The following is a 69804-nucleotide window of genomic DNA, read 5'->3' as shown; positions in this document are numbered from 1 at the left end:
GTTCATGTGTGCATGGTGGGAGTGCTGTGTCAGTGGGAGTACGTGCGTGCGTGGGTCTATGTGCAAGTGCGTATGGGTGTATGACTGTGGCTGTAAATTGGAGCGTGTGCGGTGGGTGTGGGTGTGCAGGTGGGGGCCGGTGGCTGTGGGTGTGAGTGTGTGTGCACGTGAGTTTGTGCATGTGTGGGTGTGGGAGTGTGGGTGTGAGAGTGTGGGCGCTGCACCCCCGCTGCTCGCCGGCTGCCCGTGGCCGTGTGCGTGCTGAGGCCGGGCCTCATCTGTGTGCTGAGCACATCACCGGCCGAGCTGACTCATGCCAGCCACGCACCGGGTGAGTCACTCCCCAGCGGAGCCGCGGGAGCGGGGGCCGCGCGGCGCCGCGTCCCCACCGGCCTCCTGTTCTCAGCCTGAGCCCCGCTGTCCGCCCACACTGTGCCTCTGGCCCTCATTGTCTTGAAAATGCCACTTTGTGAGCTCGGATGAGAGGGTGACAGCCCCAGAGACCCAGGATGTTCTTCCCGGCCAGACACAGAAGGCCGAGGGCAGGCAGACACTCCAGCCAAACCGCCCGCGCAGCGGCCCCGCGGGGGCCTCTCGCCTGTGGGCAGGGGGCATGGCTGAGAGACAGACAGCAGACAGACAGACAGATACATAACAAGGAGCAGACCGGTTGGCGAGACAGGTGCTGGCTATCCCTTCATAGGCGTTCGGACCCCTGAGACGCCGTCCACAATCACTCGCATCCTGAGCACAGACACCTCGGCTAGGGCTGGACCCTGTGCCCTCACCAGCCTTGCCCACCCAGACGGGGAAGGGGCAGGGGCGGAGGACTGGCCAGGCAGCTCCCGGAGGTGCCCACCCCGCTCTGGGTGGCGCCCGGGTGAGCTCAGGCTGTGAACCACATCCAAACATCCAGATTTGTAGGGAGTGATGCAATCAGCTTGACTTTCCCCAGTGAGCTTGACTCTGGGGACTGGAGGAGCCGTGGGGAGCAGGTTCCAAACCACTTATAGATCCCTTTGTTACCCCTGATGACAGGGAGAGAAATCATGCTATAGGGGCAGGAGCTTTAAAGGCTTGGGTGTGGCTATTTCTTATCCCAAAGCAGTCCTGGCAGGGCTGCAGGCTGAAGCCACACGTAGCCTCGGGCCTTCCTGCCACGCACGTGTCCCTTTGCCTGGCGCCACTCGACTGGGATCCATGGCAATTTTCTCCTCTGCAGTCAGTCCAACGCCTCCCAAGTGCCCAGCTCAGGGACTGCTCCAGTTTGGGGTTAAATACGGGTTTCTTGGTTGAACTGGCAAAATGTTGGAACTCGAACTATTGGAGGTGGTTCCACGTCTGTTCGTGTCTCAGACGTCTCCTTCCGACTCTCTGGTTCTCTCCTCTCCTTCCGTGTCTTTGCCTCTCCCCAGCTTCTTTCTCGTCCCCTTCCTCTTCTCTTCCACTCTCTCCTCCTTCTTACAGCTTCCCTGATCCTCTTCTCCTTCCTCTCTGAGCAGAATCCAAGAAACTCAAAGGACAGGACAAGAGTGGGCTTGTCAGGGTTCCTTGCCTTGAAGACCCATCTCATACTGAGAATTGGGCTCCTCGTTGTATCTGCTGAAGTTGCTTTTCTAGAGGAGTCTGTGGGATACACACGCATGACTGCATGCTGGTGCCCTCCAAGGTCACAAGACCAATTCAGTTCCTAACTGCCCCATATTTGGGTGCTGATTGTGTGCGGTGGCTCACTTTCTCGGGAGGCAGCAGGCTCAGTCCCAGCTGCCCTGCGTGTGAGGCAGAGGTGGCCAGGCCAGTGGAAGAGCTGAGGAGAGGAGCCCAGGTCCAGGCAGGAAACAAAGATGGTGCTGGGTGGACGTGGCTATGGGGGGGCCCTGGGTGTGGCTCCGTGTGGTCTTGGCCAAGCCCCTTCCCCTCTTGGCTCCTGTTTCCTGACCAATGAAAGGGAGCCCCACGCCCTTGCAAGGGAATGACATGAGCCATTGATTGAGTGCCTGGCACACGAGAGGGTCCTGTCCTCACGACAAGGGCTAAACGGAGGTTTTCTCTGCTGTGATTCCCGCTGGGGAGAAGAAGAAACAGACACGTTCTTTCCACATGTTTCCTGCCTCTCTCTTGAGGGCTTCAGAGTCCAAGCTACAGGTTTGGACTCCTCCTGGTGGGATGAGGGAAGGGACCAGCCCCTGGAAGTCTGTACTGGGTGAGGCGCAGTCTCCTCCCTCGTGGCTGGTGGGGCGAAGGGCCTCGGGACCTCTGGAGTAGCCACTATTTTCCTTGTTTCTGGGAACATCCCAGGGTCTCCGGAAGGCTCGTCTCCTCACGTTTCCTTCAGCCTGATGTCCTGACAGCACTGTGTGCCGGGGAGCGGTGCTCTCGGAACACTGTTTCCCTCTAACAGCTCAAACTGATGAGATGTTTGATGTCACGCCCTAAGACCTGACCCCAGAGACTCTGTCTTCCAATGACTGCCAGGGCCTTCCATGTCAGGGTTGCCTTTCTGGGAAGCATCAACATAGGGGACTATTTTTCTTTACATTATTTATTATTTTTTTGGCTGCATTGGGTCTTCATTGTTCTGCCTGGGCTTTCTCTAGTTGTAGGGAGCAGGGGCTACTCTTCACTGAGGCGCATGGGCTTCTCAGTGCAGTGGCTTCTCTTGTTGCGGAACACGGGCTCTAGGGGCGCAGGCTCAGTAGTTGTGGTGCACGGGCTTCGTTGCTCCGCGACACGTGGGATCTTCCTGGACCAGGGATCGAACCTGTGTGCCCTGCTTTGACAGGCGGATTCTTAACCACTGCGCCACCAGAGAAGTCCGGAATTCATTTCTAATTTAAGAGAACCACAGACTCCCTCCTTCCTCTCCTCCCCCTGCCTCCTGCCATGGCCCCTGGCTGTCCAGTACACACGGGGCTGTTGCTACCTCTGGGGCTTTGCTACTGTGTGCAGCCTGGAAAATCTCTACCTACCACCCCCCATGGCTTGGCCAAATTTTCTCAGGCCTTGGGGGCCACGCCAAGGCCCTGGCAGGACCAGGAGAGCCCCACAGACACCCTTGACCCTTCCCACCTCCCCACCACCCCCTGACTTCTGGGCAAGCAAACCGTGTTGCTCTCTCTCCGAGCCTCTCCTCTCCCTACCCTTGGGAGAGCGTCTGAGAAGGAGAACAGCACCTTGGGAGGGTTTGGATGAAAAGTCCGAGGGGACTTGGCCTCGTGGAGGTGGGCCCTCCACAGGAATTCCCGGTGTTGTCAGCCCCACCCCCACCCCCCGCCAGCACGCCTGCCTGGCCTCTTGCTCCACGCCGGCCACTTTCTAACCGCTGAAATGCATTATTCGATACCGTCCTCATCGAAAGCCCATTTTGTAGACAAGAAAGTCGAGACTCCGCGAGGCTGAGTGGTCTGCCCAGAAGAAGGTCGTCCGGTGGGGACTTGACCCTGACACTGACCCCAAAGCCAGGGCCTCCTAACTCCTCCGTGGACCGGCCCCCTGTCTCCAGTCCATCACGGTGGCCTTTCAAGAGGCAGCTCGGGGAGGGGCCACTCCGATGACTTAACATCAGTGACAGAGATGGGTTTTTGCAGATTCATGTTTCCATGAGGGATTCAAGTCAGTTAGGTTTGGGTGGGGAGAGAGAGAGGAGAGAGACAGAGAAGGGTGGGGTCATTGTGGCTCATTGAGCGCCCGGCACGCTTCCCCCTGGGCCTCTTCTGGCTCCAGAAGCCCCCTCCCCAGCTGTCACGTCACCAGCCAGCCCCCGTAGGTGACAGCCTGTGATTCATCGTCTGCCATCTGCTTTCTCCCTGCCGGGGCCCAGAGTGGGGCCCGTTGGGCTGGGAGGCAGCTGCACCTTGACCCGACGCAGCCCCTGGGTTGCCTGCATTTGGGGAGATGCTGGGGGAAGCTTGGTCTCACCCAAGTCTGCAGAAAGCAGCACCTCGCCCTCCTGGGTTGGAGTTTCTAAAGAGTCAGATAACCTTGCTCCCAGAGAAACAGGCTGCACGCCATTTACGGATAGCGACACGATTTAATGAGATAAAGCCTTGGGCATCCACGAACCAATTTACGGTACTAGCTGTGAGGAAATGGCTGTTTTCTTAATAGATGCCCAAGCTGCACATCATCCAGAGCTCTGAGAGCTTCAGAGAAACCCTCAGCTCCAGCCTCTTGAAATTTCGGGCAAAATCCAAACACGTGTCAGTCTTATCACTACCATGAAAATGATGTGTTTTTCTAACATTATGTGGAACCCATTTGCCAAGGGAGAGATGCCCCAGCTGCTTTCGGGGCTTAAAGCCAGCATCTTCACCCTTGTTTCACAGAGCGCACACACCGAATTCCAATGCCACTTTCTAGAGGAAAGGTTTTAGATGGATGGCTTGTCCTGGAGAAGTTTAAACAGCCAGAAGGGAAATAAAGATCCTGCTCTCACTAGCTCCCAGTTCCCTTGAACGAGCTGGTTTTCTGAAGACTCCAGCATGGGGAGCCTAGAGCAAGTGGACTAAATATCAGACCTACTTCTTAAGAAAAAGAAAGCCTGTCCTCCCAAACCCCACCGGCGTGCGTCGCTCAGACAAGGATGCCCTCAGACAGGAGCCCCACAGGCCCCCTGCGAAAGGGCACGGTCCCCCCCACCCATGTGCTGTCTGTCTCCTCTGCCAGCCTTGGACACATGGCTCCCTCCCCTGAGTTCCTAAAACCTTTATCATCCCTACGACTCACAGGGCAATGAATCATGTACTGCCTGGAATATCTCTTCTATTGTATCGAACGGCTGCTTAACCCTTATCAGTGGTGAAGGTTTCGATATCTTGTCTTTCTAACCAGACATGGGCTTCCAGAGGGCTGGGCAGGCGCCCACCTCTCTCTCCCCTGCCCATAGCCAGAATGTGCCTGGTTTTGTCACCGTCAGGTGACGGGCTGTGTCTCCCATTAAGTGCCAAGAGCTTAGCACAGAGAATGGTTTCTCGTACGTGCACAAGAGCCTCTAGGATTAATATTATTAGCTGTATTATTGCTATTTGGTTTACTCAGATATTCATCCAGCACCTACCACATGCCAGGCGCTTCCGAAACTACCTGAAGACGGTGCCCGTGGATTTCCCTGAGCCCTTCTGGAATCCTGTTGGAAACTCTCGGCGCGATTCCCTACTGAGAGGGTGCGTTTATCCCCTGGGCGAGAACTTGTCTTTCCTCCAAGGCCCTCGGTCAGTGTTGAGGACCCTTCAAGTCTGGGTGAAGTTGGTTGTTTTGGTCTCAAGAGCTGTGTGTGATTTTCAAAGAATAGAGGGTTTGTAGGCAGGCCCCCATCCATTTCTTCCCCAGAGAAGTCAGGAAATGGCCAGAAGCAGGGAAGTGCTGCACAGGGGGCCTGGCTGGTCTGGGGGCGCTCAGGGAGAGCCGTGCTCACTGTGGAGGGAGATGCTTACCCGCATCCCGGCAGCATCCCTCCCTGGACCAGGCAGAGGCAGGAAGAGCACAGGAGGCTGGGGGATATGTGTACATATACGTCCTTGTCATTTTCAATAAAACGGTTACCACCTGGCCATCCAGTAGAGTTCTGCCTGCACCAGCTCCCTCACCGGATTGTTAAAAGTCCCTCTGATTCCCGTGTGGAGCATGTTCGGGGGCACAGGGAGGAGGGCTGTCGTGGTGTCATGGACCAGGGAGACAGTAGGGGGACCAGGTGGGACCAGATGGAGAGAAGCCAGCGTGTTCCAAAGCCCTCCTTCCGTTCCCTCCCCCTTCCCCCCAATACCCCGCCTGCGTGTTGGCATCCCCTGTGAACTGGGGGCTCCCTGCGGGCAGACAGTCTGGCCTGAGTGCCTCTGAACACTGGAAGGCAGGTAGGCAGGCAGGCCAGTCCTTAGGTCTCTTTCCTGTTCAGCTCTTCCCAGGAATCCAACTGTGGGCTTTATTACAGCAACCCAGGCCCTGGAATAAGAGGAGGCTTAGCTCCAGGGCCGTATATTACTCCATTCAAAGCCTTGCGTTTTCAGCCATGCTTCATTCCTGCCTGGGGTTTATGACTCTCACGGGGTCTGTTCTGCCTCCCACTTTCCAACAAAAGCGGGATTCGGGGACAGCTGAGGCCAGCCCCGGACCCAGGAGGAGGGAGACCTACATCTCCCCAGAGGGCCCCTGGCCCTGGGGACAATGGGTCTTCCGTCAGCCTGTGGTGATGTTACAAGAACCTAAAGACTCTCGTGGCCCTGGCTTGCCTTTTAAGAAACAAAGCAAGTTTAACACATACACACTCCAGAAAACAAAGTAAAAATTAAAGATGATGATGGTAGAATCCAAGGTGACCTGCCCTCCCTCCTGCCCCTAAAGAAAGAAGGCAACACAGGCCCTTCCTAAAGTCACCCTGGAAAATGGGGCTGCGCAGACCCCACTGAGAGGGAGCCTGGCACTGAGCAGTGGCTGGAGGAGGAGGTTGGTACCCACTAGGGTAAGAAGCCAGGCGGCAGCTCTCGCCTTTCATGTTGCCTTCAGCTCTGGGGCTCTGGATCCGAGGACCGCCTGGATGCCCAGGGCCTGCTGCCCGCAGCCAGCCGCTGTCCTGATCACCCCTGGAGTAGGCTGAATAGTGTCTCCCCCAAATATCACACCCACCCAGAACCTCAGTGGCCTTATTTGGAAGTAAGATCTTCGCAGATGTACCTAGTGAAGGGTCTTGCGATGACGTTATCGGTGGGCGCTAAATTATTATTCAGGTGGGCCCTAAATCCAACAACTGGTGTCCTTATAAGAAGAGGGGAGGACAGAGACAGAGGGAAGAGGGTGATGCGAAGACAGAGGCAGAGATTGGAGTGATGTGGCCACAAGTCAAGGACACCTGGAGCCTCCAGGAGCTGGAAGAGGCCGGGAAAGGAGCCTGCAGAGGGAGCATGGCCCTGCCAGCACCTCGATCGCAGACGTTTGGCCTTCAGAACGGGAGGAGATTAGATCCTTGAGTGTTAAGCGCCCCAGTTTGTGGCACTTTGCTACAGCGGCCCCAGGACGCGGATATAACCCAAAGGAGGTTGAACTGGAGCAGGGTGGGAGACAGCTGTGTAAAGCAAAGACACCTGGATGAGAAGCTGCACAAAAGATGGGGGACGGGGCTGTGGAGGGTGATTCCAAGCTGTGTGGGGCTCTCCTAGCCAGAAAGGCGGGGAGGAAACCGGGGGCCTGGAGACCATCCAAGATAGCGGGCCAGGGCCCTCCGAGCCTCCTCCAGACGTGGCGGGGCTCCGAGTCTGTGTCCAGCGTTGCTGCCCGCTTGAGACCAGGGGCCCCGGGAGGGCTAAGGCCAGGAGCAGCAGCAGGCCTTCCTGGGGGTCCTCCCAGCCAAGGGAGAGCCCCTCAGCTCTGAGCCCACGCGCGGGGCCAACACCTTGACTCTGTTCAGGTCCCACACGCTTCCCCTTCTGAGACCCTTTGCTGCAGCGTCTCTGAATGAAGAGTACCAGGGCCTGAGAGCGTCCAATGTCCAGGTTTGAGCCCTGGCTCTCTTGCTTACGAGCTGTGCAGCCTTGAACAGGCCACTTCACGTCTCTGAGCTCCCCACTCCCCCTCTTTAAAAGGATGGCTAAGCCTCCCTGAGCCTCAGTTTCCCCATCTGTAAAATAGAGGTAGTAGGTCGTTAGAAGGACTGAAAGGAAATCGCCTGTAGGACTCTTAGCATAGGGCCCAGGCCAGCAGTGTGGGCATTAGGGCTGTTGTTCATCTTACCCTGTGCTAAGGGGCCAAGTTCTCTGTTGTTCTCTATCAGCTGATGGGTTAGCTGTGACACTGCTTGCCCCCAGTGCTCACCCCACCCCCAGTTCAGGTGGGAAATGTGTAGAAGGCAATTTCACGGAGGACCAGAGAGCTCACTGCAGGGGTCAGGGTTGCTGTACGGGTTTCCGCAGCAGAAGAGTTATGGCAACTTCAGAGTAGCGCCCAGGGTTCCGTGAAACACGCAACGTGCTTCGTTGCTTTCTGCACAGGCTTTGCCAAGGCCTCCTTGTCCCCTGCACCTTCCAGGAAACCATTTGAGCTTCCTTCCTCCTTCCTTCTTTGGACACATACTTGTTGAGCACCTACAGAGTGCCTGACCGTCTGTATTGGGCCAGAGTCGTGAGCAGGCCAGGCCAACTCACATCCTCTTTTCTTTTTTTACCGTTTTCATAACGTTTATTTTTATTTACTTTTCTTTATGTTTTTAAATTTCATTCATGCAGGCATTCAATGTAGTCATTCATTTATCCTTGTTTTATTGAAGTACAGTTGATGTACGATATTGTATGTTATAGTTGTACAATAGTGACTCACAATTTTTAAAGGTTATACTCCACTTATAGTTACTATAGAATACTGGCTATATGCCCTGGGTTGTGCAATACATTCTTGTAGCTGATTTTATGCATAACAGTTTGTATCTCTAATCTCCTCCCCCTACACTGCCCCTCCCCCTTCCCTCTCCCCGCTGGTAACCACTAGTTTGTTCTCTGTATCTGTGAGTCTGCCTCTTTTTTGTTATATTCACTAGTTTATTGTATTTTTTAGATTCCACATATAAGTGACATCACGCAGTATTTGTATTTCTCTGCCTTATTTCACTTAGCATAATATGCTCCAAGTCCATCCATGTTGTTGCAAATGGCAAAATTTCCTTCTTTTTGATGGCTGAATAGTATTCCATCATATATGTGTATATATGCACCACATCTTCTTTATCCATTCATCTGTTGAAGGACACTTGGGTGGCTTCTGTATCCTGCAGGCCAGCTCACATCTAGTGGATGACACAAGGTACTGAGATAGAGACTTATGGGAAGACCTGGCAGGAGGGTGCCGCCGGAGGACTTCTCTGAGGAGGAGCCATTTGAGCTGGGACTTGGAGGCAAGGAAGGAGCCAGCCATGGGAGGAGCTAGGACAAGGGCACCTTAGGCAGAGGGAACAGCAGATGCAAATGGCCTGAGGAGGGGAAGATTCGACCAGTCTATGAATGTATCCGAGGGCCCCAAGGCTGGACAGCAGTGGGTCCCACTGAGGAGCAGGGGTGCAGGACTTCCATGTGATCAAAGACAAATGCCCTAGTGAGACACCAACACACCAGCATGCCGCCTCCTCCAGGAGGTCCTTCAGGCTGTCCATGGCAGAGATGAGCACCGGCCCCTCAGAAAGCCTAGGCCTCCTGCCAGGGCCTCATCTGGCCATCATCACTCATGGCTCTGCCTCTTACGGGTCTTTGTCTTATGAGGAGTGGGTGTTTTATCCTCCCAAGATGCACAGAAGAGGGCAACAAGACATCTGTTACTCCACTGGTCACCAGGATAGATGTGACCCATCTGGCTGGTCAAGTGGGTGACCCCTTCTCTCCCAGAGCTGTACACTGAAAGACCTTGCCAAGGAGGAGCAGCCCAGAGCTCTACCTCAAACGGAATTCTGGAGCTACGTGTGCAGTGATTGATTAGCAATGTCTGCTCAGAGCGCAGGAGGGAAACGTGGGGGCAGGCGTCCCATGTGTTTGCCTTCCTTCATCACGGAGAACCTCGCTGCCCCTCCCCAAAGCCCTGTACATTTTATAGGTCTTAACCCAGTGGCGTATACATGATAGATGCTAAAAATATTTATTATTTGATCGATAGTTTATTCAACAGTCATGTTATAGCCTAGTGACTACAAGCTAGATTAAAGAAGGGGGAGAAGAGCCCGAGGAGGGTAGGAGGATCTGTCTGCTGGAGAGGAGATTGGGGGGGGTGGGGGGTGGAGTGTGCCAAAGACAAGGATCTCGCCAATCTGGGTGAAGAAGTCTCTACCTGCTAAGTAGAGACGATGAGCCTGGCACTATCCTGGATGCTAGAGGTGCCGTGGTCCCTACTCAGGAAGGTACCTTCCTGTCTCTAGTTTCATGAACTTGATGCCCGGAAACACTGCTGGCCTCCACCAAGGCCAGGTCTTTGGGGTTGAGATGCTGGCCCTGGTGAGGGAGTCTCTGTACTGCCTACAGAGGGCGAGAGGGGATCCGGCTGTTTGACAAACACTCTTATGAAAGCAGCCCTCAGCAGGCGGGAGCAAGGCCCTATTTAATGGGGCCTTGTCAGTGTCTGGAGCTTAAATTTTCTTCTCGAGAAGGAAAAATGCCGTCGAGACCCACACCCGCAGATGCGTAAACGTGGGCAAGATTTATTCACCTCACGTCAGCCAGTGTTTTCTCGGAGCAACTGTGAAATCTTTCCTCCTCTGTGAATAAGACATCAACAGTGTGCTCACTGTATACATTTTTCCACTTTTTCCAGAGCCAAGAACCAGGGGAAAAAAATTAGAAATGAAAGTGTAAGAAAAGCAAAGCTCAGGCTATATCCACCCCAGTTTGGGGAGGGTGTAAGGGAGCTTCTCAAAGAGTTGCCAGGCCCCAGCTGGCCTTGGCCAGGGCCTCACACTCCCTATGGGATCTCACGTGCTGGAGATCCACAGACCAGCCCCTCTCCCTGCATCTCCGGCACTCAGGAAGACACCTCTTGCCGAACGGCGCTGATGCTCCTGTAGGTCACAGAGCAGCAGGATGACGAGGGCTTCGGGAGGTTTCTCTGCATCCTGCTGGCCTTTCTGGGCGATCGGAGGAGGCAACATCTCCTCCCAAGAGAGGGCCCTCCTTCACGATGAGGCGTCCAGGTCCAGGTGAGGGGCTGCCTCACATCAGCTTGGGGGCCCAAGTCTTCCCCGGCTCCCCAGAGGGTAAATGTGCCCCAGCCCCTGGGTCACCAAGAGTCCCTCCCCTTGAAGGCTACCAGGTCCAGACAGTTACCAGCCTTGGGGACACCGTCCAGGGCCTTGGGATGTGAAGAGCAGTGGATCTCAACTGGGGATGTCTGGCAGCGTCGGGAGACATTTTTGGCTGTTACAGTTCTGGTTTTCCACTGGCATCTCATGGGTGCAGACCAGGAAAGCTGTTACACACCCTACAATGCACAGGACAGCCCCCCAGCAGAGAACCATCCAGCCCCCAGGTTGGGGAACTAGTCTAGAGAGATTTCTCTCCTGCTTCCCTTTTCTCGAACGCCTGCTGCCATGTGGAAACTCCTCCTTCTGTCTCTCGGGACTCTCCTGTGGGTCAAGAATACATGTGCCCACTTGAGGAGTGGACAAACTGAGGAATCCAGCGAGGATGTGACCTCCTTGAAGGCCAGGGACAGTCGTTGGATGGCTATTCCCGCCCCATCCCACCTTCCTCACTCTCTCCTACATGGTTCTTTGATGGTGGCCTATTGCACCTTTAAAACCAAGTGGGAGAGAGTGCCAGAGACATTCCTGCAGCCTTTTCCACCAGCGGAAAGGACGTGAAGCCAGCTGGAGACCCGCGGTGGTTGAAAGACAAAAGCAAATCATAAAGAAAGAAAATGTTCTTACTGGTGAATCTCCCTGGAGCAGAGAAGAAAGCGCTGGCCAGCCCCTGTGTCACATGGAGATGTTCTGGAGAAGGTTGGGGAGAAGGGCCTCAGAATCCTTCCCTTTCAGATGATGGCGAGGGCAGGCGACCATAGGGATGGGGGGGATGAGACCACCTAGCCGGTGGGAGCCCGCCAGACCCAGTGTTGAAAGGAAAGGCTGGCTCAGAACCTCCTCCGTGGCTGCAGCTTGGAGGGCCTGGATGGATGCGTCCAGGCTGGAGGAACTGCGGCTCTCAGACCGCAGCCTTTAGGGGCGCAGAGCGTTCCAGAACTGGAGAGGGAGCCGCTGAGGTGGCCCACAAGTAAAGACTCCAGGAGCAGGCAACAGACCGATTGATTCAGCCCAACCCCAAGTCTTCCCAGAAGCATCACAGACACTGCTGTTCCCTCTCCCTGAGACACTCTTCCCCAGACAGTTTCTCTGCTCCAGTGTCACCTCCTCCTAGAGGCCTTCCTTGATCCCTCTTCACGTGAGTCTACTGTCTGCCATGAGGCAGGGACTTTGCGTCTTGCTGGCCATGGCATCTCCAGCAGCTGGCTCTGTGCCTGGCATACACACTCTCAGTATCTGTCCCACTCCTGTTCCTGGGCTCTGCTACGTTTATCCTTGGAGGACTTGCTTACAAGGTGCTCTCGGCTGAGTGGGCTTAACCAAGGTCATCGTGGGTGGCACGAGCAGATTCCCTCAAAATTCACATGATTGAGGGCTGGGCATGGGTCCTGGAGCCAGCGGGACCTGAGTCCCATCTTGGCTCTGCCTCTCCGTGACCTAAGGAACGCTGGCCCCTAGGACTGTTGGGAGGGTTATCTGAGATGACTCGCATCAGGTGCTGAGCACAGCTGTAGCTCAGCACCCCTCCCTGCAAGGAGAAGCATGGTTAGGCAGAGTTTCTTGAAAAATGGGATGCTTTTTCTTCACGAGCCGAGAGCCTGGGGATGTTTCCTTCCCAGTAGGTCCTTTGGGGGCTAGCAAATCATTCCAGCCTCCATGTGCGTCTCATTTTAAAAGAGCAAGGAGCTGTGAAAAAACTGCTCCCACACATGGGAAACTCCATCATGGGATTTGCATGAAAAGCATCCCACGGCAGCCTTGGTTACCGTTCAGACGTGCATGGCCCCTTCCCACCACCCTTTCCAGATGTTAAAGATGGCCCATCGCAGGACAGGAATAGAGATGCAGACGTAGAGAATGGGCTTGAGGACACGGGGTGGGATGACGTGAGAGAGCAGCGTGGACATATACACACTACCAAATGTAAAATAGATAGCTCGTGGGAAGCAGCTGCACAGCACAGGGAGATCAGCTCGATGCTTGGTGATGACCTAGAGGGCAGGGATAGGGAGGGTGGGAGGGAGGCTCAAGAGGGAGGGGATGTGGGGATATATATGTAAATACAGCCGAGTCACTCTGTTGTACAGTGGAAACGGCACAACATTGTAAAACAATTATACTCCAATAGAGATCTGAGAGAGAAAAAAAAAGAAAAGATGGCCCATCCGCGCTTCCTGCACTGGAAACAAAAGGGCTGTCTGTTCAGTCACTGTTACCCACGCCCAGCGTAGCTGGCAGGGGCCCGGGGAGCCCCACTTCAGCCAGGCCAGCCTCCGGGGGAGGGATGCTGCCTGCCGTCTCTCCTCGATGTTGTCCAGGCCCCCAGCACCTCACCCCCCAGCTCAGGAGACAAGCTTATCGACGATTCTCCATTCCGGGCTGGTGATGGCTCAGCTCCCCAGGAGCGAGGAAATCATCACGCCTGCGGGCTCCCTCCTATTACTCTGGGTCCATCTGTTGCCTGGAAAGTTCCTCCAGGACCAGGGCCACTGGCCAAGGCTCATTTCACACGGAGCTGCACCCTGAGCCCGTAGCCCTACACCAGCATGCTAGCTCACCCAGCCTCTGGCTTAGCTTCAAGCCCAAGCGCCTTTGGCAGGGGTGCAGTCAGCCTGCTGGGCCTCGTGCACTCTCCAGGAGCCAAACATGGGGGCCAGGGCTTCCCCTGCGGCTACCGGGCCCCCTGCTCTATTTCCACCGTGGGGACTGCCTCAGTCCCGGGAGGTCCGTCATTTCCTTACTATTCATCTAGTCTTTCATTCACTCTGCAAATGTGTACGCAGCCCTCACCGTGCCCGAGCGTAACATAGAAATGAGTACATGGTCCCGCAGCTCTTCGTGGTTCTGAAACGGGGATAAGGGAATCCTTGCTTTCGGTCTTTGGGGCTTGCTGTTCTTCTTGCTGGCCCAGCACCGACTTTCCCTTCTTCCAGTAACAACACCCTGATTTTCCTTGAGAAGGCCTCCCCCTGTCTGCTTCAGCCCTTGTGGGTGAACCAGGCCAGGCCACACAGACCGTCCCTCCCCCAGTGATAGAGACTGATTGGTTCTGGGATGGGGACAAGGTGACCTAAAACCGGCCATGAGACGCAGTTCTGGGACCATTACTGGAATGAACGATGAGTCCAGAAATGCTTGTTGAGGCCAAAGAAGCCATTCATCTTCCATCAGTCCAGGAAGGCTATCTATCTATCTATCTATCTATCTATCTATCTATCTATCTATCTATCTATCTATTTATTTATTTATTTTTGGCTGTGTTGGGTCTTCATACTGCGCACAGGCTTTCTGTAGTTGTGGACAGCGGGGGCCACTCTTCGTTACAGTATGCAGGCTCTAGGCACATGGGCTTGTGGCACGCAGGCTCAGTAGTTGTGGCTCACGGGCTTAGTTGCTCCACTGCATGTGGGATCTTCCTGGACCAGGGCTCAAACCTGTGTCCCCTGCGTTGGCAGGTGGATTCTTAACCTCTGTGCCACCAGGGAAGCCCCAGGAAGGCTTTTTGAAGGTAGAACTTCGTGTCTTAACTAATGGGAGGGAGGTAAGTACAGCTCCCACTCCCACGAGGTGGGCAGCCACCTTCTGACCCAGAAGGTGCTAGCTGAAGACATACTAAGGGCTGGGTGGTTCCAAGAGAAGCTGGCTGTGTTCTAAGCCCGTGTATGGCTTGGCTGAAGGGTCCGAGTCCTTTCCCCAGCATGTAAGTGGTTCCCTACTTCTGTCCCTTCTGACATGCACACCCCAGCCCACTTTCTGCTCGCGAACAGGCCACGATCTAAGTGATTTAGTGAGAAGTGAGACCAACTCTCCCAGAGAAGCACACAGAGGAGGTGCTTCTCTTTTTCGGGGATCCTGGGAAGGTACTAATTCTTCCCAGAGGGACTCTGGTGCTGAAGGCCGCTCTGGGAGTCAAACTGGGTTCAAGGCCAAATCCTGCCCCTGGGCAGTGCATGACCTTGGCTCAATGGCTTCCCTCCTCTGGCCTCCGTGGTCTCTAAGCATCTATCCAATAAAGTTGTTATTTCTAAATCAATTACCTAGCAATGCTGAGGCCGGGAGGTGTGAAACAGGAGCCGGAGTACACGGAGCTGACCACTGACCCCTTGGGACGGTAGCTGCCATCTGTTGTTCCGAGAGGTCCTCCCTCTGCTGAAAGAGGGCCTCTCGGACACTCCCAGCCCAGCTCCCCAAGACTGTTTCTCCCCTTTTGTTTTCCTTCTGTTCCAGGCAGAACAGGGTAGGAAATTCTATAGAAAAAAGGCAGAAGGGCCTGGTGTTGCTAATGGCATCGTGGGGAAATGAAACGTAAAACCGCGTGAGTTATTGAGCTTCACGTAATGCTTTTATCAGGGGCCTGGAAAGAACGCCTTAGCAGGAAGAAGTCTGATCTCCTTGGAAAGATGGAATTGTGGTGAGACCAGCAGGGAGCCGGACCCTCCTAGCACAGATGCAGGGTGCGAAGATCTGCAAGTCAGCCCGAGACGTAGACCAAGACATGAAATCTCTCTCCCTCCCTCTCTGACACACACGCGCACACACACACGTACACACATGCACACACACGCATACAGCAAGCCATGGTTTATCTCCACTTTTCAAAGGAAAAGCTGCGTGTGGGCTCTTACGTGGCCAGCTTTGAAAGATGCCTTGACTCCGGGATGCTTCTAGAATAAAATCCAAATGCCCGACTTCCAAGGTCAACGAGGCCTTCGGCTCCACCCTCACCCCTCACCCCCTCCCCTCCTTCACGACCCACCAGCCTGACCGGCTCATTCCTATTCCTCAAAGACTCCAGCTTGGCCCACCTCAGAGCCCTCGACCTCAACCTTCGGTCTGAGCCTCTACGACTGGCTGTCCCCGCTGCGCTTCAGATCAAGGTCACCTGTTCTGAGAAGCCCCCCTGAAACATCCCTGGTCTAAAGCAGGCCATTTTGTTTTAGTTTCCTCCTGGCTCGTCCTTACTTTCTGAGACCACAGTATTTATTTGTTGTTTATTTTCTGATTCTTCCTCCTGGGGAGGGAACTGTCGGAGGACAGGTGGCACACTGGACTGTCCATCCTGTGTCCCAAGTCAGGAACGGTGTCTCCAGAAACGTGCAAGGATCTCCTTGTGGCCCACCCCACCTGCAAATGTAGACGAGAGGGGATTCTGGGACGTGTAGTTCAGCCTGGCCAAGCGCTATGGTCTGAATGTCTGTATCCCCCCCGACCCCCCAAATTCCTGTGTTGAAAGCCTAACCCCCAAGGTGATGGTATTACAAGGTGGGAGCTTTGGGAGGTGACTGGGTCATGAGGGTGGAGCCCCCATGAGTGGGACTAATCCTCTTGTAAAGGAGGACCCGCCGAGCTCCCTCACCCCCTTCATCACCGGGTGAGAAGACACCAGCGATGAACCAGGAAGAGGGCCCTCAGCAGTGGTCGACCCTGCTGGCACCTTGATCTTGGACTTCCCAGCCTGCAGGACCGCGAGAAGTATATTTCTGTTGTGTATGAGTCTGTGGCATTTTGTTCTAGCAGTCCGTTTGGACTGAACCGAGCAGCTGAGACAGCAACTTAGCACGTTGGAAAGTCATGCCACCCGGTCTGCGTCAGTGTCGACTGATGGAGCGAGTGAGTGGTTTTGGACTGAGGTGTGAACTCCTTAGCCTGGAACATCAGTCTCATTACGGCGCATCTTCTGCCTGCCCATCTTCCCGCCAACCACCTTGAAGGGTCTAGGAACACACCAGGCTGGTTTGGGCGTCCCTCCCCCAAAATACGACTCTTCACCCATCCACTGGCTGGCCCCTCAGCACCTTTTAAGAGTCAAGCTTCAAGCAATGTCTCCTTTTGGAATCATTTTACACCCAGGCTGAGTCACCACCTCCCTCTGTGCTCCCCCACTAGCTCTCCTCCCTGGAAGCCACCATTATTCCATGTTAACTGTGTCTCGTCATTTCCTAGCAAAACACATATATCATTTTTCCTCACGTGAAAGCAAGCACACAATATGTTTTTTTCTGGATGTTGCATTTTTCTTTTCTCTTAATACTATATCTTGGAGACCTTTCCAAATCAATATATACTGAGTTGCTTTACCCTTTTTAACTGCTCTACAGGATTCCATATGATCTACTGCATCAGTGGCTTTTGGTTGGGAATTCAGATTGTCTGCCCTTTTTCACTCTGATAAACAACACTGCAGTGAACATTTTTGTACATGCCCAGATCATGCTTCTGCCCCTTGCACACCTGGACAACTTCCGATGCTCTGCAAGATTCTCTCCGAGAAGCCCCCACTAATCTTTACTAAGTGAGGCCGGCTGCCCCTCTCTGGCTTCCAGGCACCTGGTGGTATCTCCCCTGTAACACTTACTGGAAGGTATTTATTGAAGTGTCCGACTTTCCTCGTGTCTGGTTCATCTCTGAACCTTCAGTATAATCCAACACAAAGTAGGCACGAGATAAGTGCTTGTGAATTGAGTGAAGGTCACATTTAAACCCCTGACCTTCGGGGGGGGGGGGGTACTCTGGATCTCCCTCCACTCTGGTTTGTTTCTGCATTATCACCTCCCCAGTGCTTACAGAGCTCAATGGGGCACTCTCCTGGTCCCTCACCCACCTTCTTTTTCTTTGGCCGCACCGCGCAGCATTCGGAACTTCCCCAACCAGGGATTGAACCCGTGCCCTCTGCATTGGAAGCATGGAGTCTTAACCACTGGATCAGCAGGGAAGCCCTCCCTCCACCACCTTCTTCTGAGCCCTGCTTCTCCAGCTTCACCCATGCCATGTCCGCCTCTCTGGAATGCCCTCCCCTTTCTGAAGCCCTTGCCCATCCTTCAAGGAACCGGTCCTCCTCTACCTCCTTCATGAGGGAAGCTTTCGCTGAAATATCAATCTCTCCCTTTTCTGAACCGCTGCTGCCTTTAGAGTCACTTTGGCATATTTTTTTAAAGCTCCAATGCTCACTATTTGTTTCCCGTCTGTTGGTTTTATGTCCCCAGCTAGACTGTGAGTTCTTTGAGAGCAAAGCGTCTTGTACGACTCCAGCAGCTCCATGATGCCACGCTCGTGGTAGCTGCTCAACACATCTGTATTGGTAAAGTGACTGGTGCCTTCATCGATTGAGTTGGATCTTACCACCAATGGCTGGAAATGGTACTCGGGTCACGAAGGAGGCGCTAACCATCTTGTCCTGGTACCCTTTGAAGTAGGAGATGTGACCCATGTGGAAAAGTCTGTGGGAGCTTGGCTCTTCCCTAGACCTCTACCCCACCCTGCTTTGACTGGGCCTTCCTTCGGCAAGTCATGTCACGGCTGTCCCCATAGGCCTGAACACAACTCTCCTTTGGATGTTGCATGTAGCACACGCCCTGCTTCCCCGGCTCCTCGGGAGAAACGGGGCACCCAGAGAGAATTGAATGAGTTTCAGCCAGACTCATGTCCAGTCATATTTCCAGAAATAATGGGACTCCCGTCCGACTCACTCAGCTTCTGTTTCCATCACAAAGACATGAAACAACCGTTGATCCCATCAGGGGAGAAGAGTTAAGTCACATCTAATAGAGCCAAAGGAAACATTTAACTAGGTTTGCAACGGAACTTTGGAAGCAAAAAAAGAGAAAGAAGGTACCAGAGACATGTGTTTACCACTGACAATCCAACCTCGAGGCTCAAATTGATTTAGACTGCGGCCAAGGGCAAGCTGGCCTCTCAAAGGGAGGAGGCCTACCAACTGGAGATGCAAAATTCAGCTGGATTTCCCTTCCTCTGTCCTCGGTTTATACAACCTTCTCATGAGCCCAAATATACCTCGAGCCATCTGGGCTTATGGATGCCTCCTCATCACAGGTAGCTGGCCTAAAAGACATCTAGCTGGAGGTCACTTGGCCCAGCCTGGCCTCACACACCTCACATCCCAAACCCCGGGCTTGGGTTGTAAAACAAGGCTCTGTCTTCCCACGGTGATGTGCTGTACCCTGCCTTCCTCCCCATCCCCCATCAGCGGTGCTCAGATGCCATTCACCCAGTCACGCTCAATGAGCACATGCTTCCTCAGGCGGTACCTGCCCTCCCCACCGTCCCATCGTGGAGTGGGGGAGGCAGATATGCAAACAGATGGACAGAAGACAGGCTGGCTGCCCTCCAGGCCATGAATGAACATGGAGCTTTGTGCTCTGAGAATGGCTGATGTTGCCTGCGGGGCTGGGGACGGGCTCCCTGGTGACATTGGAACCTGATCTTGAAAGGTGAGTGAGTTTTCCAGGAGGAGGGGGTGGGAATGGAGGAAAGAATTCCAGGCAGAAGCTATCAAATGTGAAAGGCACAGAAATGCTAAACATGGAGGGTGTGGAGAATGTTCTACAAGGCATAGGGTTCCCGGTGAGTGCGCCTCCAGAGCCATGGGCGCGACAGCGTTTAGAGGCAAAGTTAAGGAGTTCATTTTTGTCCACAGGCAGCAGGATGACAGAGCAGGCCTCTGATCTGGGGAGGAGCACAACCAGAGTGGTCTCTTTAGAAAGGTGATGGTTTAGAGAACGTCCGGAATCAGGGACCAGCATCAGAGGCACAGGGGCAAGGCAGACAGGCGGCTGCTGTGATTCCAGGCAAGAGGGACAGTGGAGTGGCAGTGGGCGTGCGGGGGTGGAAGGACCGCCGACATGTAGGAGGCAGAGCCTTTTGCGTTCTGGTTGTGGATGGTGTGTTGACTCAGGCCAAGAGGCACTAGGGTGGTGGATGATGCGAAAGGCTCGCTTAGGGGCTCGGCTGACTTGTGGTGCCAGCAGGGGGAGGACACCTAGCTGGGAAGCTGAGAACACCTGTTCTCCGTGGGACGGGCAGGACATCCACGAGGCTCTGTGCCGTTGGACACGGGGGCGTCTGTGCAGATTGCTTGCCCCTAAGGGGTCCCTGGAAGCATGAGTAGGTGAAGGATAAGACAAGAAAAGCAAGAACAAAACATCTGGGGACTGGGCCACAGACAGACGGCGAAGGAGTGAGTTCTAAGGAGAGGCAGATGGCCACGTGCGAAGGGCACAGAGTGAGGATTGAAAACCTGCCTGAGGCAGAAATCTGCTACATTTGCATACCCAGCGTCCCTTTTCTTGGCTTCAACGCACTGATTTCAAAAAAGGCGAGCTTGCAGTGCATTTTGTGCAGGTGGCTCAGTCCTGACCATCCTCCCCATCCTGAGGCCAGAAGTGGTCACGTGACCCAAGCCCGACCCCTGAGACAATCACTACTTTCTGACCACAGTTTGGCAATTAGGCTCCAGGGACGAGGATGGACTCAAGACAAGCCAGTGAGACTCAATTCTCAACTTTCATTGAAATTATTGCAAAAGAGAAGTGTCCTTTCTACTGGGGTTGCTGTGCTGTGAGAGACCAGGGCTGGGCTTCCAGATATCAATTTGCCACCTACTGGGGAGAGCTAGCCAGAGCATGAAACCCATGCAGAGGAAGGACAAGCTGAGAGATAGACTCTTGTGGATAGCATTTACCCTCTGGATCCAGCTATGCCTTGCTTGTTTGCTTGTTTGTTTGTTTTCTTTTAGTTACTTAGGCCAATACATTTGGTTTTAAACTTAAAGCAATTTGATTTGGGTTCTGTCAAAGCCACGTGGCTAATGAGAGGCTGCTGGCCACCAGAGTGGTGTCTGGAGGAGACTGGGTCCAGCTCTGTACTTGACATCACTTAGAATACCGTGGACAGGCCAGTGGTTACTGCCATGGGGAAAAAAAATCTAGAAACGGATGAGCTGGCTGTGTCTCAATACCTGTTAGCATGAAAACACAATGATTTCCTTTATAATTTTCAAGAGTTGAGTCATCCAGGTCAGCCCCGGCTTGGCACGTTGACTAATTGTTCTTGCCAAGAAAGATGGTTACAATGGGAAGGTGGATTTATTTGAGGACACATGTGTCAACATCATCCCGCAGAAAAAAATAGAGCACAGAAGAAAACAGAATGTATGCTTTGCTGGCATGAGCTGTTACCTAAGAGGCTTCTTTGGGGGCCTCACAGACCAAAAGCCATGAGGTTAGATGTTGTTTAAGCCTCGAAGTTGATCAAGCAGAGGCACATGGCCCGGGACCCTGGGAAAGGATGATCTATGTCCTTGGCACGGACGAGGTGACTACTTTATATGGGGTGATCTGAGACTCGAGTGGTGAGAAGGAGCCAGTCACATGAGCAGACTAAGTAGGCAGGAGCAGCAAGTTCTAAGGCGGTTTGAGAACTAGTAAGAAGGCCAATGTAGCTGGAGCACGGTGAGCGAGAAGTGGGGGCAGAGGACCAGAGGTCTTGACTGCCTGGTATATGCTAGTCCTTAATATATGTCCTCTCATCTTCCTGTCTGTCAATCCATCCTTTCAACTATTCATGAACATTTATGACATTTAGACAATGGGTGGCCCTAAGACTTGAAGGAAGAATTCACAAAGCAAAAAGACCCACAAATCTAGGCAGAGAAAAACCACATGGACCAAGGTCTGGAAATAGAAAAGCTCACTCTTTGGGGGGGGTGGGGGGTGGGGGCGGGGGAGGGAGTGGCTATTAGGAAGGGTCTTGAATGCCTGGTCTCCCTCCCAGTGGACCCCCCACCATATAGAACACCCATATGCAGGATGCCAGGAAATGTTGATATGTGAAAAAAATTTTTCAATGAAATTCATGATGCTGGGATAAATCAGATATAATCTTACACTATATTCTAATATAGCCAAGGGGTAGCATGGACCAAAGGCTTAAGAAAAAGTGAGCAGAGAAACACTTAAAATGGAGACTATTCCATCAATTAGCTTAATTTTTTTCTGCCAACCAAGAAAAGACCATCATTAGTTACTATTAGTGATGGCCCGGCTTGGAGAACACCTGTTTTCTGCTGAGCGTCGCTGCTGTGGGCCAGAGGGAGCTGTTTCAGAGCCTCAATCAGGCAGTGACATGATGAGATTTGTGCTTTGGAAAGGTCACCATGGCTGCAGGGTAGAGGATGGATGGAGGAGAAGAGAGAGTGTGTGTTAGGCTGTTGGAGAAATACACGTGACGAGAACTGGCATTTGGGCAGAATTAGTGGAGGCTGCATTCCTTGAAGGCAAGAGTTTTGCTCTGTTTCAGCCCTTTTAGCAGTGCCTGGCAAGAGCGAGGCAAAGCCACCGCTAGATGTTTTAGAAATGCTTCCTGAATTGAATTGTCTGCTATAAAAACCTAATGGAGTCTGGACAAAACAAAACTTGCCTCTCTCTGCCATCTCGCTGCTCAGGAGAGGCGTCGTGGCTGAAGGCAGACAGAGCTAGGGAGTTTCCCGAGGTTGGAAATACTCAAGGTTTTGAGGAGCTATTTAGGAGACAGAACACAAAGCTCTTGTTTCCTAAATCTGGCCAGAATCTGCCTGTTATGTCAGATCTGTGCAAATGAGACATTCATTAGGCTCGGGGGCTTCTGTTGCTAGTCCTGATAAAAGAATGACCATCTGTCTTCCAGTAGGCACTAGGAAGGCCCAAGTTAAGAGGTGCCCGTTTGAGACTGTTTAAACCCCTTTTCCACCTGTTTAGACACATCTGGATTCCTAAGCCACAGACTAAGAATCTTGAAATGTATTCAGGGAGGATGCAGTTCCCACCACGATGCCCTCCTACTTGGAATTTGCCGTGAAGCCTTCCAGGGAGAGGCCAGCCTACGTGAGCTTTGTGTCAGCAAGACGGCTGCTGAAAGAAACCACGTGGCCATGTTCGTAGCACTTACTACGAGCTGGCCCCAACTGAGGGCTCCGTGAGTCCTGTCTCATCTAGACTGCTCCCCTGAAGGGCGTGGGTCTCGCCCTGCTGGCCCACTTTGTCTAACCACTGACCTGTCAGCACTTGAAAACCTGCTCCTGCCCCTGCCATCATCTGGCTTTGGCCGGGAAAGTCCATGTTTATGGTTCCCTTCCCCACTGATGAAGGTGATGAGAAGTCAATGAAACAATTGTCTCCCAAAGTGACTTCTTGGATTCACTGGCAAAATGTTAGAAAGTGGGTACGAAGCCCAAGAAACAGGACACCCAGGCTCTTTGAGCTTGGGGAGTATTACAGAATCCTATCCCAGGCCAAGAATGAGTCACAATGAAAGCTTTTAAAATATAAAACCATCAACCTAGATTTCAATTCCAGGGAAACACATACTTGGCCATGAGGGAATGCTTGAAAAAAAAAAATCAGGCTTAAGCCATTTGACAGGAAAATAAAACAGCCAAGGAACATTCAAATATAATGATTTACATCCCCACCCCCCCAACCCAGCCCCCTTCCAGTACGGGTCAGGGCATACGTGGACGGCACACGGTCTTCATGGGTGTGCACGTCCTGGCCGGGCTTCCATTTCACTGAACGCTATTTCACGCACGTGATCTTGTGCCTGGACGAAGCCGGTTTATAACTGCAGGAGGCTGCCTTCGGGTTGCTATGCCAATCTAGGATTCTTCTTGATTTCCCTGCTCTCGGGCTCTTGGGTTGCTTGAGGTGGCTGTTTTGGGAATAAGAGGATTTTTCTCCCATTATTTATGTGGGCAGGCGCCTGTTCATTTCTCTCAAAGAAATGGAAGCTTGATTGATTTCCTAAATGTAAGAACGAGATTGTCCTGCAATAAATATTTAAGACTGACCAGGAAGGGCGACCACCCTCTGCTGAGACACAGCCCAGGAATTACTCGGTTAAGCTGTCACAGTGAAGGGAAGGAATGAATAACTCCCCTATATAATATCTGCTCAGCACCTGAGAGTTGACAAAGGTTTTCACTTATCTCACTGCATCTTCACAACAGCCTGAGAGGTAGACAGGACAGGGAGTATAGGGGCTCGGCTCGGAAAAGCCCACATTTTTTCCTTCCTACCCGACAAGGGCTCTAAAGGCGTAAAGTCGCTTGAGGGAGGTCAGAGAGGTTGTGGGGGATATCGCGGGTCTCTAATTCATTCATGCACATATTTTTAAAAAAACGTTTATCTGCAGCCTAGCCCCAAACAGATGAAAGGCAGAGGGTACAGAGATGAATAAACCACGGAGCCTGCTGAGAAAGCCAGAAGTAAACATGTTCCCGCGTTGCAAGGTGATGGGTGCTCAAGAGGAAGGAACAGGGTGCGGACCACGTTTCTCATCTCACGTCTTGCCGAACACCGGCTCGGTTATTCACAGTATCTGTCCTCCGAAGAGGGGAGCAGGGGGCTTAGCCGCGCGCCGGGTCAGGTCTCCTGCGGGCTCGCGCGCGGTGTGGGGACGGTTCGCTCCCTCCTTCGGCAAACAGGCGCACACTTCCCGGGGTGCCGAGCTTGTCGGGGGTCGGCGCACAGGCTCCCCGAATTTCCCTCCACGAGAGAAGCGGGGTCGCTGCCTTTGGAGCAGCGGCTCTCTCCCGCCGCGGCCTCCCGCGCGGCGGCGAGACGGCGGCGAGGAGTGGTGCCGCCCGAGCATCGTCCCCCGCCCGCGACAGCCCGCGAACGGGCGCCCCTTCCCCGCGCGTTCCGCTCTCCCGCCGCCCGGCTCCGGGAACCACAGCCCCTTCCTCGAAACGAACGCGCCAGCCCTGCTCGCTGGCTCTCCCGGTTCTTTTTCTTTTACGCATTTTGATATTTCCCTCCCAAAGACACGTTTCACAATAAATTTTAGTGACACAGCTGATGCACAGAAACAGTCTCCTTTAGGGGAAAAACAAAAGGATGCAGTGCTGCATATGTGTAGCGGGTCGCCAGCGATGCCCCGCGGGAGCAGCTGCCAGCCGCGCGCGGGTCTCCGCGCCGCCGGCCTTTGTGAGCGCCGACACCGGCTCTGTGTTTCCCGCTTGGCTTTTTTTCTCTCTTTTTGCACACCCGGCTCTTAGCACGCGGGAAACGCTCGGAAAATACACACGTGTGTGTAAAGTTTGTTTAGCGCAGGGACAATGGCGGGCACGGGGGCCGTCGCCGGGGCGGCGTTCCTTTGTGAAGACCTCACGCGGGAGCGCTGCCCGGCGGCCCCGCGGTGGCCGCGGCTCGCCCGGGGAGGGGAAGCCCGCGCAGCCCGCGCCCCGGGCCCGACCCTGCGACCCCGGCCCCAGCCGCTCCCGGCTCGGGCTTCGGCCTCGGGGCGCCCGGGGCGCGGATGGGGGGTGGGTGCCGGGCCGACACTCACAGCGCGCCGGCCTCGGGCCTCCCTCGCGGGGCGACCGCCTGGCCCCTGCTCGCCGCGCTCGGGCTCGGGCGGCTCGACCCGCGCGCGCCCCGGAGGAGGCCCCTGCCCAAATCCCTCCCACCCGGGCCCCCAACCGCGTGTCGGGATCGCGAGGGGCTGCCCGACCCGACCGCAGCGCGGGGGGCGCGGGGGCGCGGGGGGCGCGGGGCCGGGCTGGGCACGCCGGCCCCCGAGGCGGGGAGCGGCTGTGGGGGCCGGGGGGCTGTCAAACTTGCGGGGAACTTTTGCGCTTGAGATTCTGCAACCCTGCAGTGCCCCCTGCAGAAAGCGGCAGCCGGGGAGGGCGGGCGGGCGCCCCCACGACCCCCGGACCGCAGGCGGCGGCGCGGCCCAGGCGGCCTGCAGCTCTAGCCGCAGCTTTTGCTTTTTTTTTTTTTTTTCTTCTCTCTCTCCTGGTTGTTTTTCTGATACATTTTTTTCCCCCAGAATTGGGGGGAAAAAAAAAAAAAACGGCAGAGCGCGAGCGGAGCCGCCGCCCGCAGTGGCGCGTGCTCGGCCTCCAGCGGCCGTCGTCTCCGCCGTTCCCCTCCCGCCCCAGCCCCGCGCGCCTCCAACTTGGGCGCCGCGGGGGCCCACGTGTGCCTGCCGCTCCACGCCACGCTCACGGGCGCGCCGAGGCCCCCGGCCGTGGTGTGCGCCGCGGGGGCCGCGCCCTCGTGGCTCAGGCCTGCCCGAAAGCCCGCGCCCAGCACCCCCTCGGCACCGGGCCCCTGAGCGTCGGGCGAACGCCCCAGGGGGAGGGCGGAGCGCTCCCGTGCCCCGGGGCGGGGGTGGGGGTGGGGAATCTCCCGCGCCCGGAACGTTGAGAGCAGGGCTTGTGAACGTCGCGGGGGGGCACTCGCGAGAGACGGACAGGAAGAGGGCCGGGGGGGGCACGCCGGAGCCCGGGACCGCGGCGCGGAAACGGCCCGGGCCGAGCGGCAGGCAGATCCGGGGCTGGAGGGAGGCGGAGAGGAGGCGTGAGGGGGCCGGGGAGCAGGCCCCTCTGCCCTCCTGGAGGCCGGCCGCCTGCTGTGGCGGTGCAGGAGCAGGCCGCCCACACAGGGAGGGGGTCAGGAGGGCGGGCCTCGGCCTCCGCAGGCCCGGGCCGGGCCCCAGCAGGGAGCAGCAGGAGTCGAGGGCCCAGGCCTGGCCCGGGTTGTCCTCGCGGGCCCTCGAGTGGGCCTCCCGGGCCTCCGCCGGGGAACGTGAGCCTGAGGCGGGCCCCAGGGCCCGGCCCAGGCGCGTGTGAGCCGAGCGAGGGAGAGCAGGCGAGGGCCCTGGTGGGGGGCGGCAGAGACGGAGGTGGTAGGGGGCTTCCGAGCCTCCCGGCCCCGAGCCGGATTGGCGAGTTAGACGCTTGTGGATCCAGCGTTGGATTGGGGAGGGGTCTCTGGGAGGCTGGCAGGCCACGCAAGGATTGGGGGGATCTAAGTGCTTAGAGATCGAAGGCAGGCCTTGGGTAGGGGGAGTCAGACAATTGAAAGCCTAGGTGGGTATTTGGGGAGGGGTCTCTGCGCTCAGAGGAAGCGCCAAGCAGCGCCTGCTTGGCTGCAGGCCCGAGGCCCGGTCCAGAGAAGCTCCTGTGGAGGGCGGGCCAGCCCAGGCCGGGCCAAGAGAAAGCAAGTGAATCAATCTGGACTCGCAGTGGGCGGGGGGCCCCTGAGCGGGGGGTCACAAAGGGTGAGCCATGGCCACCAGGCGTTTAACCGACGCTTTCTTGTTGTTGCGGAATAATTCCATCCAAAACCGGCAGCTGTTAGCCGAGCAAGTGAGTAGTCACATCACCTCCAGCCCTCTGCATTCACGTAGCATTGCTGCGGTGAGTCTCCCGGCGGCCTCTCCGACACACGCGCCGTGTGCACTGCGGCTCTGCCTGTCTGTCTGTCTCTGTCTGTCTCTCTGTTTAAGAAAGAAGATAAGACTAGTGCGGAAATGCAAGGTCCCCAGGCTGGGGTGCGAGAGCACCGATCCCCCCCTTCCCCCGGTGCTGGGCCCCTGCTCCATCTCCGCCTCGCACTCTCTCTCTCTCTCGCTCTCGCTCTCTCGCTCTCTCACTTCCGCATCCCTCCCAGTCCCGCCTCCCCCCGGCCGTCCCCGCGCGACCGGCAGCCTTCCATTTACATGTTTTAGCACTAAGATTTGGAAGCTTTGGGCTTTTCTGAAGCCTTTTTGTTCCGTTTTAAGCCCCCCCTCCGCCCCCGCAGACTGAGCCTCACTTTGGTTCTGATGGTCGGGTTGCAGGCTCGCAGACCCAAATCCTTGCAAATGAACGATGCCCTCCCCCCACCCCCCTCCAAGAGGAAGGAGTTGTCGCTTAGGGTTTTTTCGCCCGTTTTCTTTTAATGGGCTCGCAGCCCTGTGTTTCGTGTTCCCTGTGAATCATTGCTTCGCTGTTTCTCCTGGGGGCTCTGGTTTGTGAGGCCGTGTAAGGTGCTAGCTTCTTGGTTTTCCATTTCCCAGACAGGAAATTAAGCTTCTCTCTCCATTCGAACTTTTTAAAAAAGAACATGGTGTGTATGTGAAAATTAACCCCCAAATAGCCCACGGGTCTTTGATTTAATTAACCTGAACCTTTCTTTCTTTAGCCCAGCAGTAGAATCTTTTACTGGGAGGGCCTGGAAAGATTAGCGTTGTGTTTCTGTCTGTTTTTGATAAAGGGCTACCTTCCCTTTCTGAACCTCAGTTTCCTGCTCTGTTGGATAGGGGAGTGGGGGTGCATGATCTAAACAAGAGGGTGAAGATGAGCTCTGTGGTAGCCTCCATTGCAAAGTGAAGTTATGACCCTAGTTTGCAGCGGGGGGCTCCTTGCTGTAGACAGGCTGGGTTTGGATAGAAGCAGCATTGGAGGAGGAGAGAATAAAGTCATCCCAAGACCCAATTCTCGGGGGTACTTGACATATCTGTATATGGGAATCTCACACTTATTTCACCTGGTAGGGACTGTATTCCTTTTAATTTTTTTCTTAATGACTTGATCTAAATGCTTCACAAAAATCGGCCATCCGTCTTGATTATTGACAGAGCGTCTACAAAGACAGTTTTTCCTTTTTGTAAATCACAGGAGGAAAATGTATTTGGCCATCTTATATAGAAAAGCTATTGTAAACTGTATGAGCAGTTTTAGGAATAAAATCACGGTACATTTAGGTCAAAAAGCATAGAAAACAGAGTGTGTTTAGGTTTTCATTTACTTAAGAATTTGAAGGCTTTTTTACATTTGTAAGCTGAAAGAAATGGTATTATACTGAAGTGCAAAATGGAAACAGGCTAAGTCCAGCACTAATTTTGAAAAGAATGTTCTGAAATAAGCCAAGAAATAGTAGAAATTGAATGAAAAAAAATTCCTCAATGGAACTTTAGCTTTGCTAAATAAGATGTAAAAATTGCGTATTCCTTAAATGGTCTGATTTTATGCTACCTCGTGGGGAAGGAAAAACAGAACTAAAACTCATGTTAATGTTTCTAAGGTATCAATCTTCAACTGATTTTAAAACATAATGTTTGCTTTAAAATTTTAATCATATAAGGTTCAAAATACACTGAACCAGAGGATAACATAAGACTTTTCTTTTTTTTTTAATCATTTGGTCAAATGATTTAAAAACCTGGTGTCTGAGACGGGCATCTTTTTAAAAGTGCATCTCCAAGTCAAATCTATTTTTAAAATGGTTTTCTAACTTAGGCAATTTTAAATGTATATATAAACCAAGTCAAATAATATAAAATATATAGCTAAAGTATACAATTTGGAAAAATAGATGTCAGAAAATGTACAGGTATATTTAGCTAACTCAGACATTTTCTTGAAAATAGATTGAAAAGTAAAACTACATGTCTAAATAAGCACTAAAAAAATATTTTCTACATATTATACCATTTAAAATGTTACATATATTGGTTTGACTAAAATCTTTCTCAGATCATTATAAGCAATCAGATCATTTAAAATATCCTTGTAGTCAGTTCAGAGTATCTAAAAAATAGATTTTGCAATTAAACAAAAATGGTTTGCCTAAGTTAAAATTAATTAGAAGTCACACGTTTATATATTTTAATTGCGTTAAAAAACACATGGCATGTGATAAGTTTCCCAAGTGTTTAGGGGTGAATTATATTTTCAACTTGCTTATACTTGATTCTACAGAAACCATTTCTACACACACACACACACACAATTAAATATGGCAAGATGTTAGCATGACTACATAGAGGGTACAATATTTTCAGCTTTTCTGGAAATTGGAAAAATGTTATAAACATTTTGGGGGGGAAAGCTATGTCTGACACAATTTTTAAAAACTTTATTAAATAACTGATGTAATATTTTTCAGTGCATATCTAGCTCATAAAAATTTTAAAGCCTCATTTCTGAGTTGTAAATTTCAAAATCATGTAGCAAATCAAACGAAATTAATGCTGTCAGATTTGAACACGGACTAGGTCTTAGGTGATATTAAGAAATTATTAGTTAATTAAACTAATTAAAATTAAATTTGTTTTAGTAGAAAGGTCTACTGAAATGTTTAGTATTGAAATGTCAAAATATCACTTAGTTTCTATCCTTAGCCTCCCCTCCAAAGGAAACAAAGAAGGCAAAGTGTTACTAATTGTTAAGTCTACTGATGACTATATGGGGGGATGCTATACCATTTTACATATTTTTCTGTCTGTTTGAAAAATCATAAATAAAAACCAAAAAAATAAATACCTGTCATGTTAAAAACACAAGTATAACAAAAGGCAACTTATATATATTTATCTAAAACTCAGGTAATTAAAAAAGGAAGTAACTAAATTTTAGAGTAAAACTTAATTTAAAAATCATAAACTGAAATTTCTACTTCCTAATTAGAAGAAAAAGCTATAGAAGTTGATTTGGGGTTGTGCAAGTTATCTCACAATTAGAAATAAATCACATCTAAATTTTTTTTTTTTAGTTTTAAATCTGAATTTTCACATCCTTATTTTAGGTGAAAGCTGTGGAGATTGTAAAGTGGTGTTTGTGAGTGGTTGTGTATATCACACACCTCAAAGCAAAGCACACATAAAGCTATACCATTCAAAACATTTAAACAGGCTTTTTTTTTTTTTTTTTTTGCATCCTGCTGGGAGGGAAAAGCTAGAAGGTGGTGGTTGATGGTGGAAGGGTTATTGTGTGTACCTATATACGCATAGTAAAACAGGTGTGTGCAGCATTCAGACAAATATGTCACAGCTAAGCAGGAATTTGAGGAGGATGTGCAGTGACAAAACAAACAAGAAGTCCCAAGGGCCAGAAGGGACCTAAAGGTCATTTGACCCAACATCCCCTCTGTGATAACCCCTCTGCCTGCCTTCCTTGACCACGTTCTGTGATGGGGATAGGAAATTCCAGCAGCCATCACCCCCACCCCTGTCACTACCAAAAAAGTCCTTGCCTCTCTTAGCCCCCATCTCTGTCTGTGTCTTGCATCCTGTGATCCGAGCTCTGCTTCTGGCCCCGGGGTCTCTGACACAGGAAGCCTCTTCCTCCTCCTGCAGGATAGATAACCCTGCAGCTTTCTTGTGCCCTAGAGCTTTCTCTAGCTCAGCAGTCCCGGCTCAGGCAGGGAGGTTAAGTTTCTTGACTTTGAATGAAGTCTAGTCTTTCTGTGTGCTCTTTAAAGTTCAGCACCCAGAAGTGAACAGAATTCTACTTAATTGTGTTCTTGGTTGTGTTGATATTAGTAAAACTAATTGTTAAAAACAGAGGAGGGGTTTGATTTTTAGACTCTCAGCAAAATGCAGCTGTTGGTATTTCCCATTCATTTTGTTTGGCCTCAGTTTCAGTTGCCTCATCACGGTTATGCCTCAGGGCAGCGTGAAATGAAGGGAAGAGCACTGGACTCTAAACCTGGGAGTTTAGGGCTAAGTTTCACTCTGTGGCTGACACAGAATGTAGGTCTTAGGGCAAGCTTTTAATCTCTTCTGACATCTTTTGCCTTATTTGTAAATTGAGGGTTTGAGTTAGGTGATTTCCAGTGGCCCTGTGGATTCAGCCATACTTTCTCAAATTCTGTTTTAATACATTGTTTCTCCTGACCAAGGCTTGCAGTCAGTCTCCGCTTTGATTTGCAAAGGAGGAAGTCATAGTCAACAGCATTGCCCTGCCCATCAGCCCCGTGTTACCACAAAAATCCTCAAAAGTGGCTCCAGTGCCATGGAGAAGTGGCTTTAATATTCTGTCTGCCAAGTGCAGGTTTTAAGGCAGCACCCCATTCAAGCAGTTACAGGCAGCTTCGCTTTAAGAAGCTGAAATGAATTTGCAGCATTAAATAATCATTCAAAAAAATATGTAAAGTCTTCAATGAATGAATGACAAGTAGATGTTGAGTTGCTGTTCTGATCTGATGAGGTGCTGTGTGACTTGTGTGATTTCCTTTGATCTTTTGAAACTTCTTATAGAGGGATTTGAGCTACTTTGTTAGTGTTTACTGCCTACTCTATTCTCTGCTTCAAAACAATGCACAATCTATAAATGGAAGCGAGAATTAATTGGTCTTAGATTAGTTTGAAAGTAGCACATTGTTTTTAATAAGACAGGGTGTGCTTTAGGGGGAAAAAACAACTGAGGATTAACTATGGTTATAAGAAACCTGAGGTCCTTCTTCAGTCTTGACTATGATATTAGCCAAGATTTATCGAGAGCTTACTAGGCACCTGGCACTGGGCTTAGCCCTCTCTATGTGCAACCCTGCTTCGTCCTCACAGGGCTGTCATCAGATAGGCGCTGTTGTTTATCCGGAAACTGAAGTTTCGAGGAGTTAGGAAACTTGCTCGGTGTTGCCTACCTAGCGAGCCAGGGAGCTGGAATGGGAACTCAGGCAGACCTGGCCCCGAGCCCTGTGCTACCTGCTGGGCCACAGGAGTGCTGGCTGCTTTTCCCAGACTTGGGCTGCAGATCCCGGAGAGTGGAAGAACCCATTAAAACAATTTTTTTTTCCTTAGAGTAGGATTGCATCTTTCTTTATGTCACTTTACAGCCATGCAAGTCCACTTTAACTTGCATATTGAAGGTTCTAAGTTTTAGTCCATGCTGAGTATGTTGGAAAATTAGTTCTCTGTCTTTACAATCCAAGTATGAAATCATTGTATATTTCTCTTTAGATCTATTTGCTTTTCTGCTTCTAAAGATTCCATTTGAGCAGAGAGGCTTACTTGAGAATAAGGGTACTTTGTTGGATAAAAGTGAAGCAAACTTTTATTTTGGCAGTAACGGAAATAAAATAAATATCACTATAGCATAGACCTGTATTTCCAACTCATTTTGCTCAACTTTTCCAGACTTCCTGAGTAAACACAGATGGGTTTCCACTTATTTTTCAGTTTTATGTAGAAAGTTCTTTAGACTATAAATTCCACATGCTACTTGGAGTTTTCAGTGTTTGCTTGATTGTATGCCATTGGCAGATCAGAAACCTAGATTTAGACATTATAAAGATTTAGAAGGTGATGATGTGTAGTAACGTGTTTTCATTTGGCTATATTTTGCTTTTTCCTGATGGTAATGCTAAATGTTTTAATTCGGGTCTTGACAAAATTTTCTGGTAAATTGATGGCAGGGCGAGTTGTGAAAGCCTTCTGTTTTTAAGTAGCAAAATGGGAGGGGATGATGCTCTTCAAAAAGATGACCTCCAGAATTTAATTCCCCATGTGGTATGGTAGTAGCTGCCTGTCACTAGTAACTCCCTGAATTGTTAATAAAATTAGACTGGAAGCTGAGGTGAGAAAAGGCCTGAATACCTGGGTCTGTCCCCATCTGAGCCCCGTGACTTTGGGGAAATGGATTTATATATTCTGAAGCATGATTTTCCTATTTTTTTTAAAAGTCATTTCTAGCCCATGATTCTGATTTCACCTCTTGTCAGCTAATAATTGTAGAAACCAAAAGACCAGGGTGTGTGCTTAGTTAATAATCCAAGAGGCCAGGCTCATGTGTAGCAGAGATCTTAACCAGGGTTTGCAGTAATGCTTTATCCAAAGATTAGATGCCAAGGAGCCGCTGTAGAACGGGCAGATGTGCAGATTGAGATGCTGAACTAGGAGTTTTGCCTTGTGTCTTGTTTTATTAATAAAACGCTTCAGTGCTTTCTTGCTGAAAATGTTAAGCTTTTAAAAAATAAAGGTTTTCTTTTTTTCTTTTTAAAGTAAAAGGTAATTAAATCAGATTTCCATTTGAGAATATCTTCTCAAGTAATATCTTGTAGTACTACTGTTATGGCAGGGTGTGTATAGAAATATAGTTCTCTTGCTCTCATAGCAAATTGTAGAAGGAATGAAGAGGCCTTTCAGCTTTCTATAATGTCAGCTAATTGAATTTTTACATGGAGGAATGTTGTGTGGTTACACTGTTATTGCTGTCATTATTTAATAATATTTTGGCCCTGATAGACCAGTTTCATTTGCACTATTAATTTTTAAATAAGGAAGTTATGTTTTTTTATTTTCTAAATTTACTGCTCAGCATAAAAAAATAACAGTTGATTATTGAAGTTCACCAGTAATTATTTCAGTGATCAATACTGTTAAAAAACAAAAACAAAAAAACGTAGTTGTTCAGATTATCTATCATTAGTAAATGTCTGCTCAGAAGATAGAGTTCCACATTGATCGAAAAAAGAACCTTTGGTTTTAAATTGAAACTTAATCTTCTGCCTGCCGGTACTTCTTCCTTCCTACTCCCCCTTAAAAAACAAACAAACAAACAGACTCTCCTTACCTTTTGTTTTACTTTCTTTTATAACAGCCTTATAAATACCTAAGTGTCTTCTAGACTAGTCATAACACATGCCAAGCAAATGGGAAGAGTTTTTCTTTCCTTTTACCACCTGTGTCTCTCTCCGGGGAAGAGTGGCTTCTCAGCTTGCTTATTACCGCGGAGAAAGCCGTGTCTGCGGGATTGAGTTTGTGGAGCCCTTACATATGTGGTCACTCAAGTATTATCTGAATACGGCCATAGACAATTTTTGTGGGTTGTTCATTTTCTAATTTTGCTGCATTTGCAGGGCTGATTTACATGTTAAAATTTACATTTATTTCACATGGTAAAATTACATTTTAGCTTTGCTCTCTTATCTTCCTAAGGGAAATTTAGAATATTGTATATGATGTTTGATGTTTATGAAACAGAATACCATCATATTTTATTGAAACTAAAGCAAGTGTGTTTGTTTCTATTGTATGTTAATTTTTACAACTATTTATTGTTTCCTATCTCATTTACCAAAACAACAATCACAGTAAATAAAAATAAAAAACACAATAAAATAAATATTGATGTTGCCTTTTTTTTTAAACAAAAAAGGGAAGAATCAGAAGGGGGGAGTTTTTTTTTTTAATGCTTTGGTTAGTGGATCTTTATTTTTAGTCAACTTTAGAGTTGCTTAAAATCTCAGTGTTTTCTCAACTGACCATCCCTTATCTGTCTGTCCCCATCCTTCTTTTTTTTTTTTTTGCTATCCCTAACTGGATGGGCTGATGGGAACAACATATCTCTTCAGGAGCTGGATGAGGTATTGTGTTTTAAATATTTTTGTATATCAGTTTATATAATTATGCATTTTTCTGAACTCTTTGGTCATGTGTAAAATGCTAACAGTTTGCACATATTTTAGCATTTGTTTTGATTACTTCTAATTGTGTTTTACAATTTAATATTTAGGATTTATTTAATATATTTTCACACCAGGTAAATTGGTGATTTAGAGAAGGGCTTAGGAACATTATTTACTACTCTTGGGAAAGTGTCTCAACTTTGGAAGCAGTAAAGGTTGAACATTTTCTTGCACTTAGCCCAGTTGTCTTTACGATTATGCGTGCAGCTCCCTTGCTGCCTGAGACTGTGCAGGGACGTTGCTTAGGGCTGTAGAGGGACGTGATGTCTGGCGAAAGCCCTAAGGAAGCGGGACCCGGAGCCACCAGACCTGTTGAGGTGTCTGCCGAGGTGTCACCGGCCGAGCGAGTGACCCTCCGGTTGGGTGGCTGACTCATCATTACGTGGCCCCCTTCCTAGCAGCACGATTTTGGCCTTTTCATTACTTATTAGCAATTCTCCCAGAAGATGGAGAGGGTGCGTGTTCACAGCACTTTATTCTAGTTGTGCTAATAAAAGCGTTGAGGAAAAAGAAGATTGAACTGTGATTGTTGGTTTTGTGTCTCTATAATCTGTTTCAGCCATGAAGGGGATGAAAATATTTTTCCTAAGGGTAGACCTTTGTAAAAGAGTCCTTTTAAAATTGGGAGTGGGAGGGTGTCATTGGTTTTTGTTTTAATTTAGAAGTTTGAACAGTAAGGTGGGGTTAGGGCCACTGTCTTCAAAACCAGTGGGGTCCTTTACTAGTTGCTAATAACAACAGACGGGAAACAACCCAAAGACCCTTCCTGGAGAACTGGTTAAATAAATTGTGTAGCATCTCTAGTTCCCCGTGCAAACCTGTTGAAAAGAATGCAGTCTGTCTCTGCTGGTTGCGAGGGAGTGAGCTCCCAGATATGCGGCCGAGTGGGAAGGAGCCTGATGCAAAGTCATGGACTCTTTAACATAATAATAATAATGTTCTGTTTTATTTTTTTAAGAAAAATAACTAATCTCAGGCATGTGTGTACTTAGGAGATTTCTGACAAGAGACAAGAAACTATTACAGTGGATACCTTCCAGGAAAAGTCTGGGATGGAAGGGAAACTGCCTTTCTATTGCAAACCCTTTTCTTAGGTTGGATATGTATCTTTAAACCATGTGTAGCTATTACTTGAGTCATTAAAAAACAATTAGTATTTAAAACCAAACCCATCCATCTAAGAATGGATGCGACCCCTTACTGAAAGGTTTGGAAAGGTAGGACTTGTGGTCCCAAAAAGGAAGTGTGCTGGGGAGGGGTGGGGAGGAGAGAAAGAACAGCACAACAGCCTCAGTTTGAACACCTCTCCCACCGGACCCATCAGGGGTCCTTTTTCCTGCACGCTCCGCCATCTGAACCTATTCCAGTCTCCTACTTCCTCTCCAGGCAGCAAGTTCCAGACACTGGCTACCCCTGCTCCCCAAAGTTCTCTCTGCCACGGTCTGTAGCAGAGACCCTGAGCAGAGAGCCACCTTCCCAGCCACACACGCCTCACATGCGTACGAGGTCCTCCGAACTCCAAGCCCAGCCTTTTCACTCCTGGGCCACGTGGCCCCTCAACCACCCAGGCCGCTCACTTCCCCTTCTTGTCCTTTGTCCAGAACCACTGTATGAGTAAAGGGAGTTGTAGATGACTTGTCTTATCTTTACTTCATTCATTCGTTCCGTTTATGGTTGACTCGTGTAGTTGTGTATTTGTGACTATGAAGTGCCAGGTGCTGAGCGAGAAGCGGGGACTGGGCTGGGAATGGTGTCCAGAGCCTTGCTCGGCCAGGGCTGCAGCAGGGCTTCGCATCCGTCGCGACGTGGGTCGGTTGAAAGCCCACCCCTGTGTAGGTGAGGCCCAAGCACGCTGTGCTGACGGCGTCACGGGTGGCCTCCTGCAGCGTGTCCGCGTTGGTTTGTCATTTCTCCTACTCAGAGCAGCACGAACATCTGCCGCACCCTGAGGCTAGCAGGCTCTGCTCCTCTCCAGAAATACCAAGGGAGCCGTGCCCAGGGAGAAAGCCCGCCCCCATCACTCCTTTGCCCAGCGTCTGGCCCTCTCCTCCGCTCTCTGCTCTCATCTGCTCCCCACCTGTGACAGGCGTCTCCCAAACTGTTGGGTTTTTAAATTCATAGGAGGAACTGTTAAAAAATTACAAGGTGTAAAATCAGGCTCCCAAACCACATAGCCTGAGAAAGGCAAGGTGAAATAGCAGGGACGTGGGGGCCCTGGGCTGGCTCACTGATCCCCCTGCTGAGGGCAGCATTGAGAAGGAACGTCTCTGGGCCCCTCGGTGTCTGTGTTTGTGGAACAGGGAGCAGTCCCCTCTGCGGGTTTGTTGTTGGGACTAAGATGACCAGGTCAGTGGGGGTCCAGTACCGGCAAAGCGCAGAAAGTTGTTGCTCCCTACTTTTTTTTTTTTTGAGGATGTATATAAGAATTGAGAAAAAAAGGAAAATCATTGAAACTAGCAACATTTTATCTGGGGGATGGGGTTGTCAGATTTTTTTATTTCTATATTTTTTGTACTTTTAAAGAAGTGTCTATTTTGAACATTTATTGTTTCATAATCAGAAAAAGTAAGCACTATTTTAAAACGATCACAGATTTTTTAAAAAGCAAAACTGTAGTGCTGACAGCCCCTGAGTCTTTTATACAGCATGCTTATTCACTCCCTCAAAAAGCTGAGGTTTCTCCAGCTTCACTGCCTCTTAGCTTCGGCGCCCAGGGAGTTATGCCTGTGGTCTGACTGCATCACACATGTTCCCCTACTGTCTCAGGTAGAAGCAGAGCCGCTAGGCTGTCACTGTCAACATCCCTCCTGGACTTTTTAAGTGTTCGTTGCCACAGACAATCCAGAATTGTCAGTATTGGTTCTTATTACCAGTGCATTATGGCTGCACTTAGTTTATTTTTTTTAGGTGGATGTGTGTCTGCGTGCGTGTGTTTGTGTGGATGTGTTTGACTTTTCTAATCTCTACAGAGGCTTTGCCATTTCCTTAATCTTATGGTACACTAAATCAGCCTTCTCGTAAAGCCAGGGTTTTATAAGAGGAGGAAGGCTGTGTGTTTGGAACAGCAAGATTTATGAGTGTGTGTGTGTGTGTGTGTGTGTGTGTGTGTGTGTGTGTTCCGTCCGTAGATCAAGCGTTTATGCATCCTGTCTGGTACTCTTTAAAGGGACGGTTGTCGATGTCTAAAGCAGACCGAGGGCAGAAGTTGACTTTGGTGAGCCGAACAAGCAGTCTTTGGGTGTGCCGTTGTGAGCATCCGTTGGGATTTTCCTGTGTTGATGCAGTTGAGCTGGGTGACGCTGGGGTGGGGTCATGCACCCTATAGTTCTTGGAGGATGAGAGTTACAAATCAGAGACAAGAATTCTTAAATTCTTAATCCTCATAAATACAGTTTTATTTAAAACAATTTTTTTCTTATTTAAAAAATATTTTTTCTACTTCAGAAGCACAAGTTCATTAATAGAAGTTTTGATGACCGACACCATCTGTTTGGTGGGGGGACACCGAGTGGAGAGGGACGAGTAAAGAGAATGTAACGTCTGGCGGCGTTTGAAGGTCTGAGTTGACTTGGATGCGACTTGAAAACTGATCTATTCTGAATCTAAAAAATGAGAAAACATGTTGAGATGGGAAGTGAGGTTTCTGAAGTTGAAAGGGTGATTGGCATTTAAAATGTATTATTTTAATGTTCATATTTGTTCCCATTTTTAATGGACATTTATCTTCAATTAGGTTTTCCCTTCCCAAAACAGTGTTTTAAAAAAATAGCACATACTGTTATATATATTGCAAATCGACACGGATAAAATAAATATTTCTTTTGAGTAAGGCTGCATTTCTTTTTCATGATGAGCTATTGCTATAGATTATATCACAAAGTGGAAATATTATTCCCGTTTAAAGTTTTCAGTCTCAAAGAATCAGCTATTCTGTCTTATTGGCAACATCCTGATACAGCCTGTGGGAAAGCTAGGGCCAGCTAGAAGGGGTGACATCTGTTCCCTTCATGTGGGGATCTCTCAATTAGCAAGCTTCCCGTAGTACACTCGAAGAGGGTGTGTTCACACACTCTTTTACGTATGTTTTTTTGGGGGAACACGTCTGTTGTAAAGTCACGTATTGCTTAAAAAAGAGTTGAATCCACTTCAACTGACTTTTCGTAGGTGATTATTTGTTTCAGAGAAATTGATACTAATTACTGTGCAGATAAATCTAGGTAAAATTTATCCTTTTTAGTTTAAGGTGTATTGCTAAACAGTAACAACAGTACAGAATCATGTGTAAAAACTAAATAAAACCAATTACTGTTATTTTATTGAGCTATGGTGTAATAATAAAATGTAGTGGGTTAGATGATAAGCTGGCATAGTAGAAATTCTGTGACCGAGAGGTGTTGCTTTGTATGAACAGCTGGAGATTTACGTTCAAATTCTGCTCTCAGTTAGGCAGCTGTCGATGCTGGGTGCTGTTCGTGTGAGTCGTCCCTTCTGTTTTGGTCACCGTGCCCTCCACAGAGGTGCATAGCTCTTGGTGACTTTGGGGCGGGAGTTTTGAGAAATACACAGCTCTGTGTGGGTGAGGTCTGCACCGTGGGGCTGCGTCTGCAGTTGGTCCTCGAGAGAGGCTGCTTTGTGGATGCCTCTGTGCTCAGCCTGTCCTGTAGTCCCTGGTGTAGCTGGTAGGGAATGGATCTGAGCACCATGTCTTGTGGTGGTGTTTAAATCTGAGGGCTTGTTGTCCTGGTGCATTTTCCTAGCAAATTACAGCTATACTTCACTGGCCTGCCAAAGTGATTGGCAGGCTGTGGGTGGCCGACTGGTCTGGAGTCAGCCGGCCGGTTTTAATCTGTCACATAATAGCTTTGTGACCTTGGGCAAGCTAGTTAACTTTTCAGAGTTTCAATTTCCTCATTTATAGATTGAAATAATCGTTCCTAGCTCACCTAGCTTTTGTGAGGATCAAAATAATAGAAAGAATGTAAAGTTCCTGCCAGTGAACTCTTAAAAACAAGCAGGGCGTCTGTGGTCGAGGATGACCACGTCACAGACGCAGAGCTCCGGATAGTGCAGGTGGGATGACGCACCATTTGTTTAAGACCTGAAACGACACCGGCCCTGCAGGGTCCACGCGCTGGCGGAGTGCGCTGGCCCTGGTCACGACTCAGCCGCCCTGGGAGCACTCCTGGGGCTGCTGGTCCCTTCAGCGTGGTCATTGCGTAAAGCGCCCTGAGCCAGTGGGGGCAGCGCCACCCCAGGCCTGACGAGAGGCAGACGCCAGACTCTTCATTTGCTTTCAGGAATTTGGCTATAATCTCTCTGTTTGGGATTTAGGGCTTATTACTTGAAGAATTCTTTTAATTTAGGCATTTCCTTATGTGATATTTTCCCCCTTCATCTGAGGATAAGAGTTTTGCTTTGTTCCTTTATTGTTAGAAAAGCAAACAAGTATTTGCTGAATGAATGAAAAAATAAATTTAGATAAATGGGGGGGGGCAATATAAATTCTTCACCCAGTTCTGCAGTGTGATATAGAAAATTTACAGAGTATTACCTATAAAGGACTTTTATATGCTGTTTTCCATTATTTTTTGATCATCATTTGCATCTTTTGAAACTGGCATTTATAAATTCTGAGCTCCGGAGGGTACCTCAAGATCCTTTCAACTGTTCACTGCCTCCGGGCAAGAGAACAGCTTAACCACGCCAAACCCATGATTTCCCTCCCATTCTTAAAAGCTTTCTAAGGCAGTGTATTAGATAGGTAAAATAAACAAGAATTATTGAGATCATTTCAAAATAAGTGAAAATGTTGCCTGTGGACATCTAACCAAAGAAAGGAAAAGACAGTGCAAGGTTGCCTTGAGATTTTAAGGATTGCTTTTGCCAAATGGTGGCTAATTTGCTGACTGTTTTAGGCAGTTCTTGGACACATTTTAACACGTAGTTAATTGTCTTGTGACTGAGATAACTGGGTCGGCCCTGTTTACAAAATCAGCTAGGTGTGTGTCAGTAAACCTTGACATTTTTGTGTTGGTTCCATTTACAGCCTAGAATTTTTTTTTAAGCTTTTTATTGGAATATAATTGCTTTACACTGTTGTGCCAGTTGTTGCTGTACAACAAAGTGAATCAGCTGTATTTATACATATATCCGCATATCCCCTCCCTCCCACGACTCCTTCCTGTCCTCCCTATCCCAGTCTTCTAAGGCATCACCCATCATTGAGTTGTTGATCTCCCTGTGTTATGCAGCAGCTTCCCACGAGCTATCTATTTTACATTTGGTAGTGTACCTATGTCAGTGCTACTCTCACTTCGTCCCGGCTTCCCCTCTGCCCCCTGCCCTCCCGCCCCTTGTCTTCAAGTCCGTTCTCTACAGCTGCATCTTTATTCTTAGAATTTTTTTTTAACTTGTGTCTGTCTGATCAAATTAATGGCTGAGGTTCATGCCATCCCATCATAGGGTAGTACTAAAGTTTTCCTTTTAAGGATCTTTTGATGACTTTTTCATTACATTTCCATAGCCAGAGCAAGTCAGATTCATGTTCACAAGTATGTCTGGGGAAATGGAGAAGTGGTGCATGAAAAGGTAGGAAAACAGTCCCATGTCCTAGCAGTATCAAATGCAGGTATGTGATACAGGCAGGGGCATTTACTCCTCCACTTCTGTATCTTCTTAGGGAGCAACATGTAGAAGGGAGTAAGAATGTGCTTATCTAAACTGAATTTGAATAATTTTTGTAATGTCCCTTTATTTCCCTGTAGCTTGCTGACGATCGCATGGCTCTGGTGTCAGGCATTAGCTTAGACCCAGAAGCAGCAATTGGTGTGACAAAGCGGTCACCTCCTAAATGGGTGGATGGCGTGGATGAAGTAAGTTGAACGTTAGTTTCACACTCTTATTTATTTAGGGAATTATGACATGACATATGCTAAGGTATCTGCCATAGAGGCTGATTTGGCTGTATGCGAATGTGTGTCCCTTGGAAGTACGTCAGCTTTAGGGTCATTCAGTTTATACGCCGCAGGAAAGGGGCGTGTGTCTGTGTCTGTGCGCGTGTGTCTGCACGCTTGTGATTTTGGTTTTAGTACTAACTACCTGAATTATAGAAATAACCGAAGACCTGTGTAACCAAGGAGTGGTATTTGAATGTCTGGTCGTTCGAATTAGAAGTTGCTCAGGCAGCTACCAGCTGGCTGAGGACTGAGCTGCGCGCTCCACGTGTAGCCAGTGGTCTCAGAAGCAGACGATACCTGGCAGGCGACAGTGGGGTTCTGTGATTTCATTTGTTCAGATACAGTACGACGTTGGCCGGATTAAACAGAAGATGAAGGAGCTGGCCAGCCTCCACGACCAGCACTTAAACAGACCCACCCTGGACGACAGCAGTGAGCAGGAGCGTGCCATCGAGATAGCCACCCAAGAGGTCACGCAGGTGAGGGCGGGCAGGCCCCAGGGGGGACCTGCCTTTCCCGGCTTTCTCGCCCTCTCGGAAGCTGGAGCGTGGTTCAGCTCTCAGTCAGACTGCAAGTCAGTCCCAGAGTTTCACGTCCCAGCCTGAGGTCACAGAGGGGCTCCAGGAGGCTCTGTGCTCCTCCACGTGTCAGCATCTGCTCCGTGTGTCGGAGGAGTGGGGACTGTTTTTCGGTTGTTCATAAAGACTGCTGTGGATTGATTTGAAGATTAAATTTAGAACATTATCAAGTTCAATCATTTGATTTTAAGACGTGTAACTTCTGTTGTATACTAGCGAGCAAAATTTTTTCATGTTAAAAAAATAGTTATCATTGGAAGGATGGGGAGCTGTTGCCCCAGAGTTTCCTAGAGAAACTCAGCATCCTAGAAATGTTTCTTGTAACACGTTAAATTTAAATAATTGTAAATAATGTGATTCGTGTGTAAGCCAGCACTTACACTTTTCATTTGTGTACATCTCCCGAGTTGCTGATGCACAGGACGGGGGTGTGGCGGGTGGGAAGAGCCCTGGGGTGCGGGGATGTTCGGATCCTGGCTTTCAGCGATGTGGTAGTGCCGTGGTTCTCACTTAGCCCAGGGTTCTCGTCTGTAAAATGAGAGTGATGATGACAATGCCTGCCTCTCGGGGTGGTTGTTGGGGCTAAATGAGAAGAAGGCCGTGAGGAGTGATGCTCGCAGCACGCACGCGCACACACACACACACACACACACACACACACACACACACACACACACACACACACACACACACACACACACACAGCATTTGCTCACGTCTGGTGCAGCTTTGATCTCTTGGCCCTTCTCGGCGCCAGCCTGTCTGGACAGAGCGCTGTGCGTCTCACTCTGACCTGGGAGCGCAGAGGCATAGGGGCACTCGGGGTCCCCCGGCCTGCTGTGAGCGCCGTCTGTTCTCCAGCTCTTCCACAGGTGCCAGCGCGCAGTGCAGGCGCTGCCTAGCCGGGCCTGCAGGGCCTGCTCGGAGCAGGAGGGGCGGCTCCTTCGCAACGTGGTGGCCTCCCTGGCACAGGCTCTTCAGGAGCTGTCCACCAGCTTCCGGCACGCGCAGTCGGGCTACCTCAAACGTGAGTGTCCGGCCCGTGCAGGGCCTTTGAGTAACGGACGTTCCAGCGCTGGAGCACGGAACCAAAAACTTTGTGTTTTTGTCCTTCTCTTTTGCTACTAGTTCTTCGTTTTGTCCTGTGCCTTCCATGGTTAGCTTTTGAGCACATTCCCACCTTAGGGAACAGAAAGAAGCTCCCTTCCTGCCCCAGTGCGAAACCATGCCCAGATTGGCGCCACAGCGACAGGGCATCCAGTTGTTCACATCTGGAAAAAACGAAACAGAAACTTATCCTGTGCCAAGTTAAAAGTATTTGAAAATCAATGTAGCACATTTTAAAGACATGCAGCTTTCTAGATGTCAGGGCTGGGAAGCTGTTGGTAAACAGGTGAAAACAGTTGTGCCCATGTCCAGGCTTCACATTTGCACGACCGTGAGTATCTGAGAGAGCGTCTGAATGCCTTTCCTGGGAGCAGTGGAAACAGACGTTCTCTCCACTGGCACAGTGATCTGCTTGGCCTCCTTTCCTTCCTAAATAGTGCACAGTCAGGCTTCAGCGACATCCTCGTTCTGTTACCCGTAGACTGGGTTTTCTCGATTGCCACTGTAATCCCTAATGTCCCCACATGCTCCCCCCAAATCTGGTTCTCCCTCCTGACAACTGGCATATTTGTGTTTTAATTGTACTACTTCTAGGGCCATTTGTAATTCTAACTAGAGATGTTTTTAGAGAGAAATATTGATTTTTTAAAAAATGTTTTTAACAGATTAAATATCTCTGCTTCTCTTAGAGATTCTCAGGTGGTTGTGTCGTTTTGTCATTCACTTGGCATCCACATGTTTACGGTGTGATTTTTGTCTTAAGTAACCCAGTGCTTGTGTACGACTGCATGTGTGTGGCCCTTTACTATCCCCCACCTCTGTCGGAGGTGAGACAGGCTGCTTTTAAAGCTGCTGAGAATGTCTCCATTTTGACTGTTGAGTTTTACTCTAGATTTCCCCTTTTCAATGGTGCAACAGTAACCCGGATGGTTTACGTATTCGAGTAAAGTGAATTCCTATCCATGATAGGCATGAAGAATCGAGAGGAAAGATCCCAGCATTTTTTTGATACATCAGTGCCACTGATGGACGATGGAGACGATAATACTCTTTATGATCGGGTACGTGAAGGGGCTGCGGAGTCGGCTGCGGTGCGTTTGCGCTCCGTTCTGCTTTCTTCTCTTCGTGGACCTTTAACTTCCATGCGATGCGAACGGATCAGCCCTGCGCGTCATGCACGTCCATCAGGTGGCTTTCGCAGCCGGCGGAAGAACAGTCGTGGGGCCGTACTGGTTCTTCCTTTCCAAAGGCTGCAGGGAGACCTTGTCATCTGCCTTCCAGAACCTTCCGGAAAGCAGTCTGCACACCCCACTCCTGGGAGGAGCCCAGAAGCGCGCAGGCTTCTCCCCGGTGGCTTTGCTCCTTAGCCCTTGGGTAGCTGCAGACGCGGGGTTCTCTGTGTCCCCTGCTTTGGCCGACAGTGCTTTAGAGCCTGCTCATTTGGGGAATCTGGATCTTTCCTGTTAGGGGAAAATAAGTGCTTATATGTTGTTCATGTGCTTTATAGAAATAGTTTCAGAAATTATTTTCTTTAGCTATATCTAAAATGGTACACCGTAGCTTTCTTGAGGGGCGTAAAACCTGATGTACACATTTCATCCTTTTTGTTTTGCTAGGGTTTTATGGATGACCAGTTAGTGCTGGTGGAGCGGAACACGCTGATGGTGGAAGAGCGGGAGCGGGAGATTCGCCAGATCGTACAGTCTATTTCTGACCTGAACGAAATATTTAGGGACCTCGGAGCAATGATTGTAGAACAGGTGCGTGGATTTACCTGCCTCCTTGATGGGCTTTCCTGCTGTAATATTAAGTCCTTCTCCAGACAGTTTTGATTCTGCACTTTTGTCAGGAAAACACTTTGAACCTACTCCCCACATGTATGTATATGTGTGTACAGATTATACACATATATACTGCTGTCATTCTCCGTAAAAATACTGATAAACTTTTTTTTAGATAAAAAACAAATGGCAGTGACAGTCCCCATATTCTCTGCCTCTACGCCAAGGGTGCTGGCGGCAGCGGCCTCGCTGGGGGCCTGGGTGGTTCCGCCCCACACTCAGCAGCACTTCTCACAACAGATAAGGTTTCCCTTCTAGTTTTGGCAGGTTATTGTGTAAGGGCAACTGGAACCACTAGCTTTCAAGTAGAATTAAATTTTTGTTGGCTGTTACAGTCTGATTAGGGTATTTTATTATCTTGCCAGCAGGGATTTGGGTCCTGATCCCCCGAAACCAGCCGCAGAATGGAGCAGCGAGGCTGTGAGGGTCTAGTTACGTTAATTACTCCCAGGCTCCCACGGAGCTGCTCTCGCTGTCGTCTCCTCACACGGCGCGTTTCTGTGCAGGGCCCAGTCCCTCTGTGGAGCCCGGGGTCCCTTCTTTCTGTCTGAACAAAGAGATTAAACAACTAAAAATTCTCCCTGAGGCGAAAGTGTAACTTTACATGGTGGATTGGAGCTCTGTGTTTGCTACCGTGTTTGCTCTGACCCATGGAGACACGTGACGTTTATATAGACATGATGGTCAGTTCCCAGACCTCACTGTAACCGGGGCCTGGCTTAACTGGCCTTCTCTGCTTGCTTGAATCCCAGTATTTAAGCAACAGATGGGCACAGAAGCAAGCCCTTCACTACTCGGAGCCTATTTCCACTGAACCGTATATTTTTTAAAGCCCCAGTAAGTCTGAATATGGCATATCCTGTAGTGGCTAAATCCAAAAAAGAAACCTCAATTTGTCAGTATTTCTTTCTCACGAGCTAGACTTTATTGCAGCTAATGCTGCACTCTGCCACGGAGTGCCGGGTAGCGCGCAGTGATGGATTCCAGACCTGGCAGTGTGTACCTTTACACCACGGCTACGTGAAGCAGATACTCCTGTGGATAATGGTGTCTGCAATTTGTATCTCTCATTTTTGAAGTTCAATTTTCCCAGTTGCGGTTGTTGATCGTCTGTAACTGTCATTTATCACTCAGGGTACCGTCCTTGATAGGATCGACTATAATGTTGAACAGTCCTGTATCAAAACTGAAGATGGCTTGAAACAGCTTCACAAGGTAATGCCATATCTTTCAGTGGCTGAGAACTTGAACAGCTGTTATCAGATAGCAGGCACTCATAAGAGGCTTCTCTGCCGTCATAACTGTCTTCGGTGCGCCCATCCGCTGTCGGCTCGAGATCGGGCTGTAAAAACGCACCGGGTCTTTTTATTCAGAGCCAACCACGTGGGCTGTTGCTGTTCTCCCGCAGTGAATGATTGCGGGTGCACCTCACACGCAGATTTGAAGTTGCTGGGAACCCCCTTCTGTGACCGTAAATGCTGAAGGAATTGGGATTTTGCTCCTTTTAGAAAATATTCTATTCCTTGTTTATGTCTTCTTGTTTTAGGAAATGAATTGAGTGGGTATTTGTTAAAATATGTGTTGAGCATTCTGTCTGCTTGTAGCTGCTGACTCAGGCCTCTCTTGTTGTGATACTTTTCTGATGAGTTGCTGGTGGGGATTCATTCTAGAGACGATAAAAAGCTAATTTTCCCTTCTAGCTACCACAGTGTATCTGTGTACTGCCTTGAGGAAAGAGTGGGTTGTTGAAGTGAGTGTGTTAGCTCTCATACTCTTTGCTGATAGTAAGGTGGCTGTTTCAGGAGTGTTTTTCATGATATTTGTTGAAAATAAATGGAAAACATCTTTAAAATCTTGTAATCAGTTTTAAGAAACATATACATACGCTGCTGGGTGACTCTCATATATAATTGGATGCATATTTTCTTTAAAAGGAATGTATACCTCACAAATGAAGTGAATTCTGTTGGGCTCCTCATGTCTTTGAGCCCCAGTGGTGTTCCTAGCCATCTATGATGGTCATTTCTCTGACTCACTTATGTGCTGCTCTGTCATCTTTCTGAAACCAGCTGCTTCCTGTGGCAGCGATGGCTGCATCTGATGGTGGTGTCAGGTTTACAGAAAGTGAGACCTCGCACAGGTCTTACCAGAAGCCCTTGACTTCCTCATCCACGTGCTCATGGCCATGTGCCTAGTGGGGGTGGGACTCCAGCACGTCCTGGGAAGGGAGAGGCTTGCCTGGCGGATGCTGCGGAGGGCTCTGAAGCTTTAGGTTCATTTGGTTGCCAAGCTTTGTGTATTGAAAGAGTGAAAACTAACTTTAGTTTCTCACTCTGCAATTCGCGGGCTTTCATATACCGTTGAATTATGCATCGGTTTTGAAGTTTCTTAAATAAAAGCTAGTGAAACATGTTTTGTAATATAACACAGGTAAAGGGAGAAAGCTTTCTCTGCGGGAGTGTACAAATCTGGTGGGAACTAAAAATTTTGTTTACGGTTCTACTTTATAAATCCTTTTGAGAGGTTTTAAAGTGTATCTTTTGGTGCCGGCTTCCGCATTACAGCTTACATATCAGAAAAGCAGGCACGCGCCGTGCTCTCTGCGGCCGCAGCTGGCTACTGCCCTGGCGGTCAGCTCCTCGGAGGCTGGTGGAGTGTTGGGAGCTGCTTCACATGGGCCAGGTGCTCCAGACGGGTGCATCTGTTTGTCCAGAGATGCCTCCCACGGCTGTGTAGCTTCTGGTGGGTGGGCAGGCTCGCTTAGGAGACAGAGCTCCTGGTCAGAAGGTTAGTGGGGATGGGGAAGTAGGGCAGAGGAGGTCGGACATTCTGAGCAGGTATAGCCATCAGGCTTGTCCCCTCCTTGCCTTCCACCTTCACTGTGAAGCAGCACCGTCCACGGAAGGGCAGGAAGTGCGCTCCCCGACGTGGACGGGGACACCCTCAGAGTCTCTCCTTCCCTCTCCTTTCTCTGGGTCACATTCTGCACGATGGGCGTGTATGTCCCAGACACACAGAACTGGACTCGGGTGGGTTCTTTCTGCGCTTGACACCACGGGGCCAACTTCCCAGTTTCTACTTCAGAGGATGAATTTCTTGTTTCCAAATTCAGAGGAAGTAGAAAACGAACTTCTTTGGGACCCTGGGTCCATCCCTTCTGGCTGTGGTAGTTTTAGCCAGTTGTTTGATTTCTTAGTGAAGGAGCTGTATGTTCATCCAAAGAACTGTGTCCGGAAGAGAGAGGCTTCCGTTAAAGAGGGGGAGTCCTTGCATTCCGTGGAAGGAGAAGTGAGGAGAGGCGGCCCACGGGGATCTGAGAGCAGAGCCCGCGGCTTCTCCTGCGGCCTTTGCGGGATGGCGGGTCCCTAGCGCGTGCCCTAGTGAAGCTGGGTCAGTAGGGAGCTCCGGGGTCAGGGGCTCGTGTCGACTGAACTCGCGGGAGTGGATGGCAGAGGTGTCGGGGGTGTGGGTGCAGCCGGAGGCCTAGGACTGGAAATGAGCGAGACTGGATTTTGGATTTTGGGGGAAATGACGGCCTTTTTTCCCTCCTCTCTCTGTAGGCAGAGCAGTATCAAAAGAAGAATCGGAAGATGCTTGTGATTTTAATATTACTGGCCGTCATCATTGTCCTCATTGTTGCCCTCGTCGGTGTGAAGTCTCGCTGAGCAGCGCGGGGCCGGTGTATGCGCCGCGTGGACGCGGGTGCGGCTGCTGTGCAGGCGCGGCCCTGGGCCGGCTGGGGCAGCGGGCGCTTCTGTGGACGCCTCGGCACAGCCGTGCGCACGCACGGGGAAGGGGCTTCTGTTCCTCCTTCAGTGTCAAGACTTGAAGGACCTTGGATACTGCTGCAGATTAGAGATGAGCTCTCTCTTCAGTTATAACGTATTTTTTTTTAGAAAGAGAAAATGAGTTGAACGTTTACAGGCCTCCTCAAGCTGTTCAATATGTTATGTCTGTGTGTGCTATTTTTTTTAGCAATCATGTCTGAGCAGCATGTTGAAATAATTTTTGGAAAAATTTTTTTTAAACCATATGGTTTTTAAGAAATTTGGTACCAAAAATTTATGAGTAAAGGCAAAAATGCCTCTTCATCTTCCTCTATATATTTTCCAGTTGGAAATGAACTGAGAAGTCCTTTAAGAATTTATAATCCGTTCCCCATTAACTTAATTTAGCTTTTCCATCACTGTTAATGATCAGAGTAACAAAGTGTGAAAAATAAGAAACCATCATCGATGTTAATTAACACATTTAGATGGGCAGTTAAAACAGCTTCATAAGTTTAAATTAATCGTAAATGGAGTATTCCTCATCTAAAATTTGTGCACTGCATTTTCTCCAGTAAACCCAAAGGGGATACTAAGTAAAAACCACCTAGATTTAAAAGTTGGTGATTTGAAATAACCTCACCTAAAAAGGAAGCTCGGTAGTGTTGTCAGAGTCACCAGAATCAGCCGGTGTGTCCATGCGCGTCCCCAGCCATTCTCGCGCAGTCCATTACGTCTGTGCTAACTACATAATGACCTGTTCAAGCCAGACACCATTTAATGAACTGAGAATTTACACAGAGGCCACTCTGAACGGGTCACCCCATTCAGGATTAGTGGGTCTCAGATTATTAACCAAGCGTCACTCCATTTCAAAGTAAAATATTCCACCAGCGGTTTGATTTATGGGCCCTTCCATTGCCACTTGCCATGCCCGGAAAGCAGGCATTTTCTTGCAACGTGTGAAAATCTTGGCTAGGAAAACGCCTTGTTTGTGTTAGCGTGAATCAGATCACCAAAGGAGGACTTTGTTGTCTACTTACCTGTTATCAATGTGGTGCTCGGATATATTCCTGGACCTGTAGGGTGAGGTGCAGAGTGGTGATAACTTTGAAAACTGAAGTTGTTCATGTTTTAATTGGTCTTGAGACACCAGTATTGTTTTAACAGTCTTTGCATCATTTTCAGTGGCTTTCCACTATTTTTACCTCTCTTAAACTGTTTTAAAAGAGCGTGACCTCATGAAATGTGCTACATTTTATTCAGACCAGTCACATAAAATGTCTCTCTAGAACTGACTTTGAAGTTATTTCCAGAAATTTAAACTCAAGTCCCGAGATTCAAGTTGTCCAAACAGATCATGGGCCTAAAACCCAGACCTCTGCCCCAGCCTTCCCTTCCCAAGTGGTTTACGCCGCCTGGCAGTCATGGGTTTTCTTATCACCCATGTGGCCGTAGGAGGGTCTAAAGGCGCCCCTGGCATTTCAGGAAATAGCATGGCATTCCCTGACGAGTATTTATTGGGAAAGAAGCTCGGGGGATAAGAGCCTAGCCCCTCCTTGATCGCCACTGAAACAGGGGCTTCTGCAGTCCTTGAGAGTAGCTGTAGGTGTCTTTAGTCTCAACGGTTTTGACCTCGTGGAGTCCCGCTGCTCCCTTGGACCAGCTGCTCCGAGGAGTGGGGCTGTTGAGATGAGGGGCTTCCCTCCCAGACAGTCTGCCATGGTGATCTGGGTTGTTGTTGAAGCTTTCAAGTGCTGGGTCTTACTGACCCTTGAAGAAAGTGACCCTTTAAGAAAGGATCACTGTTTATTTGTATTTATTTTCAGTGAATAGGGTGACTAGAGTTGGGTTTTTTACCCGACTTGTTTGGGTGAAGTAACGACGCTGACTAGGAGTGGTGTGAAGGGTCCCGTGTGGGATGGGGCCGCTGCGCCCGCTGACTGATCCAGTGCGATGCCGCCACTGTGTCCCAAGGCAGGAAGCGGCGGAGCCCACGCTGCAGACACTGTGCTGTCCTGTTGAGCCTTCGCTTGGGGAAAGATGAGTAGCATCGCGGGGGTAGGAGGGAGTTAGTAACCAGCACCCTGGCACCTGAGGGCCATTCTCACCCTCCTTTTCCTGCTGACGGCTCTGCTGGCAGCGATGGCCCGTCCAGTTTCTCCCCTCACTTGGAAAGCACCCCGAGAAGAGGGCCCACGGGGAGGGGTCCTCTGGGCCAGCCTGGACCCCTGCCCCTGTCATGTGGCCTGGGTAGCTCTGTTGACCAGGGCCAGAGAGGGGAGACATAGACACTGGCTGTTGGGTCCCCAAAGCTCCTGGTCTCCCAAGGTCGTAACTGAAAGCTGCTGTCTCTTGTTTTGTTAATTTGGGGTGGGGGGAGGTGCTGGCTGGCTCGCCTGCCCTGGGCGAGAAGCCGCGTGTGGCTCTAATTGAACGAATTTACCGCGTTCTCTGCTAATTGAGAGAGCGTTATTTATTTGTTTTGACACAACTGCTTTCAGTGTTTTATCCTAGCTAATGGCTTCTTAAAGGTAATAAAACCCTTCCAACCTAATTGGTCAGATAAGACTTTTTTTTCTTGTGTGCTTACATAAAGCAATTAGTGAAGCGCTTCTATCCAAAATGACTTTTTTCGTCCTTTTTTAAAAACTAATTTACTGTTACTGGAAACTTTTTGTACAATAAAGCAATCATGCAGATTAAAGAACATCCTGCTATCCTAGTATTAATTTTAACGATGGGGTGCATGTTTTCTTCAAGTGCACCTGTGTTTTGGGACAGCCTGGCCTGTTCTGTGATCGTTTGGGCCGATGACTCTTTGTTTTGTGCCAAGGCCTGTGTCTCAGTGTCTGAGAGTCCATCTGTCTGTCTAATGGGTGCTTTTGAGGGGACCAATCAGTTTGCTATCCACTATATAAAAAGGCAGATGATTACTTTTCTTATGAAAATGTATGCTTTCTATAATACTGAGAAACACTGAAGATCTTCCAATAAAACTAGTTATGTGTGCCTTGTTGAGAAGTAATTCTTACACATGGGCTCCCAGTGACTTGAATTTCTGAGTGACTTCAAATGTTTCCCATCCTATTAATCCGAAAATTTCAGGGATAGCATTTGCCGGTTGAACTCAAAGCCAGGACTATGTTTCCCCTCGAACGTTTTGGGCTCCTCAAAGGCCGGGGTGGTTCTCTGTTACGTCATCACTAACTCTGCCCGCGTGCGCCTGGTGGGAGATGCCATTGGGGTGCGCCGGGCACATGTCTTTTCTAGTTACACCCCAGAGTCCATATGCACAGAAGTGGGAGCTGACCCTGCTGGCGGGGGGAAGGGTGACCCAGGCCAGCCAAGGCATCCAGTCCTCACAGGGTGCTGTTGTTCAGGGCAGTGCAGTGCCTTCAGAGCCCGTTGAACCACATGGCAGAGGCAGCCTCCTCTTCCTGTGCACTCACCTGGCTTTTGGACTAGAACCACAGCCCCCCAACTTGCTCATCAGCCATTGGCTCTGTCCATGATCAGTTCCACTCTCGGAGGATTCACACTGAAGAAACCTCTGTCCTGATGGGGCTGCGGGAGAAGCGGCCACACTGTGGGCTGTGCCAGGCGTGTGTGTTCCTTGGGTGGTCCCCTGGTGGGGCGTGCTCCCACTGCGGTTTTGGTGGCCTTCTCTCGAGGTGGCACTCCAGGTGTGTGCAGGGTCGTTGGAAACACTGCCTGCCGGGCAGAGAGCTCCTTGGGTGCCGGCCCTCAGGCGTGACTGTGGGTCATGCGGACGACTGGGTGGTTCCTCTTGGGGACTCACATTGACAGTCGGAGGACAGGCTGTGTGCAGTTGACCCTGTCAATGTCCTGAACATCCTCTCGGAGCTCGGACCATAACCCAGAGTTGGAGCACCAGGAATTCTTGCCAGCTTGTCTGTCACGGTTGTGTAGCCGCGGCAGAGCGACTCAGCCAGCCTGGCGTCGTTTGCTTCCGCGTTTATGGGACAGAGTGTTTTCATCACGAGGACCTGTTCCAGTGGAAATGTGGGAACCTTGTGGAGACACTGGCTCGCTGTCTCATGAAGGGGATGATCGTTAGCTGGGGGTAGGGAGGACGGGGTGGCTAATTCATTGATGAGCTGATGCTAAGTGTCCTCTCCGCCCAGGACTTAGGGGCGGCCTCGGTTGGTTTGACGTCAGCTACACTTCGACACTCAGCACGGTGCACACGTGGACATGGGGACCCGAGTTGTAGATCCCTGTGTGTGTGAGCCCTTGAAATCTTCATTTCCTCTCTCCAAGTTCCCTTGGCCACCCAGACGCCACCTCTAACCTTGCCGCCTGATGTTTTTGTTTAGCTTTGTTTTAAAATTGAGGGACAACAACCCCCTTCGAAATGATGGGTATTAGAACTAATGAGGGTGCTGGGGGGCCGTGTGGAGCCTCTGCTCGTCCAAAAGTGCCTCCGATTCAGGACTTGGAGTTGGACGGTGGGTGTCAGCCGTGTGCCGTGTGCGTCCCGTCCCCGACTCCACACCACTCCGACGGCAGTCTGCCGGTCCATGGCTGGGTCTTATGACGCAAAGGGACATTCCACAGCATCCCATGGCAGGGACTTGTGTACAATTATCTGGTCAGTTGAGGCAAAAGAAAATAATCATTTGTCCAATTGTCCAGACAAGCTCTCTGGCCTGTTCTGAGTGTTCGGGGTAATTGTGCGGGCCCCCATTTCAGCTCCACAATCGGGCTAAAACGAATCATTTAGGTGAGACTCCATGCGAAACAATGCACATTTACATCGGGCTTAGTTAAAACAGACCACTGGGTGTAGCGATTTCTGTTTGTCAACCATTATTCAAAAATTGCTTTTTAGCTAATTGTCCAAATTCCACCATAAGTAATCACTGTTTCTCTCATTTTGTAGATGTTGTAATGAGGCAAAAGGGCTCTGGTTTGCATCATTTGGTCTCTTTTTCTCAGAGGAAGTGCCGAGGGAATCAAATGGGTTTTTTTGTTTTTTCTTTTTCTTTTTTCCAACTTGGTGTTCTGACTCAGGCAACATCACAGACCTCCATTTTCATCCGCTGTTAGGGAAGTAGAGCAGGCATCCCCCTCCCCCCCCTCCCCCGCAGACCTCCCCTTTCCAGGTAGGGAAACTGAGCCGACAGAGGGCTGGCCAGGGTCACAGGGCTGGTGGGACCCACGGCGGGAACTAGAATCTTCGACTTTCCGATTTCCAAACCACTGTCTGCTTATGCCCTTTTCATTGTTCATTTCTTTCCATAAAATGAAACGACCTTCTTCCAGAAAGATTTAATGGTCAAGATGTGATTTGGTGAAAGCTTCCTCAAGATTTTTTTTTTCCTTACTACAAAGATTAGAGTAGACTGAGGCCAAAAGAGATTTGCAAACAGGGGTATGTCGTTACCCCGAGCTCAGTTTGTCGTGTAATTGGTGCGAAGAGAGGGCTGCCGATGACCAAGACTGCCGCTGAGCAGACAATAATGCCGCTCTCGTGACGTGCCTCGGTGTACGTACGTGACCGTCTGTGGTTGTTTATATAAAAGGTGTACGTCTGCATAAAACGCTTACCAGGATGGATCGTGTCATGGTCACGTTGTAAATAATAAAAAATAGTCTCGAGCAGAACTGATTTTACAATTGCCTAAGAATGTGGCGCTTCATTTCCACGTTAGGCAGTGGCTAGAAATTGATTTTTTTAAATCCAATTAAGCCTCAAGGTTGGTTATCCATTTAAAAGGTCGGCTGAGTTAAACGATGACAGTACCTTCAGTTCATGCTAATAATTAAATTTACACAGGACTTCAGCACTTACACTGTGCCTCATGGAGGCACACATTGTGTGTTTTTGCACAATAGTGGTAGGTGAAAGTCCCCAGCGAAGGTGCAGGCATACAGCAGATTACGAGCCCTGACTTGGTAAGTCCCAGAGCTGACTGTCATCCAGCCCTGTCACTCCTTACCCTTGGATTGCCACAGCCCCCCACACCTGACACTGGCCCCCGCCCACCTCCCTTCTCCCTACCCTGTGGTCCCAAGAATATTGGAGGATGGAAAGTAGCCTCTCATTTAAAGGGGAAAAAAAAAGAAAAGAGGAGAACTTTTGGTATATACTTGGTATAGATATTACTTGGTTTCGTGTGCTGCTGAATTTATAAGGTAACATCAATCATGTTTTAAAAATAGTACTTTATAGTGCATATTTACTACGTGTTCCTAATGTGTTAAGAAAAAGACTTCAGAATGTCTTTTTATGGTTCTCATAGGTGATGTTTAAGTATTACTGAATTCATGAAGATGTTAGGAGAACCACAGACCTGATTGGAATGCTTTTTACTTTGTTTGGGTTATAATGTCACTCAAGTTTCATAAATCACTGAGAAGGGATAAGTGATCTTATTTCAAACCTAGCATTTTTAACCCGCATTGTAATACAAGCAAGGTTGCTCCAGCTTTGTACTTCCCATCCATAACTAGGAACCGGCCCGAAATATGGAGCCTTCCAAATTCAGTGAGAAAAAAAATACTGAGTTTCCTTCTCATGGGCCTTAAAAAAAAACCCAACAATTTCTGGTTAGTTTTTCCCTCCTCCATGCTGCTCAGCTGCTGGGACTGCAGCAACAGATTCAGGGTTCTTGTTCACTTTTTGCAAGATCCACATTTAGATACTAAGATAGACGTGTGGCTTTACACGGGAGTGTTTCTAGAAAAACAGTGTGACTTTTTGAAGATAGAGTCATTTTCAAGGCACTCGAGAAGCCTACTATTTCAAAGGATTCTATAAGTGAAGATTTTCCTAAAGAAAGGATTTCTTGATCAAAATAAACACGGGCCCCCTCATTTTGCTTTCCTATACATCTCCATTTTATATGCTGAGTTTGCTTTGAGGAATGTAGAACCACGTTTGGTCTGTTAATGATTTCTCTCTTACTTCCTTCAGCCCCCCTGTCCCCAGGCTCCAGGTCTTCAATATGCCCTTGAAAACTTCTGCAACTACGGAAATAATTTTGCTGGTGTTGAGAAGTAAATAGAAATTTAGTTCCTGAGACATGAGGGTTATTACTATCTGACACTCTGCCCTTCCTGGGAGAATAATTTAGGCTGCTAGCACAGCAAGGGACCTCCAAGAGCCACTCATTCAGCCCCTCATTTTATTGAGAAGCCCTAAAAACTGATGTTAGAAGGAACACTTTTTGTTGTTAATAAGTGATTCCACTGGTAACATTTTTATTAACACATTCTGTCATCCCACTGATCCCAGAAGGTAAAAACACAGGACTTTAGCTGAGATTACACAATGTGCTTTTAAAGCGAAGTGCAAAATATTACGCGCAATATGCTGTCTTTTGTGTAAGATCCATGAATATATATAATCTTGTATTTTCTTTTTCCAAAAAGAAACAGGAAAGATAAACTAAAAAGTAATAAAAAATGGTTAACGTGGGAGACTGTGGAAAGGGGCGGAAGGGACGAGAGATTTCTTTGAGCATTCCTTTTTACAGCTTCATCTCTTGAACCGTACGAATGTTTTACGTGTTCAAAACTGAAAATGTAAAACACAAAACAGCTATCAAACAAAGAATGTTGCCCACCATCTAGTTCTACCTACCATACAGCCTGAAAGGAATTCAGGGCGGAGGTCAGGAACGAGGCCCTCTGTGCTCTGGGAAAACAGGCATTAACAGGCCCTCAGATAGTTAGATATTTTCAGGACAAAATTTCATGAACCTAGATTCTTGTATCTTCCCATACTTAGAAAAGTGCTGAAATCTTGAACTGAGAGACCTGTTCCTTGTGACGAACAGTAACCTCCTACCAAGACGTGAGCTTGGTTGTACCTGTCCCTTTTCCAAAATCACATGTATACTGACACCGCCCACCCCCCGCCCCACCCTTGGAGTGGCTCCTCAGAGCTAAGAGACGGTCTCCCGAGCTAGAGTCCTCAGTGACTCCCCAGATAGGGCTGACATTGGCTCTCATATTGTGCATTTTTATTTCGGTTGACCCAGCAAACCCTTAATGTTGAATACGTACAGAGACATAGGAATCTAGATGTACATCAGATAGACCACACAAACACAACGTAAAATTTGGATATATCAGTGGGATGCATTCTAAGAACAATGAAGGAAGAAAGGAAGGAAGGAGGGAGGGAGGGAGGAATGAATCTTGAATTTGATGTGGTAGGTTTGTTGTCAGGAGTGGAGGCTATTTGGTGAGAGCTGTAGGAGAGAACAACTGAGTATCCCTATGAAATAAATTCTACCGCTGCCCTCTAAAAGGGTCAGAAGCGTGACATCCAAGGAGCTGCAAGCACACCTGGAATGCAGTTCGGGGTTTCTAAATAGGAAGCTCTTACATTCTTCACAGCCATTCCCCCAGCTAAAAGCAAACAGGGTTCCTTGGAGAAGTGGCTGACTCTAGATGTGGGGCAAGGAAGGGCCGGTGTGAGCCTGGGGGTCATCTTATTGTTCCCGAAAGGACAAAAGTACACAGAAACCAATAGGAACATGGGAAGAGGACACAGGAGCCTGCCTGATGGGCTCTCGTTGGCGCAAGTGGAGAAGCCTGGAGCAGAGATACTGAAGATGCAGGTCCATGGTGGGGGCCAGGCTGGCGTCCTAGGCCTGCAGCCACTGCAGTCCCACAACCTATCTTGGGTTCAGTGCTCTGCTGTCACCATCTTGAAAAAGAGGCTCTGCATTTTCATTTTTGCCCTGGCCACCCCACAAATGATGGTCTTCTTTACTCAAGAATACCAGGCAGCAAGTGTAGAAGGGACGAGAGAGCTGGAAAATACCCATGTTGCAACCAGTCCTTGATTCAGGCAGAGATCATTATAGGATTTGAAAGCCATGGGGGAAAGGTCGTCAGGAAACAGAACATTCTCACAGTCTCAGAGTGTCGCTCCGTGCGTTATAAAGAGGAAGCTCATTTCCAGTCTGTTGAGTGTAAAGGGGGAAGTGTACCTTCACCATGAAGAGATCTGGCCGACCCCACTTACACCAAGGAACCAGCCTTGGCCAGTAAGGCGAGACACCCAGGCTATGTGGTTCCTGATGGGGTGCAGTGGGAAACACAACGTGCACAGTTGCCAGAAACGTTTAACCCGAATCTAATCATAAGGAAACAATCAGAGAAATCCAGGCTGTGGGACCTTCTGTGAGATGCGTCAATGTCAGAAAAGACAAAGGCGGGGATTGTTCTGGATTAAAGGAGACCAGAGACTTGACTGATCCTTATTTGGATTCTGGATTTCAAAAGAAAAGGCCATGAAGGACATTTTGGGGACAATTAAAGAAATTTCAGTGGGGACTGTATACTAGATAACAGAAGGGCTTCGATGTTACATTTCCATGGCTGTTGTGTCATCGTGGGGGCTGGTGTCCCTGTTCCTAAGAGAGGTGCACAGAGGCATTTAGGGTTAAGTATATGTGACTAACTTTACATGGTGCAGAGAAAAATACCTGCATATACACACATACACATATATATGAACTTAGCTGAAGGGCATTCAAGCATTCTTTGTAGTGGTGTTTCAACTTTTCCATAAGTTCATGCATTTTTCAAAAAAGTGTTTAGGGAAATGTGATTTTCATGGCAATTAGTTAATTTTCAGTCCTTTGGGGAACAAGCAAATCCTCTAGTTGGCACGTTAGATGCAGTATTTACAAAATGTAACCGGGAGGCTCCCTGGCGATGGAGGGCACACACTGGACACAGGCAGCCTCCAGGGAAGTCATGCACAGGCCACGCGCCACCCACCACCTTTCTTGGAGGGGGCTCCCTTCCAGGCCAGCTGCTTTGTGGAGGGAGGAGGTGGGAGCTGAGCTTTCCTCTGCATCTTCTGGGCACAGGAAGCAGCAGGCCATTCTCAACCAGGAACAAGCCCTCTCTTGATTTCATGTTGGTCCTGACTGAGGCACATCCACTGGCTTTCAGTGGCCCACGAGGTGAAGTCCAAAGGCCAGGGCTCAGCATGTACCTCACGCATACTTTATGTGCAGCCGCGGGAGCCACGGGGTTTCCAGAATGGCTCGTGCCTGTGAGTGTTTTGGGTCTCCGTGTGAACGATTCCCTTGTCGGAAATCAGACTGCCTGGCACACCTGCCCTCAAGACCCAGATCAAATATCTCATCCAAACTCAGTCTTCTCCCAGTGACTGGATTTCTTGGTTTTATTGCTGTATTTGTTCCTTTACTCCTACACCCCCCCCCCCCCACACACACACACAGCTGCATCCCCAAAGCCTGATCTTGGCCTGAAGCTCTTCAGCACTGATACTTACATATTTTGATCGTATATAGGTGAACTCGGGCATGAAATTAACACATAAATGCACATTTCATACACCAAAAGCCATCTTACATGATATGTCTTAAGAAATATGTTCTTGGATGTGACCTGTACCAAAAAACTTCCTAATATGTCCTGGGAACTTTATTCTGATTTCTTCCAGAAGTTTTTAGTCTTTTCCTCAACTCCTAAGTTAAGTCTGAAGACCCAGTTGAGTTTGGAATGAGTTTCGAGTCCTCAAAAACATGAGTTACTTCTTGGGTTGCATTAAAGAGCCTGGTAAGTTGTTTTAAATTTTCATTTTTTAAGAAAATTAAATTGAGGTGAATTTTTCATTGACAGTGAAATATATACTAAGCTGTGAATTAATATATTCATAAAAATCTATCTAAACAAAGTGGGGCCTGTCTTATTTACGTTGAAGTCTGCAAAGTCTGCAGTGAAAAGGGGAAAGTACTTTCCTGGAATATAGTTGTATCTGTCACAAGCAGCATCTTGAGGAAGTTGGCAGGCATTTGAAGTGGAATAATTCCTTAGGGTTCTGTTTAGTTTGGATTTCTTCGATTCAAGGGTGGCTTAAAACCAGAATCAGGAATATCTGCTTCCAGCAAGCGTCTAACATTTTCTCTTGCTTTGTGTATGTAAGTGTTCAATAAATATGGGTTGGACTGAATCATCTTGTTCACCCTTTCTTGGGGCCATCGGAGTTATTCAGTTTATTCTTAAATATGGGAGAATTCTAAAGGGAAAGATGATTGCTCTACCAGCAGTTTCTTCCCCTCCTCCAACTCCCTGTATGCGAGCACTGCCAGATCCGGCTTTCTAAAAAGCGGCTTGGATCCTCCCTCAGTTTGCAAGTCTGTGGATTGAATCAAAGACTCCCTGGTCCCCCCCCCCCCCCGGCCCCCACTCCTTCCCTAGTCTCTGGGAACCCGCAGCTCTTACACTCTGGTTACAGAGCCCTGTGGACATTGGACACTGGGTCTGTGTCTCCTGCTGTCCCGTTAGCCTGCGCAAGTCCTACTTCATCCATCGGGGCAGGGCTTACGTCCCTCACCTTACAGGAAGCACCCCCCCACCCAGCGCCCCACATGCCTGTCTGTAGCATATTTGTAAACAGAAGAAAGAGTGATAATCTTCATACACGCTCTTCGTACCCTTTACAAATGTGTGAAAACATTCAGCTGTTGTAAAATCTTCTGAGGAAAATAAGATCCAATTAGCGCAGACTTTTGTGTCGGGAAAGCTGAGGGTCTCGAAGGAATTCCTTTCACTCAGTCGGAAACTGAGGGCCTGCTCTGCGCCCGGCCCTGAAGAAAAATGCAGACACAAAGGCCCACCTTCAGAAGGCCGAAGCTCTCGTCCAGTGGGATGCTTGGGGCCGTCTGCGCTGTGCCAGGGACCATGGCTCAGAGCCTAGGGGCAGACGTGGGGGAGCAGACGGGGAAGATGAGAGTGTGGATTTTGAGTGGGTGGCACAAGTCACATGTCAGGGAGTCGGGGACATGCTGGGAGGCTAGTGGACTTGGCCTTGGCTGCCACGCTAGAGAGTTGGCTTTGCTGTTTTTTAAGGTTGATTATGAACAGGAAATTCTAAATGTAAGAGGATTGGTGCAGGGAACTAGCTGAGGTCACAGAGAAGGGTGCCAACCAAAGGCCCTTGAGCAATCAGGATGTGGACAGGATGGAGTAACAGGTTTTTATTTTTAAATGACTCCTGGTAGAGCTTCCTCAACTGTCCCCACCCCCGACCCTGGTATCTGAGAGGCAGCTGGAGCCAGGAGCACCCACCATCCACCAGGCACACCCCCCTCCCGCCCAGCCTTCCCTCCTCAGAGAGAGGTGGGCTCAGGGGTCTTATAAACCACCAGCTACCCCTCCTCTCTCCCGAAGCAAGGTGGGAGGCTGCAGGGACAGCTTCCTCAAAGGGGTGGGGTAGACAGTCCCCCCAATCCCCTGGATGAAGTGACGCCGGGCTTTATACCTGGCCATCCCAGAAGCAGCAACATGGATGGAAACCCAGTCCCTGGTGCCCTCCTCACATCCAGGACAGTGCCTGGCGAGTAATGGGGTCTGGCAACGGTTAAGGAACCACTAAGTGAGAAGGAAGGGACTGTGGACACTGCCCAGCAGGCCAGAGGGGCTTCGTGCAACTGGGAGCTGGCCCAAATCCAATCGTCGCCAAGCCAGTCCAAGCCTGAGTGTGTGGTGGGGGAGGGGTGTGGTGAGGGGGTCCCCCTGGACCACGGCTGCTGCCCAGACCCCTGGGAGGCCTGCCTCACCTGGACTCAGGTCTGGTGGCCAGGGCTGGGCTGGACTGGAGGTTGGGCCCGCATCTGCTCAGGACCTGCTGGAGGTCACGGCCACCAGGGTCTGCGGGCAGCCTGCGGGGGCGGGAGGCCGGGGGCCCTTCCCGGGAGCGCTGTCTGGAGAGCTGTGTTTCCTGGCTCGCAGGGAAGGACGCAGCCAGGGGCCTGCCCCAGGGTCGGACGCACCCAGGGGCCTGCCCCAGGGTCGGGGCCCGGTCGGGTGGGGCCTGCCGCGGCGTGAGGCCTACCGGGGCTCGGGGCCTGCCGGGAGTGGGGCCTGCAGCGGGCCGGGCCGGGCCTGGCCTGAGCCGGCGGCGCGGGGCCTGGAGCAGGCGGGGGCTCCCGCTCCGCGCCGGGGCCTGCGGGTCCGGGCCGCCCCGGGCCGCCCGGCCGGGCCTGCCCCCTCCGCCCCGCCGGCCCCGCGCCCCCTCGCGCCCCGGGCGGGCCCTGCACGTCTCGCGAGCGGCCCGGGGCGGCGGGGGAGGCGGGGCCGGCGGCCGGGCAGGGCCGGGGCGGCGCCGAGGCCCGGCCGGAGCGGGAGCCCGGGCGCGGCGGGGGGCGCGGGCCGGCGACGATGGCGAGCGTGGGGCTGCAGTTCCAGGCGAGCGCCGGGGACGCGGACCCGCAGAGCCGGCCGCTGCTGCTGCTCGGGCAGCTGCACCACCTGCACCGCGTGCCCTGGAGCCACGTCCGCGGGAAGCTGCAGCCCCGGGTCACCGAGGAGGTGAGCGGGCCGCGCCGGCCGCCACGCGCCGCCCCGCCGGCCAGCGGGGGCCGGGCGGGGCCGGGCCGGCGTGGGGAGGGGGGGGCCGCGGAGGCCCCGCCTCGGCCGCCCCCCGCCCGCCCGGGTGCGCCCCGTAGGCCAGGCCGGCCGGCGAGGCCCGGGGCCGCCCGCCTCCCGGGAGCCAGCGGCGCGGGCTCCCGTCCAGCGGCCCCGCACCCACCCGGGCCGCAGGCTCGTGGGCAGAGCTGGCGGAGGCGACCGGGCGCGAAGCCGCTGCCCTCGAGGGGCCGGCCCCAGCGGCCTGCGCGGCCCCGACCCCGCCTTCCGGAGCCCGCGTGGCGCTGCCACCTGCCCCCACCCCCACCCCCACCCCCTCCCCCCGGGGCGCCTGGCTGGGTCCCACCCCCGTGCGGGTTTCCAGCCTTTGTAGCGAAGCAGCCCGGAGACTGCCGTTTCAGTGCCCGCTGCCTCATCCCACGAGGGTGGACGTGTGCCGGGCCGGCGCACGCGGCGCTCCCCTAGTGGGACGCGACACATCTTCATTAGGGACCGCGAGCGCGGCGCGCAGGCTGCGACAGTGCCCTTTTAGCGAGTGACGCCGGCCCGCGCTCACAGGGCTCCCCGCCGGCCGGACGTTTGAAGTCCGGTGTCTGTCTTGTGTCTCCCCGTCTCATCCAGCTCTGGCAGGCCGCCCTAAGCACGCTCAACCCCAACCCCACGGACAGCTGTCCCCTCTACCTGAACTATGCCACCGTGGCCGTGCTGCCCTCCAGGGTGAGCCGGCACAACAGCCCCTCGGCCGCGCACTTCGTCACCCGACTTGTGCGGACCTGCCTGCCGCCGGGAACCCATCGGTGCATTCTGGTGAGTGCCCCTGAGAGGCTGGCCCGGCAAGGCCCGGCGCGGCAGGTCGCTGTGTACTGGCTCAGCCCTCGGGCCCGCAGCATCTCAGAGGTGGACGATGCCGCCGTGATCGGACGTCGCAACCCCTCCTTTCCGGATAGGGAAACTGAGGTCCCAGAGACGAAACCGTGTGCCCCAGATCAGTTTGGGTGGCAGCTCTGAGGCTTGGACCCAGACTTCCTGAGTTCATGTCCACTGTGCATCCCTGCACGTCCTGCCTTGCTGTCTTGGGAGGCAGTTGACCACATCTGGTAGCTGACATTTTCTTTCTGACATCGTGGGACAGTGGTTCTGGGGAAGGCCCCTGGGATGATGGCTTTGCTGGGGCATCTCGGTCCAGATTGTTTCCACGGTGGCCTCTGACCCAGCCGTGGGGCCCTAGTGCTTCCTGATGGCGGCTCCCATGGGTTGGCCCCCCGGGTCCCATCCCTCCCCTCTGCCCCTCCTCACCACAGCTCCGCTCTCTGCGCTGCAGATGGTGTGTGAGCGGTCCGACGCCTTCGCCTCGGCCTGCGCCCTGGCCCGCGCTTTCCCACTCTTCACCCGCCGTTCGGGGGCATCGCGGCGCCCAGAGAAGAAGACTGTCACAGTGGAGTTTTTCCTGGTGGGACAAGACAACGGGCCAGTGGAAGTGTCCACGTTGCAAGTGGGTGTCTGGAAGTTCAGCCCGTGTCCCCGTGCGCCCGCCCCCCACCCCAGCTTGGGCACAGCTCTTTTTCCCACTCCCTGGGAGGACAGGACAGGGCGGCTGGAATTCCTGAGAAGGCCTCCAGGGCCTTTCCAAAGCCAGGCAACGGGCTCCCTCCCCGCAGGGTGGTCTTGTTCTCAGGATTCAGTTCTGTTCAGCCAGTGTTTATCGAGCACCTACCCTGCGCCAGGGGCTTTCATGTTCTAATACTAATGATCCCGCCTGTGTTTATATCACATTACCCTTTATGGTGCGCTTTTACATATGTTATTTCATTTGATCCTCTGAATAATCCTTTTGAGGCAAGGCGAGGCTGGAAGGGATTTCCAACGTAGAAGGCCTTGTGTGTGCCAGGTCTCCCTCCCATGGTGCCCCTCCCAGCCCCAGTTGTCGTGGTCCCATCTCCCCACCTGCAGCCCCCGCTACAACTGCCAGACTCAGGTGGTCCTCTCCCCTCCCTTCCCTCACCCTTCACTCTGTCTCAGGCCCCATGAGCACCCCCTCATCTGCCATCTCCCCAACCCCCCCCACCCATGCTTTCCCCTAGAAGGAGTCTCTGCCCTCTTGGGACAGCTCCTCTTTTTCCTTCCCTTCGTGTCCAAACTTAAAAACTTGGTCTGTTCTTTGCCTGTCTTAACTCCCTTTCCCCCCTCAGCCCACCAGCATGGAACTTGCCCACTCCCTTCCTGACATTGTTTTCTGAGGGCCACGGAGCCCTCTCTCCTCCCCGCCTGCCCCGCCCTCTCTGCATTCCCTTTGTGCCCCCTCCCCCACCCTGGGGGCATTCCAGCCTCGCACCCTCCTCTCTGGGTGGGTTCAGTGCTCCTGGGCTCCGGCCTACAGTTGGACACTGATGATCACTCCTTCCCTCCAGCTCCAGGGAGTTCCTTCTGGAGGCCTGAGCATCCCCCACCCACTCCAGGCGCCTCTCCTCCTGCCCTCAGCCACAGGGACTGGCTTCCTGCTGTCTCTTGGCCTCGCCAAGCCCGGTGCTGCTCAGGGTCCCTCTGCGGGGCCCTTCCGGCTCTGGTCCTGCCTGGTCTCAGTCCGGCTTCTGCCCACATCCCTTCCCCCAGGGCGGCCTGGCCATCCTGGCTAACTCGGCCTCTCCCACACGGCCAGGCCCTCTGCCAGCTGAGAGCCATCCCCTCCTGATGTTATGCATCTGCGTGTAGCCTCTGTGCGCCGGCCTGGAATGGGAGCCCCCAACCCTCGGAGGGCAGGGACCCGGTCCTGTGCGTGATAATCCCGCGCTGGCCCCTGTGTGATGCAGGCCGGTGGGTGGGTGGGTCTCCGGGTGGGTCTCCCTGGCCCCTACATCCCTCCCATCCTGCTTTGCCCACCTGCATCCCGCTCTTCTCCAGGACCACGGTGGCAGCCTCCCACCTGGCCTTGCTGCCTCTGGATGCCCGCTCCGGTTCCGCTTCCCACTGCCTCACGGCCAGGTGGGGGCCAGCGCCTTCGGGTGCTTGTCAGGCGTCGGGCACAGCTCCGAGCACACGTGTGCGCGCACACTTAATTCTCACCACTGCCCAGTGAGATGGGTTCTGTTAGTTTCCCCACTCTAGAGTTGAGCAAACTGAGGCTCAGAGACATTAAGTGACTTACCGGGGCCCCGCGAGCCCGGGGCAGAGCCCAGGCTTTAACCACAGCCGTCGCCGTCAGCCCTCTTCCCCTTCTGTCTTGGTTCGTGAGCACAGGAGGCTGTGACGCCCCGGGTGGCCTTTCCCTCACCATGGGGACCACTTGGACTCCATCTCTGTGGCGTCTCCTGCCCCCTCCTCTGTAGCGTTTAAGGAAATGATGTGTTGTGATTCTCTGCTGGACTTGAGTCCCTTGGACATCTCTGGATTCAGGGTCCAGTGTGGAGCCCAGCGCCCAGTAGGTGCTCACGTCCACACGGGTGGAATGAATGAGTGAGTGGGTGACTGGGTGCTCCTGCTTTCGTGATGAGGGAACTGAGGCACGACGGCGTGCAGGCTCCTCCCCCGCAGGTGCGCCCTCTCACCTGAGCCGGCGATGCGCCCGCCGCACTGTGTGGAGGAACCCTGTGCTCACGAGGCCCGTGAGGCCACACTGACGCGCTTCCCAGACAGCGGCCACGGTCTCTGCGACGCCCACAGACAGGGACCCTCACCCTGGGGCTCGGGGAAGAGCCCACGGACAGGTGGCGGGAACCCCATGGCACATGTCTTATCTGAGCTATCAGGTCTCTGCCTCGGAGGCTCCAGGATTTAATTACCTGGGACCGGCAGGGGCCTGGGAGGTGGTGGGGCTGGCGTAGAGGACCCAGAGCCTGCCCTCCCCGCCCCCACCCTCCTGGCCTCATTGAAATCTGGCCGCCTCCCAGAGCCCTCCTAATACCACCCCCCGGGGTCAGGGTTTCAGCACATTCAGTCCGTAGCAGAGGGCAACACCTCCTCCTGAGAGGGGCTGGGGGGCTGGCAGAGGCCAGACGCAGTGTATGTTCAGGGCCAGGCAGGAGGGCCACCTGCCACCAGGATGGGGGGCAGAGCAGGAGATGAGGCTTAGAAAGCACGGTGGGCCCCACGTGGGCCAGTGGGCATGCCAGAATGAAGGGCTCCTCTGAGATTCTGGAGCTGCGTTGGACTTTCTGCAGGCGGCTTGGGGGTCACGGCCACGGTTGTGGCTTCCCTTCCCCCTGCCCTCGCCCCCCTGGCAGCAGCCTCCCCCGGGGTGACGGGTGCCTCCGACACCTTCGGGCCCCCGGCCATTGGGTGAGGAGGGATGCCTTCCACCTGGTCCTAGAGCCCCAGTGACAGCCTTTTGTTTCTCCTAGTGTTTAACCAGCGCCACGGAAGGCGTGCGGCTGGCGGCCCGCATCGTGGACACGCCCTGCAATGAGATGAACACAGACACCTTCCTCGAGGTTCGTGGCCCTGGGGTCCTGCTGGGGGTGGGGCCAGTAGACCCCAGGAGAGCCAGGAAACCCAGGGCCGTGGGGGGACTGGGCACAGTCTCTGCACCTCGTCTGGGGAAGCCGCGGGCTGCCGCGGGCTGCCGCGGACAGAGTCCTGCCGTCCGCCTGGAGCCGAGGGGCCCCCAGGCCTCAGCCGAGGGTGGAGGGAGGACGGAGCGTCCTCCCCAAGGCCCCACTGCAGGACTCCAGCCATGAGCCACAGGAAATCGCGGAGTCTGGAGGGTGAGCTGCCCCTCCCGGGTTTAATCACGCGCAGAGCCGAGAGCAGCTTCCCAGCCCATCCCACTCCCACCGTAAGGCATCTGGTCACCCCTGGCCCCGGCCCTGGCCTCTCCCTGGTTTAAGCCGTCCTCACGTGTTTGTGTGTTGTGTTTTCCACGAACACATCCAGGAGATTAAAAAAGTTGGAAAAGAACTGGGGATCATCCCAACCGTCATCCGGGACGAGGAGCTGAAGACAAGAGGATTTGGAGGTGGGTGGGGGCTGGCCCTCGCAGGCCTTGGCCTTGGGAGTGGCCCGAGGCACCCAGGTGGCAGGGGGCACCGGGCCGCGTGGTGTGTCACCCCAAGCTTTACCCTGAAGGAAGCCAGCCTGTGTCCAGCCCCACGGCCAGAGCCTGGGAAGCAGACCGTCTCTGGGGGAGAGCGGAGGCCGTGATTCAGATTCTGATTCAGACCCTGGAAGCCGTAGGGTCCAAGTCCTCCCCCCGCCTGCGCCCTCTCCAGCCTCCCACGTGCTGCCGTCCCGCTCCCTGGGCCGACCCAGCAGGGCCTTTCGGTTCCTCGAATGCACAAGTTCACGTCCACGTCAGGGCCTACACCTATGGCCCTTTCTGCCTGGGGTACTCGCCCCCCTCCCCTAGCCTCACGGTGGTGCCGTCTTGGCCACCTCCTCAGAGAGCCTTCCCTGATTGCCGGGCCCTGCCTCCCCCACTTCCGGGCACGGAGGTGCGGTGACCAGCGGGACAGGCGCTTTCTGTCTGGCTGGGAAGGTCACCGTGGTTGTGACCTGCGGTTGCAACACCAGTTACTGCCAGCTGCCGGAAGGTAGCAGCTGAAAGCAACACACGTCCATCATCTTGCAGGCCTGTGAGTGGGGAATCGGGCGTCTCTCCCAAGCCGTGATCCCGAGTTAGCCAGGGCTGTGGTCCCCTCCAGGCTCCTCTGGGGCCCGCCACGTGCTCCCAGCAGGGCTTACTCGTGGCCCCGCCAGCAGGCCTTGGGGCCCGGGAGCTGTTCCTTGTCGTGTGGGCCTGTCCTTGAGCAGCTTACACGTGGCAGCCGCGTCTCTCAGAGCAGGCTCTCCAAGCAAGAGACAGGAGAGAACACGCGGGACAGAGGCAAGGTCTTTCTCGTAACCTAATCTTGGAAGTGGTCTCATCATTTCTGCGGCATCCAGAGGAACTGAGACTCGCAGTCCCGCCCACATCTGGGGGAGGGGCCCCACACTGTCACGAATGCCCAGAGGGGATCTGTGGGCAGGTGCTCCTGGCACCTGCCACAGGCACAGAAAGCAGCTGCAAGTGGGGGAGAGGCAGTTCTGTCCGAAGCTTCACAGAGGAGGTGATGTTTGCAGCGGGTCTTGCAGGATGAGTAGGAGTTTGTCAGGCAGCTACAATTGGCTCTTGTCCTGGTTGCTGTGAGTGTTCCGTTTGATTTTTGAGGGACTTTGAGGCATGAGCTGTGCCCACGGTCTTCTTGAGAAGTTGAAGCATATAAACCCACAGTGAGGCAATGGTGGGAGTGAGCTCGAAAAGGGAGGTGCATTCTGAGCCCGCAGAGGGGTCAGGGGAGGGAGGTGGCAGGGGCTGGAGTGGCCTTCAAGTGTTATCCAGAAACCATTTTGTTCTGCAGTCCTGTTCACGTCTCTCTGGGAACAGTACAATATCTTTTTCTCAGTGGGTTCTCTGGCCTAACAGCACTTCACGCAGAATTCACGTGCAGTCCCAGGGCAGCGGGCTCACTTGCGTTCCTGATCCCACACAGGCCAGGGGGCGGGAGGGGGCGGGAGAGGGAGGACCGGCCACAGGACAGCGGCTCCTTAGGCGGGGGAGACTGGTGTTTCTGGGGGGCTTCTGGGAGTCCTCCTCTCGGTCCAGCCTGAGCCTCACCCACATGTCCTGTGCTTTCTCCAGGAATCTATGGTGTTGGCAAAGCTGCCGTCCACCCCCCGGCCCTGGCCGTCCTCAGCCACACCCCAGATGGAGCCACCCAGACCATCGCATGGGTGGGCAAGGGCGTCGTCTATGACACCGGGGGTCTCAGCATGAAGGGGAAGGTGAGGTGTGGGGCCGGGGCTCAGGTGGGGCCGGGTGGGGAGGCCCCTTCTCAGGCGTCGGGGGAAGAAGCGAGGGTCCCGGCCTTGGAGTCGGGGCATCCAGGGCAGAGGCCGTGGGGCCCAGCCTCCCTGAGAGGCAGATGATTTTGCTCCTGCACTTCAGACAGGAGGCAGGAAACAGGAAATCTGGAGAAGAAGAAGGAAAGGGCCTGGGAAGACACACACTGTCTCCACGACCGCCCGTGGGTCCCTGAAGAGGATGCTTAGTGGTGGTTCGCACAAGACCCTCGGAAAGCAGGCGTCCTGGTTAAGGCGAGGGGGTTTGGGCCTGGAAGCCAGGCGCCGGGGAGGCTGCAAGTCTTAGAGTCTCTCCTGCGGGCGGCCCATCCAGTCCAGCATCTCAGGAAGACCACGACGTGAGGAGCACCGGCCGGGACCGCGTCCGTCACCTCCCCCAGCGCATGCGGGGCCTGCTCTGCACGAGGAGGAGGGGGAAGGTGTCTTCATCCGCTGGTCCACGCATCAGTGCCCCAGGCCTGGGCTGGCCTCCAGGGGGGTAACTGGGAAGAAGCAGGCTGGGAAGTGTATGCCCCAGGAGACCTGGAAGAGGAGACTCAACCTTCCCAGAGAGGAAGCTTTAGAAGGCAGAGGGCAAGCTCAGTTCACGCAGGGCAGACCTTGACGACTGGCAGCCCTCGTGGCTCTCAGACGCGTCCTTTTGGCCCAGATGGTGTTTTAAAACCTGAATTAGTCACCAGCATTTAAAAGCAGGAAGAATTCTTCCCAGGACTGGGACTTTGACCTTTGGTAAACCCAGAAGATCCGGCAGTGCTGGTCCTGCGTTCCTACCTGGGGGCATCCTGCG

General features: G+C 51.4%; 2 protein-coding genes across 5 annotated transcripts in view; both read left to right on the top strand.

The window, feature by feature from the left end:
• The first annotated feature begins 25805 nt into the window (after nt 1-25805).
• Nucleotides 25806-50095, top strand: STX16 (syntaxin 16). 3 transcript variants are annotated; one of them, XM_057702258.1, is made up of 8 exons: nt 25806-26684; nt 41313-41420; nt 41843-41983; nt 42944-43109; nt 44159-44250; nt 44806-44949; nt 46165-46245; nt 48591-50095. In XM_057702258.1, the coding sequence occupies exons 1-8, from the start codon at nt 26604-26606 to the stop codon at nt 48693-48695; spliced, it is 918 nt and encodes a 305-aa protein (XP_057558241.1). In that variant the 5' UTR covers nt 25806-26603; the 3' UTR covers nt 48696-50095. The 3 variants fall into 3 exon arrangements, with proteins under 3 accessions (XP_057558241.1, XP_057558240.1, XP_057558242.1); XM_057702257.1 differs by having other exon boundaries at nt 25806-26735; XM_057702259.1 differs by lacking the exon at nt 25806-26684 and adding an exon at nt 37832-38104.
• An 11805-nt stretch (nt 50096-61900) lies between these two features.
• NPEPL1 (aminopeptidase like 1) overlaps nt 61901-69804 on the top strand; it is an 18171-nt gene continuing 10267 nt past the window's right edge. The window contains exons 1-6 of one of the 2 annotated variants that reach the window (XM_057703630.1): nt 61901-62129; nt 62808-62993; nt 63508-63678; nt 66521-66610; nt 67053-67134; nt 68797-68939. In XM_057703630.1, the coding sequence (XP_057559613.1) occupies nt 61980-62129; nt 62808-62993; nt 63508-63678; nt 66521-66610; nt 67053-67134; nt 68797-68939 (822 nt within the window). In that variant the 5' untranslated portion in view covers nt 61901-61979. The remainder of the gene's footprint in view (nt 62130-62807; nt 62994-63507; nt 63679-66520; nt 66611-67052; nt 67135-68796; nt 68940-69804) is intronic. The other variant, XM_057703631.1, reaches the window with a different exon arrangement.

This window comes from Hippopotamus amphibius, chromosome 12 (genome assembly GCF_030028045.1).
Source record: "Hippopotamus amphibius kiboko isolate mHipAmp2 chromosome 12, mHipAmp2.hap2, whole genome shotgun sequence".
Classification (NCBI taxonomy): domain Eukaryota; kingdom Metazoa; phylum Chordata; class Mammalia; order Artiodactyla; family Hippopotamidae; genus Hippopotamus; species Hippopotamus amphibius.
The sequence above is the reverse complement of the archived record's forward strand: the minus strand, read 5'-3'. Positions and strand labels throughout refer to the sequence as shown.

Excerpts from the sequence above, each read along its gene's own strand:
- STX16 (XM_057702257.1), top strand. The coding sequence starts at position 26,604 with ATGGCCACCAGGCGTTTAACCGACGCTTTCTTGTTGTTGCGGAATAAT. Across the intron at positions 43,110-44,158 it reads GCAGTCGGGCTACCTCAAAC|GCATGAAGAATCGAGAGGAA; the intron begins GTGAGTGTCCGG and ends TATCCATGATAG. Across the intron at positions 44,251-44,805 it reads ATAATACTCTTTATGATCGG|GGTTTTATGGATGACCAGTT; the intron begins GTACGTGAAGGG and ends TTGTTTTGCTAG.